General features: G+C 48.4%; 2 protein-coding genes across 4 annotated transcripts; both read right to left on the bottom strand.

Annotated features, from left to right (window-relative positions):
* Window positions 1-14,078: 14,078 nt before the first annotated feature.
* LOC144095603 (uncharacterized) lies at window positions 14,079-16,251 on the bottom strand. The gene is made up of 5 exons (XM_077629279.1): window positions 15,823-16,251; window positions 15,579-15,654; window positions 15,236-15,307; window positions 14,466-14,629; window positions 14,079-14,282 (listed from the first exon to the last, which is right to left on the bottom strand). Exons 1-5 carry the CDS (start codon window positions 15,841-15,843, stop codon window positions 14,079-14,081), a joined length of 537 nt encoding a protein of 178 aa, XP_077485405.1. The 5' UTR covers window positions 15,844-16,251.
* Window positions 16,252-28,223: 11,972 nt separating this feature from the next.
* On the bottom strand, window positions 28,224-69,959 carry LOC144095048 (uncharacterized). Of its 3 annotated transcripts, XM_077628858.1 has the most exons (4): window positions 64,506-65,331; window positions 63,304-63,450; window positions 62,136-62,308; window positions 28,224-28,320 (listed from the first exon to the last, which is right to left on the bottom strand). In XM_077628858.1, the coding sequence occupies exons 1-4, from the start codon at window positions 64,642-64,644 to the stop codon at window positions 28,306-28,308; spliced, it is 474 nt and encodes a 157-aa protein (XP_077484984.1). In that variant the 5' UTR covers window positions 64,645-65,331; the 3' UTR covers window positions 28,224-28,305. The 3 variants fall into 3 exon arrangements, 2 of the variants coding, with proteins under 2 accessions (XP_077484984.1, XP_077484983.1); XR_013306683.1 differs by lacking the exons at window positions 28,224-28,320; window positions 64,506-65,331 and adding an exon at window positions 69,874-69,959 and having other exon boundaries at window positions 61,491-62,308; XM_077628857.1 differs by lacking the exon at window positions 28,224-28,320 and having other exon boundaries at window positions 61,491-62,308.
* Window positions 69,960-71,350: the final 1,391 nt, after the last annotated feature.

Genomic DNA, 71,350 nt, shown 5'->3' with positions numbered 1-71,350 from the left:
CTTGTGTTAATGAATAGGATTAGCGTCTTCGCGCAGGCAAAGCAGATGAAGTCATACTAAATACGGCCGCCAGCATAGTGCGTCACTTTATGCGAATGGTCGTCTGCACAGCGACGCGCTGCACCACAGCCGAATACGGAGAGCGAAGAGCGAACGCTGCAGGCGTACGTCGCAATATTTTTTCACTGCTTCGTTATCGAGGAGAGCGAGAGAGGGGGGGGCATCACCCCCTCTCTGCGCACACCCTGGGGCGCGATTACGGATCAGTCTCAATCGAAATTGTCTCAAAAAGTATATCATTTGGCTCTCTCCTATTGGTCGGCGGCCATTTTGAATTTTTTCGTCACTGACTGACGTCATAAATGGCGCAGAAGTGGTGACGTTGGCCATCTAATTATGCCGGCAGATTGAGACGATTTTTTGAGACTGGAAAAAGTAGTATCAACACGTTTGAGACAGAAAATGGCGGCGGTTTATTTTGCCATACGCGGCTTGCCGCGCGAGCAACAGCGTAGGAGAGTGCACGAAGACGGTTTTGACTTGCCAGACGAGCTGTTTCGTCGCCAATTTCGACTCAGGAAGGAGACTGCACAGTGGCTGTGCGACCAACTCGCCGATGAACTGGGAGGTGCGCGGGCGAGTGCGCTGTCAGTGCAGCGACAGGTGTTGTGCGCGCTGCGCTTCTTCGGCACCGGCGGATTTCAAGGCGCCGTGGGCAACGAGGGCAACGTTGCCATAGCCCAGCCCACTGTGAGCAAGTGTGTGCGGCGGGTGTCAGCAGCTATTGTCAGAGTGGGGTCGCGTGACGGTTGGGTGCGGTTCCCGGCGATCCCGGAAGAGAAGGCGGCGGCGAAGGAGGGCTTCCTTCGCCACGGCAGCATCCCCGGCGTCATTGGGTGTGTGGATGGCACACTTATCGCCATCAAGGCGCCACGGGGCGATGCTGCATACAAGGCCGCCTTTTGGTGTCGCAAGGGCTTCTACGCACTCAACACAATGATAGTGAGTAGGCTTCGCTCTCCGTTTTTGACTGCATGTTCGGCCTTAAGCTCGGGCCTTGACGGCTGAAGTTCACAACTAAGCTTGTGGTGTGCTTTCTCTCACAGGTGTGCGACTCCAACATGCGAATTATAGCTGTTGACCCCCGCTGCCCAGGATCGGACCACGACGCGTTTTCGTGGCGCTATTCGTGGCTGCGGCAGGAGATAGGGCAAGGACTGCTGTTGCAAGGTGGCGAGTTTCTTCTGGGTAAGCAATAAGAAACCCTGTGATGACCCCCATAATGCGCAGGTCCACACGGGACGGAGAGGCAAAGAGACACCGTATGGCTCAGTTTAAACAAACAGGTATATTCAATAATTACACATGAGTAAGATTATACATCAGAGGCTGGGGCGTCCGAGCTTACGTGCCGACGACTTCATGGGGGCGATGGAGTGGCTCCGGAGTTGGGCTCGAGCGGTTGCTGGCAGAAGCTGCACGCCGTCGGGCTTCGGCGCTGAAGGCCCTCTTCGCGAACGATGTCGTCCTGAGCGTTCTTGCAGTAGAATTTCAATAGTCGTCCGTTTCTTCGAGGATGGTTCACAAACCCTTCCTCTAGTGTCGTTCGGCTTGGAAGATGAACAGGAGGCGAGCTTGTAGATGATGACAGCAGAGAATAATTTTACAACATACATATACAGAGAGTTAAACTGGAAAAAAGCAGAACTGAATTTTCAAAAGAACAAACTTTGCACTACTTTACTCATCGACCGGGCAGGTTAGTGCCTAAGTAGCATCACATTACATGCTAAGGATGGAGCCCCAGCTCAGACTGGACTGCATCCTTTTACATGTGCTTTTAAGCACTTGATTAACAAAGGACTAAGGGCGGTCATTTCCAGTGGCCCGCCCAAAGCATCAATTCTCCAATCCAAAATAACATGCGAGATGGGGACCACCCCTTTGGGTTGGGCTTAGCCTCGAACCCAGAGTCTGTTAACAATACAAACTAAATAAACAACAAAAACGCCACCACTCTCTCTCAAGTGAGAGTATACACAGGCTCTCTCTTCGGAGCTAATTCACTAGCGCCTGTCTTTCCACATTCTTGGCGAGTACTGCCTGTCCGCCATGACAGGTGTCCGTCGCGGCCCTTCTGGGAAGCTGTGGGTGCCTTCCCGGCGATAGCCCACGACAAAGGGGGGGAGGGAAAGAATGTCGTCTTCGCGGTATCGCATAGCGTCGGCTGTGGTACGGCGCGCTCTGGCCCGCTGACAGCTCCCTTGTCCTGGAATGTAACCGGAAATTGGGGAGGATAAAACCTGTTTCCCCGGGGCGGCGGCGGGTCCGGTTTTTCTGGTCGTCACTCAAAGAGCATGGCTGGGTAATTGATGATGCCGCTGTCACGGGTCTCCGTCTACGCCGCGCCGTCGAACGTGGATCCTCGTAGCACACACGGAATGTCACACTCGCTCACCCTCCAGAAGAATGTTCTCCGAACATTTGAGTCCACGCAGCTCCCCTTGTCTTTCTGAATCGCCTCGCACAGTGCGTCCGACAAAACACTTTTCGCTGCACTCAACACCACTGCACAACACCATATGCCTCCGCTGTTAATACTGGCGTCTCCAGGGGCAGCACTGATCTTCTTTTACAGATAAACATGAAACTCAGCACCCAAGCCTCTCCTTTCTAGTCCAAACTGGACGAAATAAATTTACCACAGTTACAAAGGAGCTCCCACTTCTAGCACGATCACGGCACAGACAAAAATATAGATAACGAAAGGAAGTAGGGCAGGTTCTGCATGCGCTCCGCATGCTCTCCTGCGAAGGTGTTACTTAATGACAGAAAGGTTTAACTACCAACTCCGATAACTTAACACATAAGCACATAGCAATGTTATGAGCTGCGGCATTACACAATTCTAACCAGTTCAAAACTCCGCTCTGTTTACGCCATTAGTCCGACTTAGCTTTCCGATTTCGCAGCGGATATCGGCCTTCATGAGTCATACTAAGTAAGTCTGTGCCCCTTTGTCTGCTTTGGGACTCGCGAGGGCTCGTGGCAGGAGCCTCTCCTGGCGTTATCTGCGCGGCAACCTCGCGCGCTTCTTCTTCTAGCAATGCATGAAGTAAATCCGGTGGCATTCTGGCCGTCACCTCTGGCGCCTGCCGAACAAATGCAGGAGAGGGCGTTTTTTGCGAACTATCTGCGCGCTCCGCTTCACTTCTGTCCCCATCAAAATCCGCGCTTTCCCTTTCCTCATTTCGTGAATACTGAACCGGTGCCGACTTGAGGCGATTTGCGTGTATCCTTATCAAGCGCCGGTTCACGTCTCGGACTCTGAAGTTTACCGGAGAAAGCTTCTCGACAACCTCGCACGGTCCTCTCCACTTCGTCTGGAACTTACGAGCTAGCCCAATCTGCCTTTGGCAGTTTTCAATGTACACGCTGTCCCCCACATTAAACGGCGCGTCTCTAGCACTGCGATCGTGCACCTCCTTCCTGCGCTTTGCCGCTTTCTTTAAGGCCTCCTTTGCGATGTCCCTCGCCACTTGCAAGCGCGATTCTAGCTCCACCTTATAGTCGTCCAGTGAAGCGTATGGGACACGACGGGGGCCCTCTGGCACTTCACTAGGCTGGTCCGGGTCTCGGCCGTAGAGAAGAAAGAATGGCGATTCGCCCGTGCTCTCGTGTGCTGCGGAATTGTAGGCAAACATTGCATACGGGAGCCACAAGTCCCAGTCCCGCTGGTCGCGCGAAACAAAATGCGACAGGAACCCGGCCACGGTTTGGTTCAGTCGCTCCACCGCGCCGTTGCAAGCCGGATGGTACGGTGTTGTCTGCTTCTTAGCGATCTTAAGCAGCTCGCAAACTCTCCTCATTAGCTGCGACACGAAGTTCGTTCCCCGATCTGTCAAGAGTTGCCTCGGGGGTCCATGTCGGAGCACGATCTGTTCGACAAATGCTCTTGCAACTGTGTCTGCCTTCTGATCTGGGAGTGCTACCGCTTCCGCGTATTTTGAAAGGTGATCGACAAATACTAAAATGTACTTGTTTCCGGAAGTGGTCGTGGGCAATGGGCCCATTATGTCCATACCTGTCCGCTCGAAGGGAGCCGAAACCTCAGGGAACGGCTGAATTGGAGCTGGTCTTCGTCCCTTGGGTGTTTTTCTTTCGAGACAGGAATGACACTTCGCACAGTAGTCTCTAACATCCTGTCGCATGCCACTCCAAAAGTACAAACGCTCCACACGCCTGCGTGTCTTCGCTACGCCAAAATGACCGGCGCATGGCGCATCGTGAAACGCGCGAAGAACCCTTTCTGTCCACGACCGAGGTATGACGACTCTCTCCCAAGCGGTTTTCTCTGGTCTCCCTTTCCTGGTTGGCCTCGTGCGCCGACACAGGGTGCCGTCTTTGCCAATGAAATAACCTAGCTGTTCGGGGTGAGACGGTGCGTCCTCTAAGCTTTCGATTATTCGCTTCAGGTCCGGATCTTTGCACTGCTCTGTGCGTAATTCGGCGGGGTCGACTACGGGGACAAACTCATCTATAGCTGCCACGGCAGCTGTGCGGCTGAGTGCATCAGCATTCAGATGCGTCTTTCCTGACTTGTGCTCAACTTCAAAGCAGTATTCCTGCAGGTGTAGATTCCATCTAGCGAGTCGCGAGCTAGGGTCCCTGACACTCATCACCCATTTCAGAGGATGGCAGTCTGTGACTAGCTTGAATTTGCGGCCGTAAAGGTAGCATCTGAAGTGCTTTACTGCCCAGACAACGGCGAGGCACTCCCTTTCCGTAGCTCCGTACTTTTGCTCTGTGGGGCTCAGCTGTCGGCTAGCAAAAGCAACGGGATGTTCTTTGCCCTCGATAACCTGAGATAGCACGGCACCAACTGCGAACTTTGACGCATCTGTGGCCATAACGAAGGGCAAACTAAAATCCGGGTGGCGCAACAGCGGTGCACTCATTAGCTTCCTTTTCAGGGCCCCAAAAGCATTCTCCGCGTTTTCGTCCCAGCGAAAGGCGACATTTTTGGCTGTTAAGGCGGTGAGCGGCTTAGCGAGCTTGGCGAACTCCTCTATGTGCCTTCGGTAGTAACCGATCAGGCCGAGAAACTGCCGGACCTGGCGGACGCTAGTCGGGGATGGAAAATCCGAGACACACCTTAGTTTCTCAGGGTCCGGTCGCACGCCGTCAGCTGAAACAACGTGCCCGAGGTACTTCACCTCGTTTTTGAGGAATTGGCACTTAGAGGGCTTCAGCTTGAGACCCGCTCCTCTTAGTCGCACTAAAACCTGCTCAATATTGCGCAAATGGTTCTCAAAACTGTCACTGTATATGATAATGTCATCCATATACACGAAGCACAGCCTCCCCAGAAGACCTGCCAGGATAACATCAGCGGTTCTCTGCCAGACAGCAGGGCTGTTGGCCAGACCCATCGGCATTCTTTTCCATTCATAGTGCCCTGAGGGCGTGTTGAATGTCGTCCGGATCCATTGCTATCTGCCAGAATCCCGCCGCCATGTCCACTACCGTGAAGTACCTGGCAGAGCCCAGCTGAGAAAGCGTCTCCTGTATATTGGGGATGGGGTATGGATCGATGCGAGTTACGGCATTTAGTTTGCGGTAGTCCACTACCAATCGATACGAGCCATCTGGCTTTTCCACCAATAGTGCTGGTGCTCCCCAGGGTGACTTTGAGTGTTCGACAATGCCGCGATCAATCAGGTCCTGCACCTGCCGCTCCATCTCCTCACGTTGGGAGTAAGGAATCCTGTACGCACGCTGGTAAACGGGCGATGAAGTGCCGGTTTCTATCCTGTGCTTTATAACGCCACAGCAGCCCAAATCCAGGTTGGACGCGGCGAATACCTCCGAGTAGTCGTTCAGCAAACCAGCCAGAGCCTCCCTCTCCCTGGATTTTACGTGAGAAAGATCGAACGACACCTTTGGAGCAGCCGAAGGACTAGCATGCTCTACAGTTGCGAGTACCGTATCGGTGGGCTCACGTTGCTCTATCGCAGAAGTGAAGAAAGCCAATGTTTTGTTCTTGGGAAGGCTCAGTGGCTGCTGGCTACAGTTAACCACCCGTAGGGGCACTCTGTGGGCGTCATTAACTGTCACGAGGCACGCGGCTGCCTTCAGGCCATTGCTGAGAGAGTCGACCGGCTCAAGCACTCCCACGGCGCCGCTCTCTACATCTGAAGGCACAAACGCGTACAAAATGTGCTCCGACCAAGGAAGGACGACCGCCTCCTCGACCAGCCGGACGGCAACCCGCGAATATACCTTCTCCAATGATCCCACTGTTTGACGGGTGTCAATATCGGTAATGCGAATCTCAGCCCCTCTCCTGTTCAAAAACGGAACTTTTGAGCCGCCCGCATTAACCTCTTCCTCAGAGAATGAGACTACTACCTTCCCTTTTCTCAAAAAATCCTGCCCTAATATACCTGACACTCCGTTTGGCAGAGACACCGTGTCCGGGCATACGTAGCAGGGGTGCTCCAATGCAATTCCGCCGAGAGAGAAGTGTAACCGGTAGAGTCCACTTATGCCAAGAGGATCCCCCGTTATGCCTACAAATTTGGTTGCCATACCACCAGACGCTTCCAACACCTCGCGGTCCCCCCTTCCTTCGAAGCGTGTTAAAACTGCTCTCCTTAAGCAATGTCACCTTTGACCCCGTATCTATCAACAATTCCATACAACAACCATTTAACTTGCAACGCACAACAGGGCATGCCTCGTCGGCCACACAAACCACCACCACCTCATCATCTACTGCTCCCTCCCCACGCTCCTCAGGCTGGGGAGGACTAACTAGTTTTTTGACTCGGTATCTGGAGCCCCGCTGTAGGCTTGCTTAGGGCGTGTCTCGCCTGCTTCTCTTTGTGGCTCCCCACGGCGCACGTTTTGGCAGAACCTGGCGATGTGTCCGCGACCCTGGCAAGCGAAGCATACGATTTCTTCAAAATCTCGCATACCGCGCCTGTAGCTTTGTGGCGGTCTCCGGTTTCCAGCGAATGGGCGCTGTTGAGCGCGCGCTTCAACCTGGCATTCTACCTGCTGAGATAGCAGCTGTTCTAAGCGATCTAACCGCTCTGTCAAGAGAGCAACCTCAGGGTTGAGCACCGCTCTCTCTATGACGCGTACTCTCGCTGCGGCTGTCGTTAACGCCTCATTTTGTTCCTCATTCAATGCGGCCTCCACGGCTTGGTCGAAATTGCTCGGCTTGCGCGAGAGCACGAACCGGCGCACGGGGTCTTGCAGACCAGCCACGAACAAAGCGGTCATTTCCTCTTTAAGTATATCCTCCGCGTATTTCTTCTTAAGCTGGTCTCCTTCCTCCTCCCTGCTTAACGTATCGCGCGCTAAGCGCTGAAGCCGCGACGCAAACGTTCGCACGTCCTCCCCTACCATCTGTCCGGCGTCACGGAACCTCTGTACTCGCACGTGACGTGGTTCAGTGTCAAAATGCTCAAACGCGAGCTTCTTAAATTCCGCAAATGATTTTGTGGATTTTACTTTTTCGTCTCGCCATGCAAAATCATGAGCAGCTCCTGCCATCTTACACCTCGCCATTCCCAGCATTTGAGCATCGGACCATCCCCCCATTTTCCCAATCTCTTCTAGCATGGAAAAGAAATCGCAGATTGGAACCCCTGTCTTATCTCCCGTAAACGTCGGAATGACGCTTCCTAATGCCAGCATGCTTGCTCCGAGCGACGGCTGTGGAGTGGGAGCTCCCTCAGATACAGTCATTTTTTTTAAGCCCTCCAGTGCCTCAAGCCTCTCAAATGGGGGTAAAAGTACCACAATCAGTCCCGTGATTCCCTTTTGATTACAATTTTGAAGTCATGAATGTCACAGCATTCAGAGGACATTTGCTTTTGAGACCCCACTTCTGGCACCAGTGTGATGACCCCCATAATGCGCAGGTCCACACGGGACGGAGAGGCAAAGAGACACCGTATGGCTCAGTTTAAACAAACAGGTATATTCAATAATTACACATGAGTAAGATTATACATCAGAGGCTGGGGCGTCCGAGCTTACGTGCCGACGACTTCATGGGGGCGATGGAGTGGCTCCGGAGTTGGGCTCGAGCGGTTGCTGGCAGAAGCTGCACGCCGTCGGGCTTCGGCGCTGAAGGCCCTCTTCGCGAACGATGTCGTCCTGAGCGTTCTTGCAGTAGAATTTCAATAGTCGTCCGTTTCTTCGAGGATGGTTCACAAACCCTTCCTCTAGTGTCGTTCGGCTTGGAAGATGAACAGGAGGCGAGCTTGTAGATGATGACAGCAGAGCATAATTTTACAACATACATATACAGAGAGTTAAACTGGAAAAAAGCAGAACTGAATTTTCAAAAGAACAAACTTTGCACTACTTTACTCATCGACCGGGCAGGTTAGTGCCTAAGTAGCATCACATTACATGCTAAGCATGGAGCCCCAGCTCAGACTGGACTGCATCCGTTTACATGTGCTTTTAAGCACTTGATTAACAAAGGACTAAGGGCGGTCATTTCCAGTGGCCCGCCCAAAGCATCAATTCTCCAATCCAAAATAACATGCGAGATGGGGACCACCCCTTTGGGTTGGGCTTAGCCTCGAACCCAGAGTCTGTTAACAATACAAACTAAATAAACAACAAAAACGCCACCACTCTCTCTCAAGTGAGAGTATACACAGGCTCTCTCTTCGGAGCTAATTCACTAGCGCCTGTCTTTCCACATTCTTGGCGAGTACTGCCTGTCCGCCATGACAGGTGTCCGTCGCGGCCCTTCTGGGAAGCTGTGGGTGCTTTCCCGGCGATAGCCCACGACAAAGGGGGCGGAGGGAAAGAATGTCGTCTTCGCGGTATCGCATAGCGTCGGCTGTGGTACGGCGCGCTCTGGCCCGCTGACAGCTCCCTTGTCCTGGAATGTAACCGGAAATTGGGGAGGATAAAGCCTGTTTCCCCGGGGCGGCGGCGGGTCCGGTTTTTCTGGTCGTCACTCAAAGAGCATGGCTGGGTAATTGATGATGCCGCTGTCACGGGTCTCCGTCTACGCCGCGCCGTCGAACGTGGATCCTCGTAGCACACACGGAATGTCACAACCCCCACCGCGGTTACAAATTCCGTGGTGAGGCAAAAATGAAAACCGAAAGAGGTTATCGAGGCTTACTTCACCTCCAAAAGGGGTGACAACTGTGTCGGTTCGTCTGAATTATGTCTAGCAAAGAAACATCGAAATCTTACAAGGGTACATTGGGGCTTTCCATTCCCACTGATCACACATGGCCCTGTCGATAATGTATTCGCACTGCACACGGTGTCTTTGCCTGTGTACCTTGTTTCCTGATCCTTTATAAGTGTCCCTGTTTCCACAAAATAGTCAGTCGCAAGTTGTACGCTTTGTGTGTGCGTATTTGTGCCTCTTGTGGACCGGTCGTCTTCGCTTTTTTTTTGGACATTGCTATGAATCTGCTGCCATTGTATCAAGAGTGATGAGATTGAGGACGACAGAGGCTACGCTTAACTGCACACCATTTCTGTTATGCAGGGGACAGTGGCTACCCTTTGGAGCCCTGGCTTTTGACACCTGTGCCAGGGCATCCCAGTGTGGCGTCTCCAGAGGGGTTGTTCAACTCAGCGCATGGCTCCATGCGATGCGTTGTGGAGCGTGCCATAGGCGTGTTGAAGAGCCGCTTCCGGTGCCTGCAAAGGTACCGGACGCTCCAATACGAGCCGGAGCGAGCGGCCCTCATAATCGGCGCATGTGCTGCGCTCCACAACCTGTGTTTAATGACCCCTTGCCAGAAGAAGGGGACGTAGATGCCGCTGACCCGGACGACGACGAGCCACCTCCGGCTGCAGTCCACACGCAAGGCGCTGCAAGCCGCCTTACCTACCTGCGGGGGAGAGCCGTGCGCGACGGTATTGTCGAGCATTTTCGGAGAACCCGTCTCCAGAGGCTGGCATACCTGCGCACGGTGCGTCGTCAGTTGCGGCGGCAACTCCAGCGTCGCCAGCACTGAGCCCATCGACACCACCTCGCAGGGTAGCTGTCCAAGGTGTTCATTTGTGCAACACAGCAGCCACGGTTACTGTTGGCAGCGTCATCCCCTCGTGTCAGTGTACGTTTGTGTGTGAGCAACTGTGCGTCGTGCCCCTAGCCGCAGCCCGCAAAGTGCCGACTTTTATTTCTTTGTTTCGTGTGTGTGCCTACAAGCTGCCGGTGCCGAAGAAGCGCAGCGTGCACAACACCTGTTGCTGCACTGACAGCGCACTCGCCTGCGCACCTCCCTGTTCATTGGCGAGTTGGGCGCACAGCCACTGTGCAGTCTCCTTCCTGAGTCGAAATTGGCGACGAAACAGCTCGTCTGGCAAGCCAAAACCGTCTTCGTGCATCCTCCTACGCCGTGTGTGTGTGTGTGTGTGTGTGTGTGTGTGTGTGTGTGTGTGTGTGTGTGTGTGTGTGTGTGTGTGTGTGTGTGTGTGTGTGTGTGTGTGTGTGTGTGTGTGTGTGTGTGTGTGTGTGTGTGTGTGTGTGTGTGTGTGTGTGTGTGTGTGTGTGTGTGTGTGTGTGTGTGTGTGTGTGTGTGTGTGTGTGTGTGTGTGTGTGTGTGTGTGTGTGTGTGTGTGTGTGTGTGTGTGTGTGTGTGTGTGTGTGTGTGTGTGTGTGTGTGTGTGTGTGTGTGTGTGTGTGTGTGTGTGTGTGTGTGTGTGTGTGTGTGTGTGTGTGTGTGTGTGTGTGTGTGTGTGTGTGTGTGTGTGTGTGTGTGTGTGTGTGTGTGTGTGTGTGTGTGTGTGTGTGTGTGTGTGTGTGTGTGTGTGTGTGTGTGTGTGTGTGTGTGTGTGTGTGTGTGTGTGTGTGTGTGTGTGTGTGTGTGTGTGTGTGTGTGTGTGTGTGTGTGTGTGTGTGTGTGTGTGTGTGTGTGTGTGTGTGTGTGTGTGTGTGTGTGTGTGTGTGTGTGTGTGTGTGTGTGTGTGTGTGTGTGTGTGTGTGTGTGTGTGTGTGTGTGTGTGTGTGTGTGTGTGTGTGTGTGTGTGTGTGTGTGTGTGTGTGTGTGTGTGTGTGTGTGTGTGTGTGTGTGTGTGTGTGTGTGTGTGTGTGTTTAAGTGGGTGAAATGAGGAAGTCCCATTGAAGCAATCTTTTTGCTCGATATGCTTTCAAGGCCTGACATGATTGCGATGGACATATTGTAGTACAAGAGACATCAAGTGCTCATTGTTGGTATTTCAGTTAAATTTAAAAGGTGTGCTTGCACCCTGTAATTTAGGAATAAATAAAAAAGACACAACCGAAGAGGACAACACACCTCATAGCGCATCCCCTACCGTGATGACATCAGTGGGCAGAAGGGCCATCCTTCAAGCTTACCCAGTCTGCCTACTAGCGTCATCAAGTTAGGGGACGCGCAGTGAGGTGTGTTGTCCCCTTTGGTTATGGGCTACTGCGAGGAGGACTTTTTTATTTATTCCTAAATTACAGGGTGCAAACACACCTTTAAAATTTAACTGAAATACCAACAAAGAGCACTTGACCTCTCTTGCACTACAATATGTCCATCGAAATCATTTCAGAGTTCCTTTCAGCATGCACTTTTATTTTTTTTACCAGCATTTATCACAGGTGTTTTTATTTGAACAGATAGGTGCAAAATGCACTGCTTGCAATACCATGAACAAGTAACATCTTCACGTGTGGTGCACAAATTGCAACATACAAACATGATAAACATGACAAGACTAGCGGCCTACGTGTTACCACAGCTTCTACGTGAGTTATGTGAACATAAAACACACTTCAGCCCATATTAAACCGTGGTACACATGTAAAGCAATGCGCTGTACGTGTGTAATACATTTCGCCTGACTAGAGAAAGTGTGTCACCCACAAAATGCATGAATATCAAAACGACAACGTGTTATGAATTTCTGCTCAATGGCAAAGCATAGCAGTTCCAAGAAGATTGACACACAACGGAATGCATCATGAATATGGCAAGTTGTGCTGTCATAATGACTGTAACATGACAAAATTCTCATTCATCATCAGCCTCACTACGGTCATTACAGGGCAAAGGCGTCTTCCATGTCTCCCTAATTAACCCTGTCCTTTGCCAGCTGCGTCCACTGTACCCGCAAACTTCTCTCATCCGCCCACCTAACTTAGTTCCGCCCCCTTGCTGGGCTTTCCTTCTCTTGGAATACACTCCGTAACCCTGAAGGAGCAGCGGTTATCTTGCCTTGCAATTACATGCCCTGTCCTAGGGATATTGGTAAACTGCCATTCATGATCTGAGAGGACTGGCCATATCTGCTCCACCCCATTCTTATCCGTCTAGTTTTTTTTCCATCTCACGATGAGCTGTCATTGCCAACTGTGAACTGCTGTTCCCTTGCTAGACTGTAGAACATTACTTTGGCTTGCTGGATGTTAATTTTTAGACCTACCGTTCTGCTCTGCCTAACTCGTTCATCACCTGAGCGACTCGGCAAGACAATGTCATCAGCGAATCGCAGATTATTTAGGTACTCTCCATTTACTCTTATTCCCAACTGCTCACATTTCATGCCTCGGAATACCTCCTGTAAACAGGCGGTGAATAGTATTGGCGAAATCGTGTCTCCTTGCCCGACGTCCTTCCTTATTGCAGTTTGAATGCTGACTTTATAGAGGACTACGGTAGCTGTACAGTTCCTATATATACCTTCCAATATTTTGAAACAAGTCATGGTAGGCCACGTCGTGGCACCCCACTGTTTGTTTGAAGTATTCTGCTACCGATGTGGAGCAGGTTAACTGTCAGCCGTGGCGGTCACATTGCGACGGACAGTGTGCGTGCGCTATGCAATGTGTACACACGTTCAAGAACCCCGTGGTGTAAATTAACCTGGAGCCCTCTACAACATTGTTCCTATAAGCACGTGTACCACAACGCGTCGTTAAAGTACACAATCGTGAATGTGCAAAGGAGGAAGATTAATGAACATATGGAAAACCAAACACTGACTAGATATAGCATACGTTGTGTGTCTTGCAGAACGTAAAAAGGTAACAGGTGAAAACGAAATCAAAGTAAACAGTACATATCACACACCTTGTGTGTGTCTTGCACGATGTTGGAAGGTACCATCACAAAAAATTTGCACACACACTTCAGACTGGTTATGTGCAGGAATGTGAAAGCACGTGCGTATGACACCACCTGGAACACTGCACGAGAAATGGTTAGTTGCAATTTTGACACAAATGTAGCAGGGAAAAGTTTTGCCATATTGAACTCAGTCAGTGGGGGGTGTATAACGCGAATGTCATGTATATGACCGTCGGGAAAGGCGGCCCTCGGCTTGCCGTGTGCGCCATGCGATCACGTGATGACGGCAAAATTATCCTGACATGACTGGGATTTTCTGTACCATCTGCGAGTGCTCATACATGCCGTGAAGTTTTCTCGTAATGGGACTAGCAATGCTTCCACATTGAAACACGAAACCAAAGTGAACAACGAATACTGTACACCCTGTACACTGCACACAAGTTAAAAATTACAAAAGGAAAAAAAAACATTCATACACAAGTCCCATGCACCTGGCAGGGAAATAAAAAATGTTCTGCACCTTGCAGAAGGAAAATAAATATATACATAACACCTGCACCTGGCAGGGAAATAAAAAAATGTTCTGCACCTTGCAGAAGGAAAATAAATATATACATAACACCTGCACCTGGCAGGGAAATAAAAAAATGTTCTGCACCTTGCAGAAGGAAAATAAATATATACATAACACCTGCACCTGGCAGGGAAATAAAAAAATGTTCTGCACCTTGCAGAAGGAAAATAAATATATACATAACACCTGCACCTGGCAGGGAAATAAAAAAATGTTCTGCACCTTGCAGAAGGAAAATAAATATATACATAACACCTGCACCTGGCAGGGAAATAAAAAAATGTTCTGCACCTTGCAGGAGGAAAATAAATATATACATAACACCTGCACCCGGCAGGGAAATAAAAAAATGCTGTGTACCTTGCAGAACGCAAAAAAAAACAGGTAAAAAAGGGAAAAAAAAGCCCCACCGAACAAGTTACTGCGGTGGCTGTACCTGATTGTTCAAAACACGCACAATCAGGGCCACCGCAAGTACCACTTGCTCGGTGAGGCGCATCGTATCGGCCCTTGCCGCCTCAGCAGTGTGCAGCATGTGCGCCCCGGTTTCTGTGACGGCGGCAGTCAACTGTGTCACTGCCGCCGTCAGGCTGTGCACTGCTGTTGTTGTTCGCCGCTGTTCCTGCACATGAAAGGAGCTTCATTTGTACACTTCACAGACATGTAGGGCTCGTTGGACATAAATATGAACTAGTGAAATGTCTCTACAGGTCACGCATTGGTTTCGAACTGTGAATGTAGATACAACATGTTGCATGCAGATGCTTCTCCTTCACTAAATGTGGTGAGTGTTGTGTGCACATACCTCTAGGAGGCGCACATGAAACGTGGCGTCCTCAGCAGCACGGGCTTCGTGGAGGTCATTGGTCGGCCGCGTCTCTGTCAGCAGCTGGCGGACCTCCTCCGCCCGCGTGCTCCGCTGCTGCTGCCTTGGACGCCCCGCCGCCACATCTCGCCGCTCCTGTGTAGCTGTCAAAAGGAGAAAGTGACTGAATGTACACTTGTCATATAGTGGCGCACGATGTACAATAACTTGACTGTTTGGTGCAATATCTCAGAGGGCTGTTGACATGCATACCGGGGAGCAGTACATAAAAGCATTCATAATCAGCAGTATGACAAAAACAGCATTGTTTCAATGTGCACATTTGTGTAACCATCGCAGACACCACAGTTTCCGCTGTAAGAGGGAAAAAGCGTGCACAAGGTACCAGTGGTGCATATGAAAGACACTTCTGTGGGTGGCTGCCACGGTGGCTGAGTGGTTATGGCGCTCGGCTGCTGGCCCGAAACACGCGGCGGTCGAATTTCGATGGAGGCGAAATTCTAGAGGCCCGTGTACTGTGGGATGTCAGTGCACAGTAAAGAACCCCAGGCGGTCCAAATTCCTGGAGCCCTTCACTACGGCGTTTGTCATAGCTGGAGTTGCTTTGGAACGTTAAAGCCCCATAAACCAAACCAAACTTGTGTGCGTATTGTAAAGTGATACTGATAGTCTGCTCCTGCGAATGGTATTATTGTTAGGTAGCTTGCGAAATGGATAATGTGCAGCATGATATTGGGACACCAACTCACAGGCTGTGTCACAAGGTGCGCCCTCGTCCTCCTCGTCCAGCTCCTCCAGCTCTTCTTCCGGGGGGGTGCCATCTATGTGAATTCATTCCACAAGACAGCACTGCTTAGTGGACAGTTTCAGCAGAGCGTGCATTGGTGCAAAACACACGGTTACTAGGTACTGAGACACAAGAAGAAACATAGCAGTACCGAGACGGCAATGTAGTACAAGGTACATAACTCGAGGTTGCATTTCTTAGCTCAGCATTCGCATCCCTCCCTAACTAAAAGAAAAACCACAACGAAGTCAACAATGTGCACAAGTTGTTAGGTGTACATATCAAATGACGAAATTTTCACTTACCAGATGGAGAGCGCGCCTCTGCCTGCTGCAGGCCGCTCGTCCCTGGCATCTCCCCCACGGACACACGGGGCTGGTTCTGCAAGAGGCACAGCGCCCCACGTTCATGCACGAGTGTCTCGAAGTTCATTATGTGTGTGCATTGCTCACAGTACATGGCCCCGAGGTTGACATTCATTATTCTTCATTAGCCTCCCCTATCATTCCCCTCTCATTATTACTAACGTCACCGCGGCTTACAACATACCTGGCTGGACGAAGAGAACATTGGAGCTGCGACGCCTAGAACGAGGCCCGGCGACCGCAGCTTGGACACCCGGCCTGCCAGCCCCGGCAGCCTGCCGCCTCCAGTGCCCCTGCGACAGGGTGTGGAGAGACATATTCAAGGGCCATTCGACAGACCGTTGTTGACACGCTCACCTTCCCGCCGCCAAAAACTGCGCCTCCTGCTTCTTGCAGCGGGTGCACCACACTTGCCAAGTGTGGCGCCATTGAAGCGCAGTTTTGGCAGCGGGGCCCACGGCGTTCAGCAGGGCCGCAAGCTGCTGCCACAGCTCGCGCCTGCGAGCCGCCGTGAAGCCCCCGGAAAGGGGTGAGGCAGCGTGGGCGAGCGCCGGGTGCTGTTCCATAAATTCAACCATCATGACGAGCTGCTCTTTGGACACACGTGCTGTCGTCATGATGGTGGATAGCCGTTTCAAATGATAACGGTATGTCATGCCAATTCCGCCAGCATTTCTAGGTATTGGTCAGGGAATGAAATAGGGAATAATGGGGAATGTACAGCTTGGCTTCACAAGGACATGCGCTATATATAACTTGGGTTCACACAGCAGAGCATAGACGTGCGCTCTATTGGAACAACTTATACAAGGTTACGAAGCAGCAAGGACGAGCAAGATGGTTGGTAGAGTGCGCCTAATCGTTTTTCTCGTCCTTGATCGTTCCTTACTTACACGCCTACACACGATGAACTGACGATCACGCAGCCATACAACTTTATTTCGCCCCATATGTCACACTTCCCCGTCGTCTTGTATTTAGCAAACAAAATACGGAACTACACATCCCACACGTCAACCGAAGAGCATCTATGGGCTATTGGTGTCATCGATAATAAGCAAATACACACTTACCACAATATGTTGTCTTCGTCGATTTTCAAGCCCAGCGCTCCTTGTAAGTTGATCTACGCAGGCCCGTAGCATTCACTGCCTTCAATCAGATTTTTCTGCACACTTCAGACATCCGCAAAGTGCCTTGATTTTAGACGACACGCAAAAAATCGGGAACTAGCCGTGGAATCAGCTGTTTTCTTGCACGCCGCCATGTTCACGCGATACCACTGCCAGCGCGCCCTCATGGCAAAAGCAGTTAACCTGCAGCAAATTTCATTGCAAAACTGAGAATGCTTCTAATTTTCCCTCGTGTTGTTGAAATTGCAACACAGTTTACTACCAAAATAAAACATTGCTTGTTTTCTTCATTGCGTTTTTGTTCATTTTCAGACTAACATGTTCACGCTATACCGCTGACAGCACACCTTCGCGGCAAAAAAAGTGACTGAACAGCAAACTTAATTGCAAAAATGAAAACACTGCTTCTTTTGCTTGGTGCTGTTGGGTTTGAAATACAGTTACTTAGCAAAATAAAACATTACTCGTTTTTATTCACTGCGTTTTTACTGCAAAACATTAGTCTACGGTCCCTTGTCGTGCGATTAGTGGTTTCGGGGCGGAGCCCACCGCCTCCTTGCTCCGCATTGGCCGATTCGGCGGTCGGCATTTCTCGGTGTCGTCATTTTGACGTCACTGTCTCAATATTGAGACAGTTTTTTGAGACTGATCCGTAATCGCGCCCCTGGAAACACAAGCGCGGCGAGACAAGCGTGCGATAACAGCGCCCCAATAGCGGAGAGGAGCCGCTCCGCGGCCGTTCGGAGCGGCCTGGGATTTTTTGACTACCCCTGTACATCTCTAATTTTCGTAGCGCGCAGATGATTGCCCAGCATTCTTTCTCCGTCACTGAGTAGTTGCGATCGGCCGGCGTCCGAGCACGGCTGGCAAATGCCACGGGTCGGAGTTGTTCGTCCTCCACCTGGAGTAACACTGCGCCCACTCCGAAATCGCTGGCATCTGTCTGGATCACCAATGGCCTGATTAGGTCTGGCAGTTTCAGTGACGCGGTGTCGGCGATGGCCTGAATCAGCTGTCGAAAACTCGTCTGTCCATTCCCACGGGCTTCATTCCTTAAGAACTTTGTCGGGGGGCTTGCCGGCGTAAGCAGTCCCGAGAAAGCGGCGCACGGCCTTCACGTCGTTCGGCGCTGGAAATTCCAGCATCGAGCGAAGCTTCCGCGGGTCCGAGGACAACTGTCCGCGCCGCACGCGGTAGCCGAGTAGGCTGACTTCCACTCTGCACCGCTGCGCCTTGGCGGGATTGAGTGTGAGGCCTGCTGATCTGAGCTTTCTCAGGACAAAGGTACGGGAGTAGATAACGATGTCGTCTAGGTAGGCGACGGCGTGATGCCATTTGGCGTCGCCGAGCACGCCGTCAGTCAGCCACTGAAAGGTGGTCGGGCTTCCGGACAAACTGAAGGGCATCCTAACGAATTCGTAGAAACCGCTGCGGCATGTGAATGCCGTTTTGCACTCGTCGCCTGATCGCATCTCTTGGTGATAGCCTTTGCTAGCGCCCAGAGTAGACAAATACCTCGCTCCGCCAAGGTTTGAGACGATATCGTCAATGCTTGGGAAGGGGTACGCATCTTTCTGTGTGACTGCATTCAATCGCCTGTAGTCCACGCACAAGTGCGAGCTACCGTCCTTTTTGGGGACGAGTACGACTGGGAACCCCCTGGGACTCGTTGAGCGGCGAATAATGCCCGCATCGAGCAGCACTTGCAGCGCCGCCTCAATCGCCTGCCGTTTGGCGGGGCTGACAGGTCTGGGATTGGATTTCCAAGGCTGTGCGTCCCCTGTTTCGATGCGGTGCGGCACCAGTTGTGTGCAGCCAGTGCGGTCCGTAAATATCTCCTCTAAGCCGCTTAACAAGGAGAAGATGCGGCCGCGCTCACGCTTCGTCTAGTCGCCCGCGGTTGCGAGGAGACCGTGTAATTTCGTGTCCTTGTCTGCGCAAAAGTCACGGGGCTGGGGACAGGCCGCAGCTACTGACTCCAGCGGCTGGCGGGGGGGGGGGGGGGGGAAGCGTTGTTTTCTAGGGAGGCAATCCTCCTCTCCACTTGGGCTTTTGACATTCGAGCAGTCGCGGCGCGCACGGTAGCGAACGGCTTGAGTGACGTGAACGGGCTTTCTCGGTATACAGCCACCGTTGCTGATGTCACACTACGATAATTGATTTTGCCAAGAAATCTCGTCCGAGAATGACGGGGACCGTGAGTCCAGGCAGGTGAATGAAGCGATGTCGTCATCTACGCTGTTTCCAGCGCAACACAAGGCGCGCATCACCGCCGGAGCACGCCTCTCCGCGCGCGAGTTGGAGGGGCACGTTGCGCTTCCGCAGCTGAATGCCGTTCCGTCCCAGATGGGAGACGGCTTTGTCTCCGATGAGCGACGTGCTCACGCCAGTGTCGAGAAGTGCTTTCAACGTAAATGCTGCGATTGCAAGTTCTCTGAACAGAGCACTCGCACTGCACGGCGTTCTGACCCTGAGCAGCGAAGGGGCCGCGATTGCTGCTGCATCGCCCAGTTCTGCCACGGCCGCCGGCGCCACTACTGGCGGCCTACCTCGTTTCCGGGCCCGGTAGGGCACGCACGTGCAATGCGACCTGCTGCGCCACAGATGAAGCAGCGCACAGAGTTCCGTGCATGGGACAGGGACGGACGAGGCTGCTCTCGCGAACGGCCATCCGTGAGCGCGCTCCGAAACGGCATTTTCACTCGGTGACGCCGTTCAACTGGAGGCGTAACCCCTTCGCGATCGTATGACCGAGCTTGGGAATCTCTGCCGAGCGGTTGGCGAGAGGATGACCAGACTCCGGGCCATGTGACCTCTGTTTCCCTGAGGCCGTATGAGTAGGGATCCAAGGCGCGATCCGAGACTTCCAAAAGCGTGCCTTCTCCCGAGAACCGAGCCGGTGTCCGAGCGGATTCGATTCGTGGGCGCGTGCTGCAGTTCTAGACGCAGCTGGGCTCCAGTGGTTCCGATGGAGGTGGTGGGGCTGGTAAACGCGGGCTGCCGAGATTTCGGCTTGTACCCGGCGCGCTTCCACAGCTAGCTCGTTTAAGTCTCCGCAGCGATTTCCCCGCAGATAGAGAGCAAACGTGGGGTGGCTCGGTTGGACTACCCTTTCCACTCGCTCCGCATTCGAAGCTCCGGGATCGGCGTAGTCGTATGGCTCCTCAATCAATCCAGTTCTTTGCCTCATTCTTGTCGAGATTTCGTTTCCTGCGTTTCCAACATAGCTCAGCCAGCTTCAGGGATTCCGTTGCTCAGTACAGCGGGTTTTCAGCACTTAAAGTATACCCTTGGAATGTTTTGTCATATATAAATAAAGGCTGTGTGACATGTAAATTACGCTTCTGCGATGCGGAATCCCTCACCTAAGTTTGCGCATATGCAAATGCGGGTTCGCTATCACAAACCTTTGTGACTCATGTGGGAAAGTTGAAACAATAGAACATTTTCTCCTCTCTTGCCTGCGGTTCACATTTCAGAGAAAGACGTAATTGCAGGTCACCCTTGAGACACTAGGACTATTTGTGTCTCTTCCAGTTCTTCTCTCGTTCAGTGCAAGTGCCAGGGGATTCACATTTATTAGGTACCAGGTAGAAAATCCAGCAGAGAAGAACGCGTACACAATAAAACGAATTCACTTGGACGACGCCGGAGACACAACAGAAAATTTTTACTTGATCAAAGAATCGAGCAGAGCAGGGCGCACATGCGCATGAACAGGACACGCCGACAAAAGGAAGAAAACAAAAGCAAAATCAAGGTCAGTCATTAAAAATACTGCTATCTTGCACGTGGAGACTATGTCCCATTCATCAATGAATATTCTTTACAAGAAAATTTGACTGACGTATCGCCGACGCAATCAGTGCTGGACATTTTGATTTTAAAAGCTTCCAAGATTTCGCGTTCTATCTGGGTTTTTCCTCGATCAATCGTTTTTACATCGTTCGATCAATCGTTTTTACATCAATCGTTATTTCATTGCCACCTTTTTGATAACATTCGGCAGTAGCAGCAGTAGCACATCGCCGACGCTTGTCTTGGAAGGCGCTTGACGCTTTTCTTCCACTTCGCAGTTTTACGGCTGGGCCTCCGTTCAAGTTCAACCTTTGGCGCATGGCTCCACTGCGGCTGCGCTGCATCTGAAGAATTTCCTGCTGACAACGACACACGGTTTCGAAGATTGCGGACCGTATCTCCTCGTATCATCCGGGAAACCTAGCCTGCTCCCATTGGCCCCAGCAACCACGTTCGAACTACCGAGGTTTCTTCGGCGATACTGGGAATCATTGCTCCGCATTTGCATTCGGCAGTAGCAGCAGTAGCACATCGCCGACGCTTGTCTTGGAAGGCGCTTGACGCTTTTCTTCCACTTCGCAGGTTGGTGGCTTTGCTTCCTTTATTTTTTTTCTATTGCATTGTCTGCTGCTGCCGGGTGCTGTTGCTTAGTGATAGCCATGCCTAATCATACGGCTCAAGAAGAGCCTGACCCTTGTCTTTCCTGCCATGCTGTTATCCCACCCGATGCCCCAATTGTAACCTGTGTAGCGTGCGAATTCAACTACCATGTTGGAAAAGCATGTTCAGGTCTAACAGCCAGAAGCTACAAAAGCAAAAAGGCCAATAGAAGCATTGCGCAGTGGAAATGTCGGACATGTGTAGTGGCGTCAGAGCGCACTTCTCGACCGTCCAGCGATCAATGTCGCTCACGTGGCTCCTCCCCTACGCATAGCTGTTCAAATAACGAACAGCAGCAGCTCCCTCAACAGGCACTAATGGGCATCGTGACAGATATGCAAAAAAAGCTATGCCTTCTGATGCCTTTAGTTGAGGCGATGAATGCACTTCCCGAGTTAAAGCAAATAGTGACTGATGTACAAGTGTCTGTCCAACACATGTCAGATAAGTATGATGAAGTGCTACAGCGCCTAACCAAGCAGGACCGTGAACTAACAGACATTAAGGAGCGTATTACAGCAGTGGAAGACTCCGTCAGTGCGAAGGAGATTTCTGATTTAAAGGATCAAGTTAACGAACTTGAACAGTATGGTAGACGGCAGAATCTCGAGATTCATGGGGTCAAATGGGAAGAAAATGAAAACCTTTTACCTAAAATCAATGAGTTGGCTGCTTCCCTTGGCCTTCGTTCGCTTGCTGAAGGCGACATTGATGGCATTCACCGTCTTTCCACAAGAAAAGGTCGAAAGGCTCCCATTCTAGTGCGGTTCGTTTCTCGAAAAACAAAAGAGAACTGGAAGAGCAAGAATAAGCAACTGGTTGACAGTGAATCAGAAGTCCGCTTCTACGATAACCTTACCAGTCGAAACAAGCATCTTTTGTGGCTGGCACGCACAAGGGCACAGCAGATGGGTTACTGCTTCACGTGGCAAAAGAATGGAAAGGTGATGGTCCGCAAGGGCCCAGGTGAACCAATTCTGCGGATTTCGTGTGAGGCAGATCTGTGTAATATCAAGGAAACTAAGCAGGCTGAAAGTGATGATTCTGAGGCGTGAGCGTCCATCAACTTAGTCTTTTTTTAATCTTTTCTAGCAGTATGGATTACGAAGCATCTTCACAAAACCGCAGTTACTACGCGATACATGAATTTAACGATACAGTAATGGGATTACCTTCTCATTCAAATAAGCCTCTTTCTATGTTTTGTTTAAACTCACAATGTCTTCGAAACAAAGGAGATGCCGTCGGCGCTTATCTGAACTTACTTCACCATAAATTTGATGTTCTAGCATTTACAGAAACCTGGTTCACTGATTCCTCTGACGTTGCTCAATTTGAAGACTATTCTCATGTGTCTTTGTTCAGAGACAACAAAAAAGGGGGCGGTGTCTCTCTGTATTTTCGTGATGGCGTATCACACGCCTCTCTAGAGTCGTTTTCCGTTGTTGATTGTGATTTTGAGGTACTTGTTGCCGAATCTTGTAGTGTTATTATAATTCTTGTTTATAGACCCCCGTCTGGTAAAGTTGAACGCTTTTTTTCCTACCTTGACAGTGTACTTCACTCGTTTACAGGACATAGCCCATCTGTTGTCGTGCTGGGTGATTTTAACATAGATATATCGACTGAGAATACAGTTTCTAAGAGTTTTATTGGTATGATGTCTTTCTACAGCTGTGCAAATGTTATAAACCTGCTAACAAGAATTACCACAAGTACCAGAACTGCTCTCGATTTATGTTTCACTGATTTCTTACCAAATGATGTACAGTCGGGTGTGATGGCCTGCGATGTTAGCGACCATCTTCCATTTTTTGTCTTTTTGCCCCATTCGAGGAAAACTTTTTCTAATAGCGCAGCTAACACTTTCTATCGGAAAGTTAATGACGAAACTATAAATTGCTTTCGACGCATGATTTCAGAGGTGGACTGGTCACTCATTTTTAATGAAGATCCTAGTCGCTGTTACGATGTCTTTGAAAAAAAATTTCAAGATGCCTATTATGAAGCCTTTCCTCTAGTCCGCCGCTATAGGTACAAAAAGTCTAAGAAACCGTGGGTTACGAAAGAGCTGTACAAAAGAATAAGGCAAAAACACAATCTCTTTGCTGATTTTTTGAAGCACAAGGACATCAATATATTAAACTTGCATAAAGCTGTAAGGAATAAGCTCAACACTGATCTAAAAACCGCGAAACAGGAATATTACGCAAAAGCGTTCGCTAATAAACTTGCCCCTAATCAGATATAGAGGTCATACAACAATTTAGTATCAAAACGAACCGAGCCAACTCCAGTATAGATTGTGGTAGATGGCGTTCCACTCAGAGGTCGTCCCTTATCAGACATGTTTAACGAACACTTCCTGACGGTTGGTGAAAATCAGTCTGCGCAAACAACATGCACTGATCCAATGTCATATTTTAAAGGCATACCAAAGCCTTCGATATTTCTTTCCCCAACAACTACAGCCGAAATCTCTTCGTATATAATACGTCTAAAAAATAACTGCTCCGTTGGAGCTGATAACATCAAGGGTGAGGTAGTGAAAGCCGTATCTGATATTATCGCACCTTTGTTGTCCCATATATGCAACCAAATGCTCAAAGAAGGCAGGTTTCCAGATAAATTAAAGATAGCAAGAGTTTGTGTGGTACATAAGACAGGAAGCTATAATGATCCTAACAATTATCGCCCAATATCCGTTTTACCGGTTTCCTCAAAAATTGCTGAACAAGTCATCAATACCCACCTTACTTCGTACTTCATTAAGACCGGAGCTATTGCGAAAGAACAATATGGCTTTCAGAAAGAGAAATCTACGGAAAAAGCTTTACTTCACATAAAGGATAAAATAATTAACAATATAGAAAACAGAATTTTTACACTTGGACTATTCTTAGACTTTAGAAAAGCCTTCGACTCGGTCTGTCACAAAATTTTACTGCGCAAATTACAATTCTATGGGATACGAGGTTCCGCACTTAATCTTATTCAGAGCTACTTATGATCCAGAGTACAATTCACAATGATTAACGACATACCTTCAAGCCACGGCCTTATACGCACTGGTGTGCCACAGGGCTCAATACTGGGTCCTATTCTATTCCTAGTTCACATAAATGACATTGTTCATATTCTTCCTTCCTCCGAAACAGTTTTATACGCTGACAACACAAATATTTTCTTTCATGACGCGAGTTTACAAGCAATAGAATGTAGAGCTAATCTCTGGTTAGAAAACCTTACATTATGGTTGAGGGCCAGCAGGTTAGAACTAAACATCACGAAGACGAAGTATGTAATATTCAGAGCTAAAAATAAAGTCATAGATAATGAGCCAATCATATTATACAATTCGAATGTTTTACAACGAGTACAGTCAATAAAAGTCCTTAGAGTTATATTTAATGAACACCTGTTGTGGACTGACCATATTAATCAAGTAAGAAAAAAAATTCGCGATCAGTCGGCCTTCTAAATAAATTTAGACTTCTATTGCCAGTATGGCTCAAAAAGCAACTTTATTTCAGTTTAATTCATTCACATCTTCACTATTGTTTACTGATATGGGGAGACTCAACACAGACTAATTTAAATGCTTTGTTTTTACTACAGAAAAAGGCCATACGAGCAATTGCTAATCTAGGCTACTTGGATAGCACTAACTCGTGGTGGAACAGCTTGGGGTTACTGACAATTTTTCAATTAAAAACTCTTCGGCTAGCACTTAAAACATATAACAGATTTCATCTTGAAACTAATTTTTGTGCAACACCAGAACTACCGCAAAACCCATATACCCTTTGACACATGACAATAAGAGCACCAAAATCAAGAACAAATTACGGATTCCAAACGATTAGATATCAGATGACTACCTTTTTGAATGAAAACAGAAATTTTCATGACCTCCTCCATCAATGCAGAACTCAAAAAATATACAAGAGAAAAGTGATTGCACTGTTGACTACATGACTAACCGGTACATCCTGTGACATATTATAAATTGATAGCAGTCAACATGATTTTATATATTTTTTCCCCTTTTTATAATTCCCTGTAACCCAACAGCACGCATCTTAACAACTTCGAAGATACCTTAACATTGTTGTACAGTTTTTCCTTTGTTTTTCTTTTAACATGCCAGCAAGTGTAATGGCGACCGCTACATTTATTGTATTTGTTTATTTTGTGTGTGTATGTGCCGAGTGCAGTTTGCTTACCCCCAGGGAGTAAGGCCCTCGTCAGGCACCACGCCTTTTGGCCTCCTTCCTGAAGTGTATGAAACACACTTCAAAATAAATACTTTTCAAACTTTTCAAACTTTTCAAGGTAGAGGAGGAGAGAGATTTTTTAATGAAACAGGAGACGTCGGCCTGGTTGTTGACCTGGCATGCTACTTTATGCATTCAGAGAATAACAACAGGCCTCAAGTTCTGACTAGACACTTCTTCGTTATGAGGTGCGTGCTGTAACCCAAGCTTACGTGACAGTGATTAAGCAACTGAGACAACGATCTGTTCGTGAAAACCGGCTGACCGGAGACGACCAGCTTGTTGAAAGATACTGTTCTGTGTAACCTGGGGGTTGTTTTTTTGCAGGGAATTTCCATGACAGATTGGCTGTACCTCGTTTCACTAGTTTTGAGTGCAACGAGGTGTGGCATAAAAGGCCTTGCTTGGTTCGAAGAGTGTATTTCCACCACCTCCACGTATAGGGGATTAACGTCCCAAAGCGACTCAGGCTATGAGGGACGCCGCAGTGAAGGTCTCCTGAAATTTCGACCACTTGGAGTTCTTTAACGTGCACTGACATCGCACAGTACACAGGCCTCTAGAATTTCGTAAAGAGTGTATTTCCAGCAAACAGGGCCATCGTCAGGAAAGGTGAAAAGCAAGTCTAAAAACCGGATGTTGTCATGAAGTGGCACCTCATGAGTGAAGCTCAGGTCAGTGAAAGTGTGATGAACTGTAGAAAAAATGTCATTGGCTGCCAAATCGACGCCGTCAAAGGTAGTCATTTGTAAAAGGATTAACAACTCATCAGCATATCGAAAAACCTTAACAACCCGAGTGTCAGTATTAAGCTTCTGAAGTAACACATTGTCAAAACAAGATAAAAATATTTGGCACAGCACTGAAGCTGTGGTCGAGCAAATGGGCATACCCTGCTTCTGTATGTATCTCCGATCCTCATGCTCTGTAATAGTAGATGACAAATAACACGTTAAAAGTTCTAGAAACGAGTCGACAGATAGGCACGTACTGTTGTGAAAATGAATCGCACCTCTGCTTTCGATGAGGTCCCGCGCAGTCCCAAGTAACTTCTTGTGCGGTACCGAATAGAACAAGTCACCGACGTGGATGAATATGGCATAAGTGGCATCCACTGGGGTACTGCAGATAAACCCCACTAGGCTCATTGAGGACTGGACAGAAAAGGGTTCGTCAGGTGCCATGGGGTCCAGTGAATCTTTCAAGAACTGGCCGTCAGTTTTTTGCCGTGTATCACCTTCTGTGGCAATGGCTGTGAGGGGACAGCCGGTCTTGCGCGTTTTTATGGCAAACAATTCACTTTCAGCACATCAGTCTTTCCTGCTCACTTCTTTCATCATACCTTCGAGATTCAGGTTCTTCAAGAGCTGAAGAGCGCGGCTTTTTACCTTTGATGGCTTAGCGGTTACCGGCTTGAAGTTTTGTCATGTGGCGAGGCCAATATCGGCCAGACTGGCCAATGCATTAATGACCGGAAGAGACAGCATCGCGCATCACTGCAACTGGATAATACGGCCAATCTCCGAAAACATTTAACAAATGTAAAAAGTGTACACTTCTGTTCAGCAGTATAAAAATGATTGGCCGAGGTAAACCGCAGATCGAACGCGAAATTTAGGAATCTTTTAAAATAAAAAAGTCAGGCACTGATTGCGTCAGCGATCCGTCAGCTAAATTTTCTTCCAAAGAATACCGATTCTTGAATGGGACATAGTCTTCACGTGCAAGATAGCAGTATTTTTAATGACTGGCCTTTATTTTGCTTTTGTTTTCTTCCTTTTGTCGGGGTGCCCTGCTCATGCGCATGTGCGCCCTCCTCTGCTCGATTCCTTGATCAAGTAAAAATTTTCAGTTGTGTCTCCAGCGTCGTCCGTGTGAACTCCTTCTATTGTGCACGTGTCCTCTTCTGATGGTTTTTCTACCTCGTACCATGCACAACTGGCCCAACAAGCTACGCATTAAGTAGGGTTTGTGGATACCTTCACGACTGCAGTATCATTGCAACTGGCATATGTTACTTTGCTAACCATATACAAAATTCTTCCGCATTCCAAAAACGTGTATTTTTTCTATTCCTGGTACTTCAAAGCTGTTTAGTTTATCTCGATTTTTCAACAAACAATTATTACTCTTCTGGGCAGCCTTCCAAGTTTGTTGCTTTGTCTAAACCTGCTTCCCAGTCACAGCCCTAAATAACTCCAAATTAATTCTTAATTCTTAACAAATGGAGCTTTGCTCAGGTCTAACAATGCCAGGTTATGTGGCTTATGTGGGTGCTACCGGTCGTGAGTGGGGACCAGGTTGAAACCAGCTGATTTTCAAACTGCAAATTGAGTATTCCAGAAACTTGTCTTGCAGCTTCTTCAGCAGGCTGACAAACGCGCTGAGGTGTTTCGGTACTTGCACTGAACAGATGTAGTACATGGTACTCTTCATTGGGTTTAAAAAAAATAAATAGAAGCTGAGCCTGTAGTGTCCCCTTCAACATACAGTCTGGTTTCATGGAGGTACAAAGGTTCCAGGTCGCAGAAAGCCCTGAGTTAAGTACTTGCCGAAGCGTGCCTTTACTGCTCCAGTGCTAAAGGCGTATCGCATCAGCGTTTTCAACTGAGTAATCATGGTCATGCTAGATGACTTAGGTTGTGATTGCACACAGAGAAGTAGACTCAGCAAAGGGATCTGTCTTTATTTTCGGTGCTTTTGTTCACCTTTAAAGCCTTGACAACTACCATGGCCTTGCACTTCGCGTTGCGTCTGCTCGTCACATTGTTCTCGCCGGGATGGCGACATCGCCATTTTTTATTGCACAGCAACCTGTGAGAAGCAAAAGAACAAATTTAAGATGCCATATACGTTTCGTACTGTCTACGGTACAAAAATATACCCTTCTTGTATATGCATATAACAGAAACCATTTGTGCTGAATTATTCAACCGCTTCAATCACGAACACTTCAGCTACAGAACTGATGTGTCTTTTCAACGAAAATTGCTGTCAAAGTCGTTCAATGAAATGTGTGCAGGGTGTTACGTGAAGGACATATCGAAATAAATTGCCAATGCAGTGCAGGCAATAAGGCGTGTATTGCAGTTCCTTGGAATCATTTTAATCTAACGAGGTTGTCTGACGTGTTTTAAAATGTTCTGACGAGTTTCTGTACTTAGTCTGCATCAGAAATGCACCTATTCTGATGAAAAATAAAGCCTTTAACCTGGTTTGTGAGGCAGTATAGCTTTACTGCTGCATCACCGCAGGAACTCATTTAATTCTGTTGATTAATTCTACCATCACCCACGACCACGTCGCTAGCGTTTCAAGCTGTTAAGAATACGATCTTTTCAGTTTATTTGTAACCATGGAGGAGGAGGAAGAATTTAATAATTAGGATGAGAATTGGAAGATTCCACTTGGTGACATAAATCAAGCAAGCATTGAAAATGAATACATGCCAGTGAAGGCAAGCACAGAGTAGAAAAAGTGGCAAGGAACGGTCGGAACATAATATTGGTGTTGCAAAGACAGCTTAATACGGAAGCTACTAACACCATCGTGGAGTAATGTGTGACTTTCAGACTTGTACATAATGCATTACAAGTAATTGATTACTTGCAAAAAATTACAATTTCTTCAAATTCCTGCTCTTTGTAAGTGACAGTAATCAAATTATTTGTTTCTGTAAAAGATGAATAGTAACCTGCTTAATTTTTTTTTTTTGTACAAAGCAGCATAACTTTCGGAACCAGTACTCAGTGGCAAACACTGGTATAGCACGGATTTCTCAGCATTAGAAGGACAATGATCGAGCTGCGGGGAAGCTGTATGCGAGAGGATTTCAGCACATGCAAGCCCGAGTGGTCTGCATTTGACTAGCCCCGTGTTGCTTGCTTCACGTTTCACCAAGACACACAACAGAGTGTCATTTTTTAGTAAGCTTGAGCTCACTAAAGCTTGAGCTTAGTCAGGTATAAGATTCCTGTCAAGTGTAGACATTCGTTCATAGGCCAAATGTATCGGAGAGCGCAAAAATAATCTTTGCACATGCAAACGTTGCCGGCCCATCTTTGTCAAAACAGTTATTTTGTTTCGCCATTCATAACACCACACAAGGGGCACAATGAGGACATTTATATCGGCTCAGTTACAAAATATGCAACCAAGCTGTCACTCTTGCTCCCACAGAAAGAGACTATCTCCAGAGATTTTTAACACTTATGATTTTGTGAGCTTGTACTGATACTAGGAGCAGTGTGTTTCTTTTGTAAGTTTTCATTCACTTTCCTAATAAACCAGTTGTGAGAACGAAGCAAGTCCTGTCTTGTCTTCCGGTGTCATCGAGTTTGCGCCTACTTATCTTAAATAACTTCCATCTCGTCCAGTTTTCTGTTTTGCTAAAGCAGAGAACTGGTTTACTTCTGGGGCTGAAAAGGAAAAAAATGGCATAGCCAACCTTCACATAACTATTTTTCATTTATGTAGGCCGCCACATTAAAAAAAATGAAGCGTGGCTAGCATTCCGTATAGACGGAATAGCCTCCTTAAGTTCTGTCCAAAGGCTGCATTTACTGGCACTGCAGTTACAGCCATACCAGACCCTCTTTTTCCCTTGGGACTGATCCTCAGAGCTGAATTCCCTTTCAGGTCTTGATCAGGCCAGCGCCAGAACTTAGCATCACAAGATATACAATGTACGTTGCTGCAAAGTTTTGTGTTCATACTTATTGCACCTCAAGCGGTTGCGTTTAGCTTGGTTTGTTGTCACACTCAAGTGGTAGTTTCCGTTCTTTCTGCACATAATTCCGAGAGCAGTTATACTTTTTTTTTTCAGAATGCCTAACATTCCAGCCAGACGGTACAATATAACACCTGTAGAGTTCCGTTCCAATGAGCGGCATCACAAAATGCACCAATATCTACTGCTGAGCGGTTTTTGCTTTGCAGGTTTTTTGTTGTCATAGAGGACTTAATTTAGTAACAGTCATTGTTCCGTGCAGATGTAACCGAGAGTGATTTGTGTTACGCCTGGACGGAACACCGGCATGAGTTATTGTACTGTCTGGCTGGAACTGTAGGCATAGAAAAGAAAGAAATCATTTGTAAAATTGTAATTTCGAATCATTTTAAATGCTCGAAGGTGAAAGCGCTAGTGGTAAGCTGCGCTTGAAGTGCTTGATTCGTAAAACTAGTGCAGCCAAACACAACACACCTGAAGAAATAAACGTCCGGCTAGCGCCAGCAGCGGGCCACGTCGGTGAAATTTGAATGCCTTTAGAAGTACACAATAATCTGTAGCGTGCATTCCCTATTGAACGAAAGTATTTGAGGTGACTGAAAGGTAAGCTAAACCTGTCCCGGGAAAAGCAGTCTTCAAAAAGCAGGCGTGAGAAAAACACCACCACTACAAGAGAGCATACCGCGAAAACCGTGAGCATACAGCAGAGATATTTCCACACTAATTTTAAAGAAAACTATTCCATAACCTGGGTGGAAACAAAACCTCCAAGTTATTGTCCGACCCGTGACGCAGCCATCTTAGAAACGAAAAACTGCGGCGACAAAAAAAATCTGCCAAATTTAGCGAAGTTTCACACTAGCAGTTCTAAAAAAAGGTAATTTTTCCAAATCAAGCATAAAAAGTAGCGCCTACTTTAACAAATTAGGTGTATAAATTATTAAAATAAAACAATTTCTTAAAAGTTTCGAACTGAACGAATGGAATTAGTGCGATCCTTTTGCTCGCAAAGCCTCGTCGCCTCGTACCCAAACACAAAGGCTCAAAGTCGAACGAATCCAAATCTCGACCATCATGAACGCTCGATCTTAGGACGGAAGCACAGCAATTTGATTCTCTTCTACCTTTTTGTATGAGGCGTTCAAAATAGCTATTGAAGCTAACAGTGCTGGCGCATTCGACTCATGGTGAAGTTAAGACCAGCGACGATCTTCGCAGCCAAATCAGGGATATCAAGGGGAAAATTCACGCTTTGAGTCTTGGCAACTATTATTATGGAACCGAAGCCCAAGCACGTCGTGCAACGCAGGCCCGCTGTGCCCCATACAGCGAATCGTTCGAGTATGAATTTCGTCAGCGCAAGAGGCGTCGGCAATGAAGCACAACCCTTTAATTTGGACATGTGAGCGTCATCGCCGGAACGCAGAACAGCTTGCTTAAGTCGCAAGTCGCAGCTCAGAGACCACCTCAGGTGCGCTCGTCTGGCAACAAGGCTATGAGGATGCCTGAAGGTAACCTAGCAGAAACCCAAAACTCAGCTTGTGAAGAACGAAAGTAATGCACTTCCGGCAAACCGGGCAGCGTCTGGCGATGTTGAGCGCGTCAAATGAAAGAGTGAGCGCAAATCAAGCGTTGCAGTAATGTTATACGTGTACGCCAGAAATGTAATGATATGCTCACTAGCTCAGGAAGTCGGGAGTTTCATGGCAACCGGTAGTTTTCGGATACGCATGAATACGAAAGAATCGGAACACCGGTCGTAAATGAATCAATTTGAAGCTTGAGATGTTTCGGCTTCCACTCAGGGGCCGTGCTCAAGTACTGTGGGTTGAGGTCGACAGAAGAAGACGTCGCCCGCACTGCTAATGAATCGAGGGAGCCTTTTTCACGTGAAGTGGTGCATGATGAGAACGAGTGGCCATTTATGGCTCAGCATCTGTCATAGACGTCGGGCACAAGCATGGAAAAAGGCGCCGTTGCCGAGACTGCGGTGTGACTGGTGGTTCTATTAATCCGCGATTCCAGATATGTCCAGCACTGCGGATTCTTTTCCTTCTTTAATATGCATTGCTTTACCACCTCTATCACGGCCTTTGGCTTCAGCGTTTTTCAGCAAGCGCATTTGAGGACCAGTTTGTGTAGACGTGGCAACGTAAGTCTGATAGAAGAGTGCTACTGAGACTAACTCATAAATAACTGTCCGATTTACACCTATGAGCCGACTCCTCAAGAGCACCTTAGCAGTGGTGTATCAGTCTCTGCACTGTTCTTCCCGTTTCACCAATGTATACTTGAACAAAATCTGTGCACATGACACTCTAAATCACGCCCGAATGTGTGTCTGTTGGTGGCATGCCGTCAGCTATTGTACAGACAAGTTTGGTACCTCAATATCCCAAGACCATGATATGTGGGCCAATGACTCACTGCTAGATACATGAGGTGTTCACGAGTTTCTTGTTCTGCCCCTTTTCATTGCAAAGAGCATATTAGCTGCCATTCCAGTGAGTTCATGATGGCTTTGAGTAGCCTCTTGCGTAAAGATCGTTGCAGACATTTTTCTCGTCACCTTTCAAGTTTTCTGCCATGTGCTTGTAGTGTTTACTCGAAGGACACAAGTCGCTGTCGGGTCAGCACAAAATATATCCGACAAGACCCGCTCACTCAGATGGGAGCGCGACAGCATGCCGCCGCCATTCCACTGTGCAGCCAGGAAAATTCGGATCTGCTCGCACTTGGCAGGTGTGCTGGGGTATGTCGTTGTCTTTGGCGGCCGGGCCACTATACCACGCTACAACCTTGTATGTGCAAACTGAGGGTCAGAACAATGTTAAACGTCTGAATGACAGAGTTTTTTTTTGCCATATCAAAGTTGCTATGTGACAAAATGTGCACATTTTATGCATTCTTATTTGTTAACGTTTGCAAAACACGCAAACCAAGACACACTTACCGAAGCCATACCATGGCTACTGTACAACATGAATGCATCAATTTTGAAAGTGATTATCCGTGTTCATTATGCATGCCTGGCTTGATGTTCTTACATGACTTTTCAAATTCCAGCACATTTCATTTAGACTGTTTGTAGGAAGTCCATTCTATATACAATGGTGTGATGCTGCTCAAGTCGCATCCACAAATGCGGATGCAGAACATCACTGGGATTTTCTCTGCATACTGAAAAAGTTCACTGAAAGCCTATCTGCATGTTTGTGGTATGATTTGTGTGTCTTTCATGTACCTGATTATTGTTACACCGCTTGTGCTGACTACCACATACGGTACCCTGTTGAGACGTTGCAGTTTGGATGATGCAGGGAACTGATGTACTATTCACGCGCTGGAATAAATTATTTTATTACATTGATGTCATATGCTTTAACTCTCTAAAAATGGTATGATTCATTTTCTTAACAATGGCTTGCAATTGGTGCTTATTTTCAGTTGATGCAGAAATAAGTAACATTGCTCCCCGCATGTATGCTTGTTCCAGAGAATACTTATTTCTAACCTGTGCCGTGCTGTGTTCTTGTTACCTCTTGCATTAACCCCCAATTCAAGTGTAGCACAGTCCCCTATTAAAGAAAAATGACAGCAAAAATGTTAAGAGACAACAGAAGAACAAAACTTTATAAGCTGCGCACCCACATTTCAAAGCAGGGTAAGAACCAGAAAGACAGCAGCAAAACACGGGATGGAGACAGTCAGAGGCGAAAAGACATCTGGAAGTTTGCTGGCTTTAAGAAGTCACAGCTGACACATTGCAAGGCCCTGAAATTAGAGATAAATGCGAGACGACAGTCCTGGTACCGGATGTGACCAGTCTGATGGTGAAGACCAGCTAGCTCTTGTGTCGGTTCTGCAGCAATATACAGTCAGGATAAAAATTCGTCCATCCTTTTTATGTTCATTCGTAATTCATTTATAAGCACTGTTCATGCTTGGAATCACAGCAACACTGTTCCAAGAGCAAAAATAAATGATATGCTAGAGATGGATTCAAATCTAATTTTTTTTCATTGCCAGTTAAATAAAATTAATTCATGAATGCTTTATTTGTCCCAGCACTAAGCGATGTGCTCATAGTTCACTTAAACGCTCAGCAGTTGCATTGTTTCTTTTTTACTTCCTACTCCTTACTTCCTTTTTTGCTTCCTAAGAAAGCTGACAGACATCCTGAAAGCACCCAATTCAACTTTATGTCAGTGCACCTTACAGTGTGCTAATCGGCACGTAAGGTAAATTATTGAAGTTAACAACCTTTTACTCTACATAAACTATTTGAAATTTAAGTATATATATGGTTTTGGTATACGAATGAAAAGATAATTGATCATAATTAATCAGAAACACAGTCGCCGCGGTGGCTCAGTGGTTAAGGCGCTCGGCTGCTTACACGAAAGGCGCCGGTTCGATCCTGGCTGCGGCGGTCGCATTTCGATGGCGGTGAAATGCTAGAGGTCGATGTATTGTGCGATGTCAGTGCACATAAAAGAAGCTCAGGCGGTCGAAAATTTTCCGGAACCCTTCACTACGCTGTCCCTCATAGCCTGAGTCGATTAGGAACGTTAAACATCACGAACCATAACCAGAAGCAGAATATTTATTTCTATGTGCCTCATCAACAGGGTGAAAAATGTTGACTGCGGAAAGATTCGTACTGAATGATAGTGCGAAGTAACACATTACGTCACACTAGTGCGTGTAGCTTTTTAGAGCGTCAGTGTTACATTAGTATCAAGTTCAGTGCCCTCCTTGCTACGATCGCTCTTGCATGTTCACCTTTACTGCAATACACTCTTTGCCAAGTTGGCTTCATTGATGTAAAGCCTTCAAAAAATGTGACCTGGCCTAAGTGGTGATGCAGTGACGAAACTATTCTGCTGCAAGAAATAAGTTACATGTTTGATTCCTTGTGAGAGGAGACTAGTTATGATGCAGACTAAGTACAAAACCTTAACTCCGCACATATTATTTCAAATCACGTGAAACAACTCCAGGCAGTTGAAATATATCTTCAATATATTCTTGTAAGATTTTGCATGCATTTTCATGCAGATATGTGTGTTATGGCATTTTAATATAAAAAACGCGCCAGTACTGCAGCGTAAGCGATACTGGAAGATAGAAAGTAGTCCGTGTACTCCTACGTAGTCATGTTTTCAGAAATTGTGTAGCAACCGGGGCACTCTAAGCAGCCTTCTACGTTCTAAATCAACTTTCTACTCCCGATGGCCAAATAACTGACAAGCTTCTCATGCTAGTATTTGTAATTCTGAGTTGTATTTTGAGAAAAGTATCTTTTTAGTTCCTAAATCTGTGTCATTAGGCCATATTGTAGATCTATAAATACACAGCGACCCATGGCTCAGAGCATGGAGTGATAACTGCTAGGCGTTGATAGGAATGCCTAGATCAAGGAAATATGTTTTGATTAATATAAACAAAGAGAACTTTTGCTGAGGTCTTACAAGGCTATCTTAATTAATGTGGGAGCTGGCTCTTCATGAGAGAGGATATGTCAGGCTGAAACCCCCTAATTTTTTGGATTGCGTTGAATTGCAAGTCAAGGAAGTTTCTCTTGCAGCTTTTTCAGCAGACTGGCAACCGTGCAGTGTTTTTGTTGCAGCACACATAATGTGCACGATACTCTTAGTCAGGTTTAAATGACGACTAAGAAGTTGCCCAGAGCCGGCAGTGCCCTCGACAGCCAGTCTGCTTACACACAGGTGTACAGGTTCCGAATGGTGGCAGTCCCTGAGCAAAGTACCTAATGAACAGTACTTCAACTTTACTGCCCAAATGCTAAAGGCGTGGGGCATTGGCGCTTTCAACTGGGTGGTGATGCTCGTGCTGTGTGGCTCACTACGTGACTGCACATGGGAGCTTAGCAAAAGGAATGTATTATTCCTTTTTAATGCAACAGCATTAGAGGTCCCATTCACAAGAAAGTGGGCTTCTGTCCTTCCATGTCACGAAAGCGCAGGTGGCAGTGAAATTAATGCAAATAATTTCGTTGCAATTCCCACCTGCTCACTATAGAACTGCGCATAAGCTCATTGGGTAAGAGATAAGACTGCCTCTCAAATAGCTACCCGCAAAAATGAGCCTTGCGGGAGCTCGAGAAGAGCAACTAGTGTCTGGCAAGCCCCATCGGTGGCTCTTTTTGAAACAGCCACCTGCCGGGGCACTGGCGCATGGCTTAAACACTGCGCCAAGTGTGGTATGAGGACTCCCCACTATTTATGAACATATGAAAGAAAAGGAGTTCTTGCGCGGGAGGGATCTTGTGCTATTGAATTGCACTCCTAAGGGCAGGTTATGCGGCGCCCAAGCTTTTTAAGCTTTTGTTCATGTTTTTGGGCTTAACATGCACCGTGGCCTTCTATCTCCGGTTGCGCCAGCTCGTCACCTTGTTCGAGTATGGCAGTGAAACCTGCCATACACAAACGAAAGGATAAATTTAAGATTCTGCACACACAGTTTTGCATTTGCAACCAAACTGTTGCCTTACATATACACTTATCTTACAGAAACCACCCGTCTTAAAAAATTATCTTGTCGTCATTTATAACAAAGGTCATGCAACAAGGGATCAACTACAAGTTGCATATACAAGTTGCATGTGAATTCGCGAATGCAACTTTTATTGTTTCAATTCGTATGCAGATTGAAATCACGGTCACGTACAGTGTCTTGAAAGCAAATGCATTTTGTCTATGCTGGAAGAATGTTTTCACAAGCAGCTCTGTCGATCGAAGAATACAACGGTATGCTTAAATGCAAAGACACGCATAGTTTCACTGGCGGCTGTGTTCAGTTTCGCTGTTATGAGGCCGCAAATGGAATAGTAGTTCCTCAGAGACAACCTCATTGAAGTATTAGGCCCCACAAGCCTTATATATCACTAGCATAGATCTCATTTCAGCGGTTTTCAATTCTGAACAAAATTGTGCAAAGTAAACGCACCGTGAGCACGGCGTGACCACGTGTGCTGCGGCATATGGCACCTTCAGCATTTTTCCTTTTAACCTGCGCTCTGCGGTGCCGTTGCGCGATTTCACCCCACTACATCTTCCTGAGGCATGATACTTTACACTTCACAGTGAGGCTGCAGCCAGGCAGACAGGTGCACAAGCGGCACAAGCCAAAGCCAGCGAAAGCGAGCGCACCACGCCCCTTGTTTTTTTTTTTTTCAATTCATTCCACTTCCGTAAATGGCGCGATATGCGCAGCTGATGTAGGCGGCGGATTGCTTTTGAGAAGTTCTAATGCAGCAGACCATTTTATTAAAAATGCATTTCAGTTGATACAATAAATAGTATGCTCGAACAAACGTAAATGCGTAATAATTTTGTTTTGCTTTTGTTTTTGTGATTAGTGATGTAACCGGAACTTCCTCTGCTGCAGCTTCGGGTCTTTAGAAGCACGCGGCGCACCGCTCTCGAGCTGATCTTCTGGCTACTCGCCCGTGGGGAAGGAGAAAAGCGTCCGCTTTCCTGCGTCTCCACAGCGCGCCTTGCCGGCCAGGGAAGGATACGGCACTCCGAAACCCCCACAACAGTGCTTCGCATTGATATTCATAAATTTCACTGTGTTACGGGCGCTGTTGAACCACGTCTCACTGAAGGCAAAGACATCACATGCATGGGTTAGCGATGACATTTACTATATACTGTTTCATAACTACAGCGCAACGAACGGCAAATCAAAAAAATGAAAACGCAGGGACACAACTCAGAGCCTTTCTTTTATGTTCCGTTCTTTGCGCTGAAGTTATAGAATACCGGAAAATACTCGCGCAACTGCTTCACTTGTCGAAGCAGGATTCATGATTTTTCTTACTGAAGCGGCCCACATTTACGTGATAGAAGGAGCACAAATGCACCGTTCTTTTCTCAAAACAGCTATATCCAATGACACGGCATCATAACAGTGCTGCCCACATGAAGCGTCCAGTTTTTGGTAGTGGCCGTCTGAACATTTTTTCAGACCAATCCTTTGAGGTCGCATTCATCATAAAACAGAATGAAGCTGTCACCTTCATCTTTCGCGCGAATACTTAGCCATTTTGCTTCCAAGCAAAACATCGACCTTTTTCCTTGGCTGTTTGCTCGGGCCAATTACAAATGGCGTTTGTCAATTCCACCAAGGTTTTCGAAAACACGTGTGCTTGGTTCTTTTGTCCTGAGAGGATAGTAACTTGGAGTCTATTTCTCTTTCATTCTGCTCAGTGAAAAGCCGATAATCGCAATAGCTTCCTTTCCTGAAAAGGGCGGTAAACGGTGGAAAGAGTAAAATTTAGAATCTATTAGCTCCAATTACTGCAGTTTACGTGCCTTGGTGATTCAGAAGTCAAGATTTACGCCTTTTTTTCAGAACCCTAGCGCACATTTTGAAGCTTTGGCGGCTGTCATATTCTCTAGTTAATTTCCTGATGCCCCATTTCTCGGCACAAGGAGAGCTCCCACACTCAATTACTTCTGCTCGTAAGTTCTAAGCGGTGAATTATGATTTACTGGGATATGGGAATCTCTGGCGACGCAGACTCTTGCACAAGTAGTCAACGAAGGAGAGGAGTGGAATGCAAGGAGAAAAGACGAAATTCTCTAGCATGAGATTCAGCCGGCCGCCTCAAGGCCTTCGTCGTCGTTGGCCTGGATTCATGATCATCTTCGTCATTCCAACTGCCCCGGCGGAAGGAGGGAGTCATCCTGGCGAGTCATCCTGGGAGCATACAATGAAGGGGTTGCAATATGGTTTCAGGCGGCTGACACGAGTGACGTCATGGACATGGCGGTAATGGTTCGAAGGAGGTGTCACCGGTTAGATGATGTAGTTAACAGGTGACGTAGGCTCCAAGTTACGGTAAGGCCCGAGGTTGTCGAGTCGAAAATTTGGACGCAGCCGAAAAAGAGAGCCAGACCAATGAGCCCGGGTTGCGTGAGCAGCAGAATCGGCTTGATCGGATTCATGTTTGCGGAGGCCTCGATGTTCTGAAGTGAAGGAGCGAGCCAGCTGGCGGCACTGCTCGGCATGACGGAAAGCTTGAGAAAGGGGGATGAATTCCGAGCTTAAGGGGGTGTAGGGAGGAAGGGGTCCAGAAGACAAGAAAGCTCGCGCGCGAATAAAAGAAAGGACGGGGAAATAACCTGTCGTTGCTTGGGAAGCAGTGTTGTAATGCATAAGTGACGAACGGAGGGACCTGATCCCAATTAGAGCTTTCGGAGCGAACGTACATGGCGAGCATCGCCCCAAGAGTCCCCAAGAGTCAGGTTTTTCTTTAACTGCGAAGTTTCCGAGAAAGTTATATAGCTTTCTTTGCAGCCGTTTGGCTGCGCTTGGGTGGATGCCAATGAGTAATTACTCCCTTATTACATATTTACTCCACCTTGGGGGCTTCCCCTAAAACATTTGACCAACACTCATCCCACTTCGAGTTATTGATCAACTCAGAGTCGCCCCACCAAAAGCTTACCGTCCCAGTTAGCTCAGTTGGTAGAGCAACTGCTCCGGTCAAACGGTGGTCCAGGGTTCGAACACCCGACCAGGACGAATTTTTCTTTAACTGCGAACTTGAGTTGAGGTGTTGAATGCTACAGTTGGGGTTAGCCTTCCTTTATCTGCCGGCAATTGCTCCACCGTAGCGTCCCTTCTATATTAACAATGTCCTGAAGCCTGTCACTCGTACCCCGCTATGCGCACAGTCTCTTATAATAGCACGCATTAGCTCCCGCAGTCACCATCTATGCACACAGTCAATCCACACAGTCCACATTAGAGTCACTCCAGAAGTCACCATCTATTCAAATATTCAGTCACAATAGAACATAGGCCACTGTAGCGCCACAATCCATACACACATTCACTCAGAGTAAAACGTAGTTCACTCCGGAAGACACCGTCTGCGCACACATTCAATCACAGTAGGTAATAGTCCGTTCCTGCTGTCACCATTTAGAAACAAGATCCGTGTCCTGCAGAAATGTTAAAAGAAGGCGTGCAGCCTCCCTTCTACATGTATGCTTTCCACTCGGGTAGAAAATGTCCTGCACTGTACCGTAACGGGTTCCTGTCTTCTTGAAGGAAGCGAACATCACATACCTTTCCGCGTTGTACTCTGGGCAGTACATAATATTGTCATGTAGTGGTGACGGCAGTCGAAGCAGCGATGAAGACGGACGAAAGGGTCTTCTAAAAGAAAACTTTTTATTGGGATGACTTGCACCCAAAAGGCACTAAATCACTCGGCGGCGGCGAAGCGACAAGCGTAGTCGGCGGTCGTCGAACAGGATGCCCGCCGCTGTCGGACGTGCTCAATTTAAAGCTGATAGCGAACTTTCGAGATAAAGATAAAGTTACTAGAACATTCCGGAACAACGTAGAATCAGCTCTGCCTGGCTGCGACTAATCGAGATAAATCTAGTCGCGTTTTGCGTCGCAAACAAAGCGATAAGGTGGTGTGGCGGCAGATTTGAAAAACGAACAAACACTACAAATATTCGCGGCATTACTCCCCTATCAAAGAAGCATCGACACGATACATTAAAACAAAAAATGCGACTAGTAAGTGAAAAAAAAGGAATCTTGAGAAAATAGAGCATGGAAATGCAGCGGCCTTTAGCGCGCATAATACGGCTTCAGACGGACTACATAGACAACTTCTGGTCGTACGCGGCGTCGCTGGGATGCAGTCATTGCGTCAGGGATGACTTCATAATCCAGTTCGCCCAGCCGACGAAGAACCTTGTACGGGCCGAAATAGCGGCGCAAAAGCTTTTCACTCAATCCACGGCGGCGAATGGGCGTCCACACCCAGACTTGGTCTCCTGGCTTGTATTCCGCGTTGCGTCTTCGTAGGTTGTAGCGTCTGGCGTCGGAACGCTGCTGATCTTTGATCCGTAATCGGGCAAGCCTTCGAGCTTCTTCTGCGCGTTGAAGGTAGGCGGCAACGTCGACGTTCTCTTCTTCTGTAACGTTGGGCAGCATGGCGTCTAGCGTGGTCGTGGCCTCCCTGCCATGGACGAGCCTAAAAGGCGTCATCTGGGTGGTCTCCTGCACTGCGGTGTTGTAGGCGAAGACGACGTAAGGCAGGATGACATCCCAGGTTTTATGTTCGGCATCGACATACATAGCGAGCATATCGGCGATGGTTTTGTTCAGGCGCTCGGTCAGTCCGTTGGTCTGCGGATGGTATGCAGTTGTCCTCCGGTGGCTGGTTTGGCTGTAGCGCAGGATGGCTTGCGTGAGTTCCGCCGTAAATGCTGTTTCTCTGTCCGAGATGAGCACATCGGGGGCGCCGTGTCGAAGAAGAATGCACTCCACGAAAAATTTGGCCACTTCTGCTGCTGTTCCGTTCGGTAGGGCTTTCGCCTCGGCGTAGCGGGTCAGGTAGTCGGTCGCTATGATGATCTACTTATTTCCAGATGTTGACGTTGGAAAAGGGCCAAGCAAGTCCATGCAATCTGCTGAAAGGGTCTTGAGGGAGGTTCAATGGGGTTCAGAAATCCTGCTGGTCGTGTGGGAGGAGTCTTTCGTCGCTGACAATCTCGGCATGTTTTCACATAGTGTGCGACATCGGCAGACAGTCGGGGCCAGTAATACTTGTCTTGAATGCGGCGGAGGGTGCGAGTAAACCCGAGATGTCCAGCTGTCGGCTCGTCGTGTGAAGCCTGTAGAACTTCTTCGCGGAGGCAAGTAGGTACAACAAGGAGGTAGGCTGTTTTGTTCGCTGTAAAGTTCTTCTTCACAAGGACCTCATTCTGCACACAGAAAGAAGACAGTCCTCGCTTGAATGAAGCGGGGGGTGAAGAAACCTTGCCTTCCAGGTACTCGATGAGGCCTTTTAGGTTGGGGTCCGAGCGTTGCTGCTGAGCAAAAGAGCTTGCGCTGATGGGTCCCAGGAAGGCGTCCTCATCGTCGTCCAGCGGCGGTGCATCTACAGGGGCTCGTGAGAGGCAATCGGCGTCAGTGTGCTTGTGTCCGGACTTGTAAACGACGGTGACGTCAAACTCCTGGAGACGCAGACTCCATCGAGCGAGTCGGCCAGAGGGATCCTTCAAATTGGCAAGCCAGCAGAGCGCGTGGTGGTCGCTGACCACCTTGAACGGCCGTCCGTAGAGGTAGGGGCGGAATTTCGACGTAGCCCAGATGATGGCAAGGCACTCCTTCTCAGTGGTCGAATAGTTAGCCTCGGCCTTGGAAAGGGAACGGCTAGCGTATGCGATGACCTTCTCCAGCCCGTCACTTTTCTGAACGAGAACGGCGCCTAGTCCCACGCTGCTTGCGTCGGTATGAACTTCAGTATCGGCGTTTTCATCAAAATGCGCAAGGATCGGTGGGGACTGTAAACGACGCTGAAGTTCCTTGAAGGCTTCTGCTTGCGGTGCTTCCCATTTAAACGGCACGTCTGCCTTCGTCAGTTGGGTCAGGGGCTCGGCGATGCGCGAAAAGTTTTTCACAAATCGTCGGTAATATGCGCATAGTCTGAGAAATCTGCGCACTGCTTTCTTATCGGCCGGCGGTTGAAACTGTTCAATAGCAGCTGTTTTCTGCGGGTCTGGGCGTACTCCTTCCTTGCTAACGATGTGGCCTAGAAACAGCAGCTCTTCGTAGGCAAAGTGGCATTTCTCTGCTTTCAAGGTTAGGCCAGACGACTTAATTGCGTCTAGTACTGTTCGAAGTCTTTTGAGGTGTTCTTCAAAGTTCGAGGCGAAGACAACGACGTCATCTAAATATACCAGACAAATCTGCCACTTCAGGCCTGCCAGCACTGTATCCATTACTCGCTGAAACGTCGCTGGTGCGGAACAGAGACCAAATGGCATCACCTTGAACTCAAACAGCCCATCCGGAGTTATGAATGCTGTCTTCTCGCGATCTCTTTCGTCGACCTCAATTTGCCAATAGCCGCTCTTGAGGTCCATCAATGAGAAATATTTGGCGTTGCAGAGGCGGTCCAGTGTGTCGTCGATGCGGGGGAGGGGGTAGACGTCCTTCTTTGTTATGTTGTTCAAGCGGCGGTAATCCACGCAGAATCGAAGTGCGCCGTCTTTCTTTCTCACTAGAACAACCGGTGCCGCCCATGGGCTGTTTGAAGGCTGGATGACGTCGTCGGAAAGCATTTCTTCGACTTGGTCCCGGATGGCTTGTCGTTCTCGCGGAGACACACGGTAGGGGCTTTGACGGAGAGGTCGGACGTGTTGATCCGTTATAATGCGATGCTTGGCAATTGGCGTCTGTCGCACCTTCGGCGATGTCGAAAAGCACTCACTGTAGTTTTGAAGCAGATTGCGGATCTGGTCTTGTCTGTTCCGGTGCAGGGCTGGGTTGATGTCGAAAGTGGGCGAGTTCTCTTGGTCAGGCGGATCTTCTGCGGAGGGGTCGGAGAGGGCGAAGGAATCTCGTACGTCAGATATTTCGTCGTAGAAAGCAATCGTCGTTCCTCTGTTAATATGCCGGTATTCTTCGCTGAAGTTAGTCAGCAGTACTTCGGCCTGGCCATTGCGGAAATGTGCGATGCCTCTTGCGATGCTGATTCCTCGGTCTAGTAGCAACTGCATGTTCCCCTCGATGATGGCTTCAGTGTTTATGGCTTTCGTGGCGCCTACGGTCACGATAACGCTTGAACGGGGTGGGACGCTCACTTCTTCCTCCAGGACACTTAGGGCAACGTGATTTTCCCGAGTTTTCATCGAAGCGATGGCTTCGTCCGTCGAAAGCGTGATCAGCTTGGATCGCAGGTCGATGATCGCCTGATGCTCATTAAGGAAATCCATACCCAAGATCACTTCGCGGGAGCATTGCGGTAGCACAACAAAGGTCGCAGGATAGGTATGTCCTTTGACAGTCACTCGCGCTGTGCATCGTCCTGATGGCGTAATGAGGTGGCCCCCAGCGGTTCGAATTTGTGGGCCGTCCCAAGCCGTTGTGACTTTTCTGAGCTGCGCAGCGAATGTTCCATTCATCACCGAGTAATCGGCTCCTGTGTCGACTAGAGCGGTAACTTTCCGGCCGTCGATAGTCACTTCTAGGTCGGAGGTCCTGGCTCTTGCATTGCATGTCGCTCTCGGCGTCGGGTCACGGCTTCGTCGCGTATGCGAGTCACGGGTTGGGCGTGTGGTCGAAGCTCCTCTGGGTGGCGGCGTCGATTTCAAGGTAGCTTGCGTCGTGGTCGAGGTTCTCATTGTGTGCGGCGTCGGTGCAGCGAGTGTCGGTTCTTCATGCGGCGTCGCGGGTGCAGCGTCTTCATGGGGCGTGGTCGGTGGAGGATCTTCGGCGTTTAGCTCGTGCGCAACCTCACCTCCAGAGGTTGCTGCCTTTAGTTTCCCCTACGGGGGCTGGGCGACCTTCTTCGTACCGCGGCTGCGTAGCTGCGGCGTGGCGACGCAAAGCGCGAGGTTGACGGCGATGGTGAGCGCGAAAAGCGGTTCGGCGTGTACTCTTCTCGACGCAGGTACTCGTCGATTTCGTGCGGACGTTGTCTGAAGCGTGGTCGTGGGGCGTTAACGGCAAATCCTCGAAGACCGATACGTCGGTACGGGCAGTGACGAAGAATATGGCCGGCCTCACCGCAATGGAAGCACAACGGCCGGTGGTCGGAAGTCCTCCAGGCGTCGCATTTCCTGGGGCTTGAGCGTCGGTCATAGGCTGGGCGGGTGGGGGCTGGGAGGCGGCGTTGTGGAACGATTGGCTCATCTCGGGGAGGACGTAGGGGTTGTCGCTGGGGCTGAGCAGTACTTACTGCAGCGGCGTAGGTCATGGCCTGGGGTTCTGTGGCCGTCGGGGTGCCAAGTGCCTGTTGCACTTCTTCCCGTACCACATCCATCAGAGTCGCTGCTTGTGGCTGTGGGGAAGATGGCAGTAATCGGCGTAGCTCCTCTCGTACGATTTCGCGGATAACTTCCCGCAAGCTGTCGCTGGTGGTGGCCGGCGTGTCCGAACGGATTGCACAGGCAGAGGAAGGGCGATTGTACTGCCGAGCTCGAACGTCGAGGGTATTCTCAATCGTGCAGGCTTCTTGCATAAACTCCTCGACTGTTTTTGGCGGCTGGCGGACGAGGCTTGCAAAGAGTTGTTCTTTTACGCCGCGCATTAAAAGCTGAACTTTCTTTTCCTCCGTCATCCCGGGATCGGCGCGGCGAAATAGGCGCTTCATCTCCTCGACGTAACTGCGGACGGGCTCATTCGGAAGCTGGATCCTGGACTCGAGGAGTCGTTCGGCTCTTTCTTTCCTCACGACACTGGTCAATACTTTCAATAGTTCTCTCTTGAATAGCTCCCATGTCGTAAGGGACGACTCGTAGTTTTCGTACCACGTGCGTGCGGAGCCATCCAATGAGAAAAAAACGTGTCCAATCTTTGCCGCATCATCCCACTTGTTGAATGACGCCACGCGCTCAAATTGGTCCAACCATTCTTCAGGGTCTTCGCCTAGGGATCCATTGAAAGTTGGCGGCACCCGCGGCTGCTGCAGTATGATCGGTGTCGACATCTTTGGCGAGGTTGCAGTGCTGGTAGCAGCGTCTTTTCGCTGTCTGATGCGGTCCGGCAGTTTCCCGAACTCAGGCTCCTCTCCCTGGAGACGTCGGCTGGCTCGCTGAGCTGCTTGTTCGTCCTCGGGTGTGAAGCGCTTAGGGCTGGGTTCACTCCACCAGATGTCACGTAGTGGTGACGGCAGTCGAAGCAGCGATGAAGACGGACGAAAGGGTCTTCTAAAAGAACTGTTTATTGGGCTGTCTTGCACCCAAAATGGACTGAATCACTCGGCGGCGGCGAAGCGACAAGCGTGCTCGGCGGTCGTCGAACAGAATGCCCGCCGCTGTCGGCCGTGCTCAATTTAAAGCTGATAGCGAACATTCGAGATAAAGGGCGCAAAGTTACTAGAACATTCCGGAACAATGTAGAATCAGCTTTGCCTGGCTGCGATCAATCGAGATAAATCTAGTCGCGTCTTGCGTCGCAAACAAAGCGATAAGGTGGTGTCGCGGCAGATTTGAAAAACGAACAAACGCTGCAAATATTGGCGGCATTATAGTGTTCGATATCCCCGCACACACCACATAAAGAACTGAGTGGAGACGATGCTATGCCCGCTTTATGCATCCAGGCAGGAATGCGTGCAGAGGCCGTGCGAATTCGATGTAGTAGGGTCGCCGGAGATCTTCTCACTCCCTTGGTCACACATGGCTTGTTGGGCGCACTCCACAGGGTACTGAAATGATCGAGCACCATTTTCCTGTAGAGACTTTTTCCATCTCGAGGTACTTTTTTTGATGGAATCCTTGAGAGAGGTTCATGGGCGAGATTGTCTACCACCTCATTACCGTTGACGCCTATGTGAGAGGGCACCCATTAGAAATACAGAGTAAAGCCTCTGCTATGCAGATTCTGCACCAAGCGCAGAGAGCTTATAGACAAGTCGTCAGAAGGGAATCCGGGCTCTAACCTCTGAAGGGCAGATTATGAATCAGTTAGGATGACAACAGGTTGAGCCGGACAAGCTCCTAACTTCCGTAAAGCCACCTCAATAGCAACACTTTCAGCCGTTGTGGAGGATACGACAGTAGTAAAGCGTACAGACCACTTGCAGTCCAAAGAGATAGATAAAGAGGAGGAAAGAAAGACAGGGATGTTAACCAGAAAGGGATGTAAAAAGGGATGCAAAGAAGGAATGTAAAAAGCCGCTGCGTTAGCTTGTTTGACCTTCTCCACAGAACCATCCGTGAAAATTTGAAGATGGCGGGCATACTCTGTTTCCAAGTGTTCAAGTACAAGCGAACGCGTTGCTGCGAAAGGAGAGCTGCGCTTTGCGCTCACATGGGGAATTGTAACCTTACAGTCGAGAGTCGGAAAAGACCAGGGGGCTTCAACCGCTCTCCTTTGCCTACGTACATTAAGCACTAAAATCTGAGTATTGAGTGCCAAGTAAGCCTTCGACTTATAACTCTTGCAGAGCCGGTGGAGAAGGGATCGCCCAGCTACCGTCTCTCCTAGGCGGCCAAGATGCATAAGTCTCTGAGAAGCGATAAGGGTAAGAGGTTTCGATAGACTCATGCAGTACTGCCTTATTCGAAGCCGCCAGAGGAACTCCAATGGCTCTTCTTAGGCTCTTTCTGTGGACAACTTCGAGACGTTCAGTTGTGATGCCGAGGGGGAGATTAAAGGTAATGGATACATTATGCGACTGACCACCAGCCTTTCATGGAGTTTGTCCATTGAAGAAGGATGGTTTCCCCATTGCTCACGTGCATTTATACGGATCGCATTGAGACGCGAAGATATAGATGAACCAGTCGCGTCTACAGCTTTTCGCCACTGTAGGCGGGAGTCAATAATGACGCCCAGGAAACGCGCGTGGTTGAATTGACAGATGCAAGAGTGACCGAAGTATATCTTCAACCGCGCTTGGCGTCTTCCCACACCTGGAAACAGAACAAAGCCGGATTTTTCCACTGACAGAGACAATCCCACACCTTGAAGGTAAGCTTATGCCGAAAGTAGAGCCTGTCGCGCTATCGGGGCTAATCGCTTTTGTTGGTAGCCAGTAATCCAATATACATATGTCGTCAGCATATATTGACATACGCACTTGCCTGCAACTTTTTTTCAACGAATCTGGAAGGCCAGCCATTACAACGTTAAAGAGCGTGGGGGAAAGAACACTTCCTTGAGGCACACCTCGTGTTACAACCCTTTCGGTGCTTAACGAACTCCTTAACCGTACCAGAACCACGCGATCACTTCTAAACTTGTTAATGAATCTTAACATATTGCCCTGTACGCCCATGCCTTGCAAACTGTCTAGCATTGAGCTCTAAAGCACGTTGTCGTAAGCTTTCGCAAAGTCAAGAAAAATGGCGGAGGTGGAAAGGCCGAAAGCTCTGTGGTGTTCAATGTGACTCACCAAGTCTAAGACGCTATCTTGGACACTAAGACCTCGGCGGAATCCTGTCATACATGTTGGCAGAGCCTTGCTGTCCTCAAGCCACCGCGATAAGCGTTCATTTACCAGCTTCTCCATCAACTTAGCTACACAGGTCAATGACACAGGGCGATACGAGGCAAGGTCTGTCATGTCTTTGCCAGGCTTCAGTACTGGAACTACATGTGCCTCCTTCCATGACGGAGGAACATCGCCAGTCTCCCAAACTCGATTGATGAAGTTGAGGCGCAACTTCTTGAGTTGCAAGGGCAGATTATTCAGCATTGAATCGGTGATGCCGACGGCACCTGGTGCACACCGACACAACAGACCACTGAGCGCAGTCTGAAGCTCACGAACCGTGAACGGGACGTCCATGATAGACCTAGAGGAAGCAGGTGGTGTGTATATATAAGGAAGCCAACAGTCACCGAAACCAAGGCGCATAGGGGAATGTTTTCTTTAATTTTTTTTTGATTAATTTGTAGTAACAATCAATCGGTTTAAAGAAAATTACTTATAAAGCAGCAGAAAAAACAAGCATGCCGCCGGTGGGATCCGAACCCACGACCTCCGAATATCGCGTCCGGTGCTCTTACCAACTGAGCTACGGCGACGGCTGTCCAATCTGCTGCTTTCGTGGGTAATGTTTACTGGGTGTAAGCGAACCTTGAGAATGTTCACCAGCGCCACCCTCGACCATAGCGGTGGACGTAGCACGTCCTGTTATACCGCGAGTGTGACGTAGAACTTCATCTAACGGCGAGGGCGGAAACTGTGCGAGAGCCCTCTTATGCTACCTATGGCAACAAGACTGCCAGAACCGAGACCCCATTAAGCTATTAGAAGACAAGGTGAAGGAAATGAGGTGCTCGTTTGACAAACATATTAAGGAAGCAAACAGACACCGAAACCAAGGCGCATGGGGGAATGTTTTTTTGATTAATTTGTAGTGCCAATCAATCGGTTTAAAGAAAATTACTTATAAAGCAGCAGAAAAAACAACCATGCCGCCGGTGGGATCCGCACCCACGACCTCCGAATATCGCGTCCGGTGCCCTTACCAACTGAGCTACGGCGACGGCTGTCCAATCTGCTGCTTTCGTGGGTATTTATGTTTACTGGGTGTAAGCGAACCTTGAGAGTATTCACCAGCGCCACCCTCGACCATAGCGGTGGACGTAGCACGTCCTGTAATACCGCGAGTGTGACGTAGAACGTCACCTAACGGCGAGGGCGGAAACTGTGCGAGAGCCCTCTTATGCTACCTATGTGGCAACAAGACTGCCAGAACCGAGACCCCGTTAAGCTATTAGAAGACAAGGTAAAGGAAATGAGGGGCTCGTTTGACAAACATATTAAGGAAGCCAACAGTCACCGAAACCAAGGCGCATAGGGGGATGTTTTTTTTAATTTTTTGATTAATTTGTAGTGCAATCAATAGGTTTAACAAAAATTACTTATAAAGCAGCAGAAAAAACAACCATGCCGCCGGTGGGATCCGAACCCACGACCTCCGAATATCGCGTCCGGTGCTCTTACCAACTGAGCTACGGCGACGGCATATATAGCCCTAAAGCCCTCACCGCACCACACCCGTCGCCGGGCCGATTCTACATGTTACCGAAAATCCACAAAAAGAATCATCCTGGCCGCCCTATAGTATCTGGCATCGGCACGATTACAGAACCAATTTCCAGTTACATTGACACACTAATTAGACATATTCCAACAACACACGCATCATACATACGCGACACAAACCATTTCCTTCGCGCAATAGCAGGTCTCAAACTCCCGGAAGGAGCCTTCCTGGCAACACTAGATGTAGTCTCTCTCTACACAAACATTCCTCATTCCGATGGCATTAAATCTCTGATCGAAGCGTATGAACAAAACAGAAAGGAGGAAACCCCTACCCCACGTGTTTTAGAAATACTGGCAAAAATCGTACTCGAATATAACAACTTCGAATTTAACAATGAACACTATTTGCAAATTAATGGCACAGCCATGGGTACAAGGATGGCACCAACCTACGCCAATATCTTCATGCATAGTATTGAATCCAAATTTCTGAAAGATTGCCCCATTAAGCCCACCCTATACAAACGCTACTTGGATGACATCTTTTTAATATGGACTGAAACAGAGCAAGAACTCATACGTTTTATTGAAAACTTCAACCTCGTCCACCCCAACATATCTTTCACTTACACGTACTCCAACACCAAAATTAACTTTCTAGATGTTGAGATTTCGGTAAACAAAGGCTCACTTACCACCGGTGTATATAGAAAACCGACGGACCGCCAACAATACCTACACTTCCAAAGCTGCCATCCTCGTCACTCTAAAACAAGCATCCCATACTCTCAGGCACATCGATTTAAAAGAATATGTTCCCAAGACGAGGACTTCGTAAAAAATTCCAAACGCATGCGAGAAGCCCTCATTAAGCAACGATACCCCCCCGCCATTGTCGACGATGCCATTGAAAAGGCATCTAAACTCAACCGAGAGCAAATACTGGAGGGATGTCGCTACAACGACGAAACAGACCACCGGGCAAATCTCGTACTTACCTTCACCAGTAACCCGCCTAACGTAAACAAAATCCTCAGAAAACATTTCAACATCCTCGAACAAAGCGAGCGCCTCACCAAAATTTTCACTGCTTCAAATGGGAAATTAATGGCAACTTTGATTGTGATTCCCGCAACGTAATATACCTCCTAGAATGCAGTGTGTGCAGTATGCAGTACATTGGACAGACCGTCAACCCTCTACGAATTCGCTTTAATAACCACCGCGCGCATATCTTATCCCTACCCAACCTTCCCTTGTCAAAACACATTAATGAACGAAACCACCCATTTGATGCAATTAAGTTAACAGTCCTACAGGGTGGGTTCCACAACACCCGGGAAAGAGAACAACGCGAGTCGTACTTCATTTACAAATTTGAAACAATTCCTCACGGCATTAATGAAAGTCCAGGTGTATTGTCCTCCATCCGCCCCTTGCAGGGCCGTTGCTGACATTACGAGAGCCAGCTTGACATACCTCGGTCGTTTCTTGCCAGCGACATCTTTTTCAAGCTCACACAAATTTCTTCATTCCCTACCCCATCCTGCCCCTATCTTCCCAGTTCGATTATCTTGACGACGGGGTGCAATTGAAGAACCCTTGCCTAAGTGCTCACGCCATTCACATTTACCTCCCACACCACACTTGGCCGAACTCGGATGTTTTTCCACTTTTTTTTCTTTTGTGGGTGTTTTCAGGCACAGTGCACGTGTGTGTAGTTAAGCTCACGGCGCCGCTGATTCTACCTTGACTCGGGCTGCGGAAATGGTTCCAGATGACGGAAGTCTCCTGTCCTGTCTGCATTTTATTTTGTTTATTTGTTTACTTTTTCTGGCCAGGTCACGCGAGTGCAAGCATCTCCAATTTATATATGTTAGACAATTCCGCCACTTCCGCTTAAATGCTCCCGCCATTGTCATTTAGCCGCCACACGACACTGGCATGAGCTCGGATGTTTTACTGCTGTGTGTCTGGGTGTTTTCATGCACAGTGCACGGGTGTTTAGTTAAGCTCACGGCGCCGCTGATTCGGCCTTGGCTCTGGCTGCCGAAGTGGTTCCAGATGACGGAAGCTCCGGCCCTGTCTGCATTTTATTCTGTTTATTTGTTTACTCTTTGTGCACGGGGCACGCGAGTGCACGCGTCTTTAACTTTTGTGTGCAGGGCGATCCCGCCACCGTCTGCTCCAGTCCACCTTACACGCCGCGGCTCTGTTGCCTTGATGGGTAGCCATTATCCTCTCCCGCTCCGTGTTTTCCTTTTTTTTGTTTCCCTCGTCCGGGGTCGGCTCCCCGCGGCTTCGGGGTGGGCGGCGGGGTACAACACGTTTTTCTTTTTTATTTGTTCCCCCTTTTTTCCCTTTCTATCTGTATCTTTTCTAGTATTCTTTGCCACCGTTTGTTTCTTTTGTTCATGTGTCGTACATGTGTGCCAGTGCCAACTCCTTAAGAAGAGGAAGAAGACCCCTGTAACTTCAGTCTTGAGAAAGGACAGGCTCTGTCCGAAACGTCGACTCAAAATAAATCTATGGCTAAAAGAAGCGTTTTCAACTTTGAATTATATATATATATATATATATATATATATATATATATATATATATATATATATATTCCGGTATTAGCACGTACGAGTGCGTCTGCAAATTCCTCTGCCAAGCACGCAATAGGTGTATCCTTGCATATTGCGAGAGGCTCAAAAGGCTTCGAAGGGCGAGATTCTCGAGCAAGGCTGCCAATAACTCGCCATATTCTCGTCATCGGTGAGAACACAGCCAAAATAGCGCAGAATGAGGCCCATTGCAACCTGTACAGCTTGTTCGTGTGCCGTCTAATGGCAGAATTCAGCCTATTGAAGGTCGCTTTCAGTTGCCGGTCGTCCTTCTTCCGCACGAGTTGGCGCTCCGCCCTTCTCGCTGCGCAAATGTCCCCGAGTTTTAAATCCGGGACCGGAAAATGATCAGGTATCATGACCGCCGTAGTTGCTGCTAGCTTGCTAGAAATCATTTTATCAACAATATCACCAGAAACACGTTCTAGGTGCTCTCTGTACTTGTCCCAGTTGAACACATTGCTAATTTTAGGACCATGCATACGAACGTCGGCAGCAATCACAAAATTCGGATAGTGATCACTTCCCATGCGGTCAGGCGCTGTTGACCACCTCACGCTGACGTCAGGTGAATGCAGTGTCAGGTCTATAGCTGTCGCTGAGGCTGGACGCCGGAAGAAAGTGGGGCTTCCCTCATTGGCAACACACAGGTCTAAACTGTCAATAACGTCTACTAGTTTGCGTCCACGGGAATCCGTGTTCCTATCATCCCAGACGGCATGATGGGCGTTGAAATCACCGCAGATGATTCGAGGAGCTGGGAAGCTTTCGCAGAGCTGCTGTGGCAACAAATCCAATGCTACTTTCTTCCGCGGGGACACGTACACGGACGCAATAGAAAGGCTTCCAGAGCCGAGCAATATGCTCACAGCCGCTACCTCAATGTCATCCGTGCAAAGATCGGTAACGCTTAGAGAAACATGTGGAATTTCCCTTCTTATGTAAAGCGCGGCACTTCCTGCAGGAAATGATTTTATGCTGCAGCTTTTACGGGCGACATATCCAGTCGTACGTCTCCCGCTTGGCAGGCCAGCTTCTGACAGAGCCGATACTGAAACACAAGTCTCTTTCAAGAATAGTTTTAGTTCAGCTATCCGGTTTAAAATCCCAGCGCAGTTCCACTGCAATATAAACGACACTTTTCGGTTCATATGAGATCCACGAGGTTTAACCCCATCCATATTAGATCGCAAGGAAGTTCGCTGCGAAGGTAGTAATTAGTTAGTCTTAAAGAAAGCACCAGCTGTAGGAAATTCTTCAGGTTACCAGGCGCGATCGCTGGAACATGTGAACGCAGGGCCCCAAGCAAATCATGAAGAAGGACCGACATACCTTGATTTCTGAGCTCCTTATTTTCTGCAACGCACTCACTTACAACATCGACAAAAGATGCCGTCGAGAACACACTCTTGGCTTTGGCCGCAGTAGCTGGGTTTTTTTGTTACTTGTGCATATGAGAGTCCCCCTTTCCGTCGAGTTTCGCTGTGATCCGGCCGCTCAGGAACATGGACACTTTTTGTTGGAGGTCGAACAACCGACTCGCGCGCACTGGACCTTGGCGTCTTGCTGGACTCGGGTCTCTTAGGGACATTGTTGGGTAACGCAACAACATCAGACTCCAACCCTGGGAACTCGTCTAATCCTGGAACAGGCGTCTCAGTCGGTTGGGTTTTGGGACCAGCAACAAAGGATATTCGACGGTGCAGAGCGCTCACGCGGAAGGGGCAGCCTCCGAAACTCGCTGAATGATCGCCACCGCAATTTACGCAAGCAAAATCGGCCTTGCAGGTTTTAAAGCCGTGGTCGCCTCCGCACCGCTTACAGCGTCGATCCTTTGTGCAAACTTTGGCCACGTGCCCAAACCGTTGCCATCTAAAATACCGTACAGGAGCTTCAGTGAAATCTGCAACTTCGTGTTTTGTGAATCCCAGATTAACTTTTTTCGGGGCGCTCTGAGCTGGGAGCGAATGTCAACACGATAGAGTTGGTAGGTTTCGCAGCCCATTCTTTTCCTGGAGACTCCACACGACGCACAAGTCGTTTCACGTGCAGCACACCTTGTGGTTTCAGATAATCAAGTAGGTCGCTTTCTGAATGCCACTTTGGTACACCCTTAATAACACAGGTGTTCTTCATGTAGGAATGGGGCAACCGCGCGTTAACTTTGATGCAAAAAATCTGAGAGCTCTGCAGGAGCTTGTCAACCTGCTCTTCCGTCGAGACGTCCAGCTGAAGAGCCCCGTGCGTGGTGAACCGACTACGAATCGGAACTGATCCCAGCAGTGATCGAATGGCCGCGAAAAGTAAGATGGGATTCTTCTCTCTTAAGTCAACCCCTTTCTCTGTGGGCTCAACCACTACCGGGATCCCGACCGTTCACTGCTTGCGATGACTCACCAACTTGAACCCCTCATGGTCTACATCAGCCATATCGGCCACTGACTCGTCACCGTTCAAGATCGTTGACTCATCCCCACTAAGCGATGAGGTCTCGCTGGACGAGTGGTCGTCTCCATGGTCTGGTCGCTCCACAGCCTGGGAAGCCTAGGCCGCTTCTTCCGAGCCAGCCTCCTTTGATTGGCGTGGTCCCTTTAGGCTTGCCGGCGCAGGAGCAGCCGTACCCTTCCCATAGGGACGGTACCGCCTTGAAGATGCTGCCGTCCTCGAATATTGAAATAAAACTAGGTAAATTAGGCAAAATTAGGTAAAGAAACAGAGCTGAGGCGACAGTATATCAAACAACGTCTTCGTCTTTCTCTTCCTCCTATCTTTAACTACGAATCTTCTGAGAAAGCTGAATAGCTTTCCTTTGTAGCCGTATGGCTGCGCTTGGGTGGATGCCAATGAGTAATTACTCCCTTATTACTGTCCTGCTTAATCGTTCTCTGCGGCCGTTAGTTTGAGAGTGGCAAGCGGCTGTAGTGCTGTGAGCTGTGTGGTACGCATCCAGTAGCTCGTGAACAACTTCCGATAAGAAAGTACGTCCGCAATCTTTGAGAAGTTTCCGAACAGCGTCGTGACGCAGCGCGAAGTAGTGAAGAACGAAGTATATGACGTTACGAGCAGTAGCCGCAAGGAGGGCAGCGGTTTCAGAATACTGAGGTGGTCCTCGTGAAAATGACCTGTAAATTCTCATGAGACGTGAATGGAAGCACCCTATATATATTGATGCCCTCACGGTCGAAAGGGTGAGCCGGGCACGGTAATGTCTATAACGAGCCGGTAGAGGGGCGCGGAATCGAGTTCTGCTGCTGACAGGCTGTGCAAGAGCGAACATAGCAATGAATGAAGCTGTACATGGCACTCAAAAAGTACCACTTGTTTTCACAAAAGCAACCCAGCGTGAGCGCTCTGAGAGTCGATTTGGCAGTGTCTAAAAATCTCAGAACGGAGATGTCATGGAATCACTAAAAGCCACTTTCTGCCGTCTGGTCTACAGTCTGGATCGTAAAATGGGAGCTTTGGCGAAGAAGCTCCCAATGAAAGGTAGTCGCAGAGGGCGCACGGAGGACCTCAAGCAGGGATAAAATCCGTGGATCCTGGCGTTGTTCAAACGGCATGTACGTAATAGTGAGTGCTGTAAGCAGGAAGTCAGATATTGGCGAAGAGGGCGCAGGGGAAGGCAGTGGCGACCGTTAGAAGGCATCAGCGTCGGAGCGCCCGCAGTTCGACCTGTAAACGACGTTTATGTCAAATTCTTGAAGACGAAAGGGCCCATCGGTCAGGGCATCCCGAGGGATCTTTGTGCGAAGCCAACTAGCACTAAGCATGGTGATCAGTATTTACGTTGAAGGAGTGGCCATAAAACTATGGGCAGAATCTCGTTAAATGACACACTATGGTGAGACGCCGCTTTTAATGCGTAAGTACTAATCCGACGGGTACCAAACCCGAGCAAAATGGTCCGTTGTCTGTTCTCTTGCGTGTTCGCAGCTGGCCTAGCACGAGCGCTTCGTCCCTCGGCACTGCCCACTCATGCTCGTCTTCTACTTAGCACAAATCCGTGATTTCGCACTGACTCGAATGTAGCGAACATTTTGTGTAGTTTTTCCGTCATGGTGTAGTTAGAATCAGCTTTGGTCAGAGCGCGGTTGGCGTACGCAAATACGTATTCAGAAAACCCGGACTCGCGATATGCAATAACGGCACACAGGCCTTTTCTGCTTGCGTCGGTTTGCACATAAGTAGGGGCACTGGGGTCGTGATAAGGAAGGACGGGCGGTGAGGATAGAAGGCGACAAAGCGTATCAAAGTCTCATCACAGGTCGAGCCCCACATAGAAAGGTCGGTCGGACACCTTTGGCGCACAGCTGACAACCGGCCTATTTACTACGCTCGTGGTCTTCCAGGCGACGTCGCGCGCTTCTGTCGCCGTACCCAGCCTGCGTCTGTGTCCCCTTTAACGGGCTACGCCGATCCGTACCGCCTCTTTCATCCAGAGAACTCTCCTGACCGCGCGCTCGGTCAGCAGCCCTTTGCTTCTCACCGCCCACCTTCCCATAGCTGTCGCTCATTGCCGCCCATGCGGCGTCGTAGCGTCCCCGGAGATTCGCAAAGCTAGCAGCCGCAGCTCCTAGGGAACAAAGGGCGCACACGTCATACATCTCAAGCGCTTGCCTTTCTCTGCCGAATCTCCTCGATGTGTTTGTCGACGGCGGTCAAGCAGATGTGCAAATGTATGCACTGGTGTCACCATTTCTGTCATTAACGAAAACTGCCGTTCGCTCCGGAAAGTTACCACCCACCTTCTGGACAATCACTTCGTACTGCTAGCGCCGAGACTGTTCAACCTTCTGCCGCTTTCACAGTGCTAGTCGTGATAGCGGACGCTTTATACGTCATTTAAGTTTTAAAGATCCGTTCCAACTCAATGAATTTCTCCATGGCTAACCAGCTCCAGGGCCGTCATTAACTTCGCCCGTGCTCACGTCGTGTTCTCTTCGTTCTGCGATGCGCCTATCGACGACCCTACGTTTTGCCGCCGAGGACACTGACACTCCCCCCGACAGTGCTCTGCTTGTCCCGGCGTGCGCCTCCTCTCTTTTTGATACAATCGATCGCTTCTCGCCTTCACAACGCTTTTTCCTCGCGTCCCTCTTCCTTCGCTATGATCGACATTGACAACGGCGCTACCGAAATCTTCGTCGCCAGCACTTCGTCTTGTGCGCTCGCCTTGCTTCGTGGAGAGTACTTAGTTCCTTCTGAAACGGTTGAATTGATGTCTTTCTCGGAAGATGATGCGGCTTGCCATGATGCGTAAGTCACCGCCATCTCCCCGCTTCGCTCTACTCCGGACCACCCAAAATCCTTTGACAGTTTACGCCACTCCGTTGACCGTGACCTCGAGCCAGCTCCCAATGATGGCTGAATCCGAGCGCCCTATAACTAGTTGTATCACCCCTGACAACCTCTATGAATTCAACGTGGTGTCATTCGGCCTCTGCAAAGCACCCACCATGTTTCAGCGAATGATGTTCATCTTGCGTGGCTTCAAATGGAACATTTGTTGATGTTAATTTCGCCCGATGTTACGATGTACCTCAAGCGCTTGAATCAGATATTGAGCTGCCTCAGAGGTGTTTGCCTTCAGCTTCATCCCATGAAATATTCCTTTGGAGCCCGGAAGCCGTATTTACTCGGTCATCTCGACTATAAAGTCAGCGTACTACCAGATGCTGACCAACTTCATGCTGTGACTGACTTGCCTAAACGGCCTTCTTCAAAAGAGCTGCCCCGCTTTGTGCGTATATGCATATTGTGGTCTCTTTGTCCGCAATTTCTCTTCTATCGACGCGCCACTTACAGAACTTCTGAATGGATTCAAGCCGGCGAGGAGCGGAGTAAGGGGGCAACCGGCGAAGCACCGCAATCTGAACGCATGCAAAGGCCGGTGCCGCGATGGTCGTGAGACGGCTTCGTCATATCTGAGAGGCACAGGCGCGGGGGCAGGCGCCAATGTTGCTCTCCTGATCATTAGGTTTCTCAGCATTTTTTATACTTTTCACAAACAAGTTCGATTGCAGCTTTACTTCTCTATACCTTTGTTATCTGTCCTGAAAACGCCTCACCCTTTCCCACCACTGGAAGAAGCGACGAAAGCACCTCGTTTATATCATTGAACTTGGATTCGAGGTCAGAACTTTCCGACATCTTTGATATCGAGTCGCTCTTTCTATTGGGTGTTTCACATTTCTTATAGTTCAAGCTTGTCTTTACCGAGTCTGATTTACAGTCATACTTGTGGTGAACTTATGCTAGGAAATTCAGCAATGCAATAGGAGCATTTAGCAATTTCGTTTCGGCAGTAATTTTGTTTCGGCAGTAATTTCGTTTCATATATTTTGAAAAGTACGTTCTTGCGCAAAAACGCAAAGGACGAAAGGTGTCGTATGTGTTTGTGTGTGTATCGTACATGTCTGATGTGTTTCGTCCTTTGTCTTTTTGCGCAAGAAAGTAGCTTTCAGAATAAGAGCACTGTATTTCAGACATGTCACAAAGACATAAGCACTAGGTAGGGCTTCGTGGCATGACAAACATTTGGTCGTGAGTGAAAATAAGTGGGTATAATAGCAGAAGCAGCGGAAACACCGTAGTTACCGAAGTTTTTGCTTCAAAGTTGAGATACTTCAGAATTGACGAAGCGCTATTACAGACACTGAACTTGGAACTGTCCGCTGCTGCTTCTTCTGCGTGCAAGGGCCGATGTCGTCCACCACATTCTTGTTATACTATCACCATGCGCCAACACATCAACTGACGAGAAACTCCGTTGTAGTCCGGAAATCTTTATAGCCGCCCGGGGGTTGTGAAGCCGCATGAGAAAATTGGTCGAAAACATTGAAAAATTGTCGAAGTGGGGTTACAGTTCGAGCACTGTAACTGCCCGCTGCTGCTGCTGAAGTGATTTATAGACCTTTTTAACCACAGCAATGGTCTTGCCTGGACAAAAATGCCAAAGAAAAGGTTAGCTATTAATATTTTAAAAGAATGTCTTGCTGGGCAAGTTGGTAACGGTACATCTTTGGTTACAGGCGCGAATAAGAACACAACACAAGACAGAAAGTCGGAACAAAGGCGCTCCGTCCCGTCTTTTTGTCTTGTGTCTTTTTTCGCGCCTGTAACCAAAGATGTCAGCTATTAATATCCGCTCAGTTGTTAAATTAATATTATCAAATATGCTATAAGCAGCTAATTTGTTATGGAGAAAACAAATACCATGGAAACCTAAGCTATAGTTATAAATTGAGAGATAGGTGAACCTCATCATTAGTCACTAGGAAAGGATAAATGAAATGGTATGAATGGTGCAAGTTCTTTTGTGAAATGAATTCAGGGTGATTTAAGGATAATGAGATGCGTTTGCAGAAAGCATTGCAAAGTTTTTAGGAAGATAATTTCAAATGCCAATAAAATTAATTTCAGAATACGACAACTCAAACGGAGCATACTCAAAAATTCATTCAGCTGTTCCTACCCTTTATTCGAGATATTTTTACTGAAACAACCATTAAACACCACTTCGTGCATTTGCAGCCAAAGTATCAGCGCTTCGGGTTTTACACTGACGCCCACAAGTCCTTTTTAGTGTCAAGTGCGGCTCAGGGCTCCCAGGTTTCTGCAAACACAAGACTGGGCTCAAGAAAGTATATTTTATGCAAAACATTACAGCGTTGTGACTGTGAGAGATATGCACTATATAAAAGAAGATGCCAACCGCTGTCATTGATAGAGGCGCCCTAAGCGTTGTAACGATCCTACTCTGGAAAACACCAGAACGCGCCTCTAATTAAGTCCCCTCTTATAAGCTTTATGTTTGCACACATTATTACGGAAAATCACAGTACGCTGGATATCAGGTCAACGCAGCACTGATGATATAATCGCTTTCCCAGCTGTCCAGGGGAGATCTACTGATATCCATAAGGCGTCGACCATGAGCTCAGACAACATATACCGGCTAGTGAAATGGGACTCAAAAATAGAGAACGAACTGCACGCACTGTCGTTTAGAAGGTGCATGAACACACCCTATCCTCGTATATTATGAAATACATCAGTCGTAATGGGGTTCTTTTTCCGAACGGAAATATACGCTAGTACGGCTTCTCCTGCGACACATAGCTTTTTGAGCTACCTGCCTCTGCAACAGAATGTGCACGCTTCAACAAAGCGGCGCCACAGGCATACCGCCGGATACCTCAGAGGCGATATTTTTATAAAACTAAAATGATCACAACAGGCATATTATTAGCTAGGTTGAAGCACACTTCCAGCACAGAAATCCCGATGTCGTAATTTAAAAGAGTGAATCTTGTTCTCAAGCCATTATGTCTTCTCTGCCGCAGTCCTCTAGATAAGGACCCCCACGCGCAGTACTAACCATGTTCTCTGAAATGTTCTTCAGTCAGGCAGGCAGTGCTCAGAAGATGCTTTCTATGCCGATTTGCAGCTACTTTACTGCTTCAGAATAATAAACATACCGTACACGACTGGCAGGTGATCATTAGACAAAATTCACATGACTTATCCATCACAGTTAAATTCTGGCTCATCTATTGCTGAATCAGTAAACGTGTCATAAGATCACAGATTGATTCAATAATGATGGCGCACACCCGACTTATAAGGTTTCGTTGACTGTGTCCTTGACACTGTTCGTATGATATGATTCGACTCTCCTTGCGTATTGCCAACACACACACTTGCGATGGTAAACCACTACGCAAACAAGGAATGCCTGAAGTGAAATGCTGCTTATTGGCATGTAGCGACGCATTTTCGCACTTTCAAGTACAAGCGCAAACTGGACATGCAAAGCTGGGCCCACCCTATCTACGCTCACTTAGCAATCTCATTCCACCCTTGACTTTCTACGATCTCCTGTTACATCTGCCTTATCCAGGAATCGACTACACTGCCTTAAGGGGTCATTGGTTACCTGCGTGCCATTGCCGGCCCATATTACATTACTGGTCCTGATCTTATCTGTTACATGATAACAGTTACATAGCTAGTACGCGCATTGCGCGTGCCGTGCTTCCCTGGAACACAGACAGACGCTCGGAATAGAAAAGCTTTTATTCGTACCGATCAGCCAGCTTATATAGCGTAACCGGTCGAGGGTTGGGGGAGGAAGGAACGAGGGAAAGCGTGAGAGAAATGCGCTTGGCGTTCGCCACAGTGATAAGGCAGAGCGTTTACAATATTTCTCTTCCCTTAATGATAAAGTCGCCCTATTGGCTTCTTTTGGCGCGTGGAACGTCGCAGTGACTGCGGCATGCATGGTGGTTGTGTCGATGCAGTTTCTTCCTACTGCTGCCGCTGCGGACCACCTTTTTCTTGCGCTGCTGACGAATTCGCCGGTGATTTAGCCATTGGAGGTGAAGTATCTGCTCGAGAGTTTGGTATATGGTTTATGGGGGTTTAAATTCCCAAAGCGACTCAGGATATGAGGGACGCTGTAGTGAAGGGCTACAGAAATTTCGGCCACCCGGGATTCTTTAACGTGCACTGACATCGCACAGTACACATGCCTCTAGAATTTCGCCTCCATCGAAATTTGACCGCCGCGGCTGGGATAGAACCCGCGTCTTTCGGGCCAGCAACCGAGCGCCTTAACCACTCAGCCACCGCGGCGGCCTATATCTCCTCGAGGGATCGCGCGCTCCTCTCCTTTGTAGTGCGATACCGGCGATGGCGTCTCTGCTTGCGCAGCGTTGTCTTCCGCTGGGTCGTGATCCAGCGCACGTGAGGGAGTTGTGTGTCGAACACGCACCTGGTCGACGTGGCGCCCGAGCGGTCCGGCTGGTGTCTGTACGGTGACCATTCGTGACCCCCCTGTAGACGTGACTGTTCCAGGGAGCCATTTTTCTCCTACGCCAAAGTTACGTGCAAACACTGCAGCTCCAGGTACAGGTGGTGAGCATTCATCTGGCTCCGAGACTGAATCTGTAACAATCGGAGGGAAGCATGTGTCCATACAAGAACGGAGACGGTAACCAAGAAGCGCCTCTGAAGGAGACTTGCCCGAGCTGTTAGGTGTCATCCTGTAAGTAAAGAGCAATCTGGAAATGTGGTTATCTAATCTTCCGGTCCCCATCTTCTTGAGGCACCCTTATCGTTCTTTCTGCTCTTTCAGCCAAACCATTCGACTGTGGGTGAAACACAGCCGTTCTAAGATGCGTTATATTATTCTTTTTCATGAAGGTAGTGAATTCATGACTGGTGAACTGAATTTCTTTGTCAGAGACCACTGTCCTTGGAATGCCAAAGCTGCCGAATATCTCGCGCAAGCAATTCACTGTAGCTGTAGCAGTAGCTTGCTTCATAGGGACTGCCTCGATATACTTGCTGTGCGCATCCACTACAACGAGAATCATGCTTCCCGCAAATAGCACTGCGAAATCAACATGCATTCTGGACCACGGTTTCTCGAGCAGTCGGCCAGCTCTCTCGCGGTGCTGCAGCTGTCATGGGCAAGTTTTGGACACAGTTCTGACACGTTCCTGCTAGTCGTTCTATGTCGCGGTCCAATCCTAGCCACCAAAATGATGATCTGGCAACTGCTTTCATAGCTGAAGACCCCTGGTGTGTTTCGTGCAGAAGGTGCAAAACACGATGTCGTGCTTCCTTCGGCACTATTACGCGGTGCCCCCAGTACACCAGTCCGTGGGCCAAAGACAGGCCTTATCTTTTACCGAAAAATGGAATAATACTCTCATCATCTATACATCTTGCGTTCGACGGCCAGCCAAACCTTGTCCACTGCGCAACCCTTTTCGGTTGCGGGTCATTTGAAGTTAATTGTTTCAGTTCATCAACTGACACTGTTGCGTCTTCGAATGCTGCTAGAGCAAGAATGTAATCAGGGGGATCGTCTGATTGCAACTCTGTCGTATGTTGTGGCAGTCGACTCAGGGCGTCGGCATGCAGAAGTTGCTTACCCGGCGATTTCTGGAGCTTGTAATGGAAACCTCCAAGGAACAGAGACCAACGTTGTATGCGACCGGCTGCCAGCGATGGGGTCGGTCGATCTGCCCACAGCAATCCCAGGAGGGGCTGGTGGTCGGTAACTAGTGCGGACTCTCGACCTACGAGAAAATCCCGGAACATCGTTACGCCAAATGCATGGGCAAGGGCTTCGCGTACGAGTTGAGAATAATTCCTTTCAACCTTTGTCAAGGTTCGTGAACGGAAGCTTATTGGCTTGTTCACTTTGCCATATGTGTGGAATAGCACGGCGCCAATTCCATGTTTCCATGTTGTGAGGCGTCACACTCCAGCTTGAGGTCTACAGCTGGATTGAAATGGGCAAGTACCCCTGCCTGACGCAAACCTTGCTTAGGCAGCGTAAATGCTGTCTCCTGCTTGGTTCCCCAAATCCATCGTGTGTTCTTCTCTAGAAGTTTGTACAAAGGTGCAAGGATGAAAGATATATTCGGCATGAACTTTGCGTACAACGTAGTCATACCTAAAAATGCACGCAGCTCCTGATTATTTTGCCGACAGGGAGCTTGCATGATTGCTTCCATATTCTGTTCTGTCGGATGTAAACCCCCACGGTCAATTCGGAGACCTAAGTAGGAAACCGACGCCCGGCGAAATTTACATTTGTCCAGTCTGAGGTTAACCCCGTGCTTCTGGAGACGCTGGAGCACAAGACTTAATTTACCGGTGCCGCCGTGTTTTCCGATATCAGTAAATCGTCGAGGTAAGCCCGGACACCTGATATGCCTTGCAGTACAGTGTCCATTTTCTGTTGAAAAATTGCACGCGCGGCAGCTATACCGAAAGGCAAGCGGTTGTAGCAAAAGAACCCCCGGTGCACAGTTTGTTGGACTGGTCATCGAGAGGGATCTGATTATAGGCGTCACGCAGGTTGAGCGTGCTGAATTGCTCACCGCCATTTAAAGACGCAAAAATGTCATCAATAAGAGATAGCGGGTATTGCTCCAGCTCGCATGCAGGGTTTAGGGTTACTTTTAAATCTGCGCAGATTCGAACGGTGCCATCCTTTAAAGTACCGGCACAATTGGTGTAGCCCACTCTGCGTGTGTTACAGGGGACAACATACCGATGGCTTTAAGCCTTTCAATCTCTTTGGATACCTTGTCGCGCCAAGCAAATGGAAGAGAACGGGCCTTACAGAATTTTGGTGTGGCTCCTTCTTTAAGTTGCAGATGCACTGGTGGTCCGTCTATCAGGCCCAATTCTGTGCTGAAAACGTCTTGGAAACCCGAGATCACGTCGTCCACAGTTGATGCACAGTTCCTCCCGACGTTCATCCCATCCTCGTCACCCCTGTTACATAGCTAGTACGCGCATTGCGCGTGACGTGCTTCCCTGGAACACAGACGGACGCTCGGGATAGAAAAGCCATTATTCGTACCGATCAGCCAGCTTATATAGCGTAACCTCTCCAGGGTAAGCGGAGGAAGGAACGAGAGAAAAGCGTGCGAGACATGCGCTTGGCGTTCGCCATATTGATAAGGCAGAGCGTTTACAACAATAATCTACTTTTTCTCCCAATCCGAACCCACGCGGTTGTTTCCCTTTCTCCTTACGTCACGCTATCATTTTTCTTGCCGTACCCCTCTGGGCTGCAAACTCACGCTTACTGACTAGCTCTGAAAGTTCTAATTCTTCTACATATTGTAAGACTTCCACCAATTCATGCCTCTTTATGCCGAAACTCCGGATATAGAATGCGCATTTCCCTACAACCTGGTTTATGGTGTGGATAAGGACTGTTGTGAAATAGCCTCTGCGTTAACCAGACTATTTCATCGGTTCAATGAAGTATCAGGTCAGTCTTAGTGTATTAGAAATTGCATTAGCAATCACGCTGCAAGCAACGGCCAATCTGGTCGGGCTATAATATTTCAAAACATTTGAAGCCTGTTTCTGGAGCATTATTGTCGTTTAACTATTTTTAAGAGCGTTAGCTCTTATTCATCACGCTTTTCGATTTCTTGGGGTCTGCTACCACCTCCCTTCGGCGTGCAATTTTCGAAGTCCGAGGAGGAGGAGGAGGAGGAGGAGGAGGAGGAGGAGGAGGAGGAGGAGGAGGAGGAGGAGGAGGAGGAAGAAGAAGAAGAAGAATGGCAGGGAGGTTAACCAGACGATTAGCCGGTTCGCTACCAGCACGGGGGGAGAGGGGTGAGGGGAGAAAAAGATGAAGGAGAAAAAACAGCTGCAGGAAATTAGTCAGTATGCGAAATCACAGCGTTCAGAAAAGTCACAGGCTATCGTGCAGGCCAGAACTCCTCAAAAAGCGCAGCAGTGCCTTGGAGGCCTTCACCATCGACGACCGCCGGGGCCAGCGGCCTAGAATCTTCGTTTCCTTCAGTGGGCACAGGTCTAGATGCTCCAGCGCACAGCAGAGAGACTGTCTTTCGGCGCTGTAGGCAGGGCATTCACAAAGAATGGGCTATAATCTCATCACACCCGCAGATGGCACATGCAGGGCTCACAGCCATACCTATTAAGAACGAGTAGTGCTTGGTCCGAGAATGCAAGGTGGCGGCCACACAGTATACCGATATAGCAACCCAATTCGTGATTGATTGGTGACATTATTGGTATAACGAACAGGTGATTGATTAGTGAGGTCACCAATTTTGTGACGTCATAATTTACTAGTCACGTGGCTATGTTTATTCGCTGATAACTCAGTAATTAAGGAGGTCGTGACGAAAGAAGAAGGCGCCGACCAAAAGAAAAGATGGGATGACGTTTCGGCTCCCCCACGGGAGCCTTGTTCACAATGAGGCATAACGTAGCTTCGTAGTCGAGCGTTTGACGGAATCCCGTCTGGCGAGGAGGGAACATAATAGCAGAAAAAGAGGAGCACTGTGAACAAGGGACCCGTACGGGCCCCGAAACGTCTTTGTTTTTCCTTTTTTCTTTTTTGGCGAGTGCTCCTCTTTTTCTGCTATAACGTAGCTTCGTCCTTTATTTATACACGGCGCATGAGCGACCCCAGACACCTAGCGTAGATTGGGGGCAAGTTCCCGTCACTTCGATTGAGCGTGTGCACTGTCGTCTGAATAATCAGTGATTCCAAATAGAGCCATGACTTGCTGTCCCTTTCTTTTGCAATCACACGTGCCTCGGCCCAGTCTATGTTGTGTGCGGCGGAAACCGAGTGTTCGGCAAGCGCAATTTGACCTGCGCGCCGGTTTCTGACGTCACTCTGGTGATCACGTATTCTTCGTTCAAAGTCACCCGACTCGCCGATATACACAGATGGGCAGTCCGCACAGAATATCGAATATACCGACACCTGGGAACTTTTCTTTCTTTAGCTTGTCTTTGACGTGCACAAGTTGACTCCCCAGTTTTCGAGCTGGCACGTGCCAGCTCGAGCTGGCACGTGCCAGCACGTGTCGGTATATTCGATATTCTGTGCGGACTGCCCATCTGTGTATATCGGCGAGTCGGGTGACTTTGAACGAAGAATACGGGATCACCAGAGTGACGTCAGATACCGGCGCGCAGGTCAAAATGCGCTTGCCGAGCACTCGGTTTTCGCCGCACACAACATAGACTGGGCCGAGGCACCTGTGATTGCAAAAGAAAGGGACAGCAAGTCACGGCTCTATCTGGAATCACTGATTATTCAGACCACAGCGCACACGCTCAATCGAAATGACGGCAACTTGCCCCCAATCTACGCCAGATGTCTGGGGTCGCTCATGCGCCGTGTATAAATAAAGGACGAAGCTACGTTATGCCTCATTGTGAACAAGGCTGCCGTGGGGGAGCCGAAACGTCATCCCATCTTTTCTTTTGATCGGCGCCTTCTTCTTTCTTCATGTACCATCCCGACCAGACGGGTTTCCGTCAGACTCTAGACTTCAATTAAGGAGGTCATCATAAAACGAATTAGAAATTTGGAATCATCTAGATGAGTAGAACACATTAAATGCCAATATTAAGTAGCGAATTTTTAAAATTTTGTGTTATAGTTAGGCTTATCTTTAATTGCCTAAAATTTATTATGCAATGACGTCATGATCTAATTCAATAGGCGTAACGGGCTCGACTGGTAGTACATGTTAGACACCAACATCGCCTGATTATGTTAATATTTAGGCTTAAATTGGCGGCCTTGACGTCAGTACTCGGCAGCTTACAAGGCGGTAGACGCCCGCTCGCCGTGAAGTATGGAAAAGTAGCCTAATCACGTGGTAATACATCGCATGGACGATAGATTGCGCTACCAAATAGCTAACGCTCGTTACTTCAACGTCTTCAAGACGGTGGCGGTTTATTTTTTCATGTTTTCGGCAAGCTCGATCTCATGAGGTATTGCCTGCCACCTAACGGTCGGGTTTATGCGATCCGTGGTCGGAAAGAGATCCTGCCTTCTGTCTCTACGCACACTGTAGCTCTTGAGCGCTGTCTTGCGTTAAGCAGCACTTGACAATGTTTTTTATGTTCTCATGTCTGTGAGCCTCTGCCTCGTTAAATTAAATTTCCTCTATGCATTAAGCACTCTCGCTCACTCACTGTCATATCTCTGACTGAAAATTGATTCTTAAATCTCATGTGGACCAAGAATCTTGAAAGAAGAAACAATAAGGACCAGCATCACTCGCTTGGCTATTAGTATTTATATAGCGCCTTTACAGCACAGGCCGAGGAAGACAAGCCACAAGATGTGAGTGAGCGCAATCTTTTAAGCAGCATTTAAGCTTAAAAGTGTTAGAAAATCAATCGACTGCAGCACAGCAAGGTGGGCGAGTTGAAAATTGTTGACGATATTAGTGCGTGGCACAAACTTCGAAAAGAAAGGAACACAGCAAAGAAGGCATGTGGCCTGTCTCTCAACTAGTGTATTACAAAATCTACACAAAAATATATATCCTTGAAACAAGAACAAAAGAAACGCAAGTGACAGCACACGCCCACAAGTTCCTTACAGCGAATACAGTTTTTTTTATACTGTCCGGATGACGGCCGGTTCACACGTTTCATACAGGAGGAGACATATGACAGTGCTTTCACCATTTTCATGCCTTGTGCTGTCACTTGTGTCTTTTTGTCTGTTGTCGAAGATCGTAACAAGTTTTCGCTTCCATTTTAGCTAAACCAGTTGCGAGACAGCGCGCAAACTGTCCTGTGTTCCCTCTGCCCAGGTGGCCTCCCACTATTCACCCCCTTGGGCAATACGTAGCGCCTCTCTAATGAACAGCTCCTAAAGTAAAGAAACGGTGGTCGTAAAGCCTACAGACTCCAGGCAACTATACACCATCCTCGCGCTGCGGTTTCGATACTGCTTCTCAAATAGCCTCAATTCTGCCACGCTCTGAATAACGGCTAGAAAACTCAAATATTTGAGCGTTCCGGATGACGTCAGCACTCCAAGAAGGCTTCGTTAATGTCTCTTCGCTTTCTCAAATCCAGAAAAAGATGAACCTCTTCGTGATGACAAGCGACGCCGTAGTTATAAGAACGTATTTGACATTGCGTGTTCACTGCGTGCGGGCCAGTTTTTCGAAATGATGGCTTCTGAGCTTTATGCTTTTCCTACCCTCTCTGAGTGTCCAAAAATGAAATATTCATTTTTCCCTCCGTTTTTATCACTTTTCTTGAAAATCGGGCCGTACGGACACAACCCAAGTAACGAACGGATTTTTTTTTCATGCGGCAACCATCGCAACCATCATTCATTCATGCGTGCGGTAGAATGCGCTGAGCTGTGTTTGTCTTTCCTCACTATTTGCAGCTCAAAGCAGAGTACCAGTGGCCTACCCTATACTCGGAGCGCACCAGGACCAAACAGGTAACCGCCTCGCAATTTGGCGCCTCGTTGCATCTTACAATTGCATTTGTAACAAAGCGCCACGCTGGAAATGAAAACAAAAATACGCCTAAGGTAGCCGCCACAGTCTCTGATCATCTGAGGTGGTCGCCTACAAATCACGATGTGGTCGGTTAAAATCCGGAATGCGTAGGCCGCATTTCTATAGAGGCAAAATGCGAGTAACGCCCGTGTGCTCTACGCGGTCACTGTGCGATCAAAAACTCTACGAGATCGAAATTGATCCGGGTGCCTATTCAACGGCGGCTTTCATTCCAGACGTGCAGCTGCGGAACATGTCATAGCCCGCATAAACTTTCGCGCCTACCATTATTACTTCATGGTGTGCACCTCAAACCCAAAGGCCAATTCCGTAGTTTTAATTCGTCCTATTTAAGCAGCCTTATAAAGCGGCGTTTCATCAAGTTTACATTCCTGTTACCTGCTTAGCTTTTATTTAATTTGCATGGTAATAAGCATTCAGAATCAAGCAGTGAACTTGGTCAGAGCGAAACGCTCTCAGTGTTGTTTCATGTTGACGGTTGTGCAAGCGCAGCGTTAATACAGTAGCACCCTCCTCAGTGCTTAGCGTATTCGTATTTTACCGAACGTACAAACGTGGCTGCACTCCATGGGCTTCGGTTTATTGTTTTAGTCGAGCGCACACGACGTCTATGCTGCGGAAAGTGCCGGTGTGCTCACTCACTGCTCCGCCGCGCAGACGTCGAAGACCTCGATAGTTCGTGCCCGGAACAGGCATTCGCGCAGGCGGGCTGCCGTTGTCGGGCACGTTTGCCGAGTATCGGTTGTAGTGTGCGTACGCCTCCACCCGCCGCCGACAGCTGTCCTGAAGGAAGGGGCGTTGCCTCTCGGAAGCTACAAGAACAAAAAACAAATTAACGGCCCCCTAGCTTCCATCACTGTGATCTGATTGGTCAATTTGGAGGTGTGCAAGCGAAGCGAAAATACAGGGGGTGGAGTTTCCGCGAATGAGTCCGCTTGACCAATGGCAGCTCTGTTTCCGGTTTCCCGTGGCAACTGCGTGGGAATCGGGCGCGAAAGCGCACACGCTTTCCCTTCCCCCTTTTGACGAAGCGGGCCCACCCCATGTGCTGGCGAGGCCTCATTTTCGGGACCCTGCGTCTTGACTGCACCCACAGCTGGGATGTGCGCTTTTTCATTGTAATTTCATGCGCCGTGCATAAACAGCGACCAAAAGTGGAGGGTAGGAGCCGCCAGATATCGTTTGCCCGCAATGAATGGTCGTGAAAGTTGTATTTGAAAAAATATGCGCCTGTGAGCGCCTGACACAGTAGACGAGATGTAAGGGCTTCATGACGTGCTTCCCGAGTAGCCCTGGAAAGTATGACCGGTTGGATTCGGCCAGTGCGGAGCAACGGCCGTTCCAGTTTATTCTCGGAGGCGCATAGGATTCTTGTTCCAGCCCTGCTGTGATAGTTGATGTCCGTCTCGACAGTCACGTTCTGCCAAAAAACACGCGAATATGCTTCTCGACGTAACGCTCTTTACAGGAATGCACCGCTTCAATTACAAATTACGAAGGAAACCTAAAAACGTGCACAGATTATGAGTGTTATTTGATACAAGCTTTAACTTCACGCAGAATTGTGTTGGATCTTTTCGCGAAGTACCGAATATACAACCTGTGTATCAATGTATTACGTCTTTCCCGAAAAAAAAAGCCGGAAGATATGCTAACTGAATTATGCCGAAGTAGTTTCACAATACCAAAGTGACAATATCTCCTACGCAGCATGCTTGTTTTGTGTCGAGGTAACGGTTCTGAAAGTGTAAGAAACTCCAAACTGGCGAAGACATATTCGCGTATCCGAGCAGAAAGCTTCTTTGTCCAGCCAATGCAGGGGCTTCCTTCTGGCTGGGTTTAAACTCTCACATGTTAAGATGGAGAGAAATCTTTGACCTTGCAGAAGTAAAATGTATAAACCGTGTATTGTAACAGGCCCAGCGAAAGCTAACAGTGCAGCTGGACTAGTGTTCGCACCAGCAGCTGTAGTCAAGTTCTGCGCGCATAGAACGATAACACGCCAGAGCAATGCGATTGCGTGGCTTGGGTAGCTAGCCGTGCGTTGCCGAACCGCAGGAACCGCAGCAGCAACACCTCTGCTGCACTTCATATTCATTTAGTCATCGTCCCCTGCTGG

This window comes from Amblyomma americanum, chromosome 6 (assembly GCF_052857255.1).
Source record: "Amblyomma americanum isolate KBUSLIRL-KWMA chromosome 6, ASM5285725v1, whole genome shotgun sequence".
In the NCBI taxonomy this organism is placed as follows: Eukaryota; Metazoa; Arthropoda; class Arachnida; order Ixodida; family Ixodidae; genus Amblyomma; species Amblyomma americanum.
Note: the sequence above shows the minus strand (reverse complement) of the source record. Positions and strands in the feature narration are given on the sequence as shown.

Bases quoted from the DNA above. Each gene is read 5' to 3' on its own strand.
- LOC144095603 (XM_077629279.1), bottom strand. From the start codon at position 15,843: ATGTTCTCTTCGTCCAGCCAG. The intron at 15,655-15,822 runs GTATGTTGTAAG...TGCCTCTTGCAG, and splicing joins TGTTCTCTTCGTCCAGCCAG to AACCAGCCCCGTGTGTCCGT. The intron at 14,630-15,235 runs GTGAGTTGGTGT...TCCTTTTGACAG, and splicing joins CGCACCTTGTGACACAGCCT to CTACACAGGAGCGGCGAGAT.
- LOC144095048 (XM_077628857.1), bottom strand. From the start codon at position 64,644: ATGAACGTCGGGAGGAACTGTGCATCAACTGTGGACGACGTGATCTCG. The intron at 63,451-64,505 runs GTAAGGCCCGTT...ATTTTCTCGTAG, and splicing joins AGGAGCCACACCAAAATTCT to GTCGAGAGTCCGCACTAGTT. The intron at 62,309-63,303 runs GTAAGCAACTTC...CGATTGTTACAG, and splicing joins CAAGCTCCAGAAATCGCCGG to ATTCAGTCTCGGAGCCAGAT.